Raw genomic sequence first — 60,948 nt, 5'->3', positions numbered from 1 at the left:
CAGTAATTGTTGCCCCATACAAAATGCTCATACACCCCAATGAGGCATGTGTATCAGCTGTACTAATACAGTGGTCCAGCCATGACGTAGTGTGCCAGCCTCACTAATATAAGTTTAACTATCTGTAGGTAAAAGCACTTTGCTTGACAATATTAAATTATTATCTTGACAGAACTGAGCCATATGATTGGCAAATAATGAGTTCCTATCTGAGATATCTGCATTCATATTCCCAATGACATATACAGAACAATAATTATTGTTTTGAATAAAAGAATAGATGAAAGCAAGCCTATTTAAATATTCTTCATTCTGATGGCATTCATACAGTGTACATTCAGGATAACAAATTCCTTGTCGTTGTGAGCAAAGTGTATTGCAATACACCAGTCAGCATCAAGCCGAACCACATTTATTGATGAGTCAAGCTTCTTGTTCCATAGAATAGCCACACCCCCTAGTATCCTACCTCTGACTATTCCCATGCCAAGGTCAGTTGTAGACTCCCCAGCCCCATGAAAGTTGTAATTGAGAGAAGTGAGTTTGTCCAAGTCTTGCTTCGCTAAGAATGTCTCTTGCATACATAGTATGTCACAGTTCTCCAGAAGGTTGTCAACAACTGAGCGGCGAGCTTTATCCCCTGCGCTCTGACCCAAATGCAGACCACGACAGTTGTACAATAGAACTTGAATGTTCATTTAGCGAGACTAGTGAGTACCCCTAGCACCAGCAGGCACACTCATTCCCCCCCGCAGCAGGCGCAGTGCTTGATCCGATGACTCCAACCCTGTGCGGCTCGTAATAGCGCCGGACAAATGCCCCTTCTGGCCAGAGCTCCAGATTGTCATTACATTCCGCAGATACTTTAAATGAACAGAATCTACTGTGTACAGTGTCATTCTTTTGACAGGCAACCTCATTGTCAAGTTTTTCTTTAAGATACACATATTTTAGCCATACTGAACGTTAAAATCTTTGTAGCTATCCTACATTCAAGAACGGAACTCACTATCAAAACTTGGAGGGGACTGGACACAATTTATTTGCGGCCGCGCGCGCATGCGCACACTCACACACGCGCGCGAGGCTTCGGAGGCTCAATCCAGTAATAAATGCAGCTCTCGCCGGGTTAACTACAGCCCTGTCTGGACTGACGGGATACCAGCGCTGCTTCTCCGCGCTGGCCATATTTCCCGCAAGTTCAGGCAGGTTAACCTGGCAGGGATGTCGCTCCACCTCTCAAAACATGGGGGGGGGGGGGACGTGTCCCCTCTGGTCCCCCGGGTTTTCCGCCCCTGCCTACATTCAAGAAGTTGAATGATGAACTGCCCTGAACATTACCTGTCCTTGCTCTCCAGAGATGCTGCCTGACCCGCTGAGTTACTCCAGCACTTTGTGTCTTTCATTATAAACCACATCTGCAGTTCGTAGAAGTAAAGAACCACAGATTCTGATTTTATATCAAATATAGACACAAAGTGCAGGGGTAATTCAGCGGTTCTCCAGAGATTTTTCTCCAAAGATGCTGCCTGTCCCACTGAGTTACTCCAGTACTTTGTACCTATCCTTAGCATCTGCTGTTTCTTGTGTCTTCAAGATCTGGTTATTGGTGTTATACTCTTTGACTCTGCTGCTTTTACACGAGTCACACAGGACCATCAGCCTAAGCTTTAAAAAAAAAAGAGAGTTGTCCTTTGACTTGCGCGTTGCTCGTCTCCCGGGTGGATTGCAACCACCAGCAAGCACTTCAGGTGAAGCATGAGAGGTAGCGGGGACGTGCAGCGCGCGGCCGGTACAGGGGGAGCGCGCGCGGCCGTATCCGGGAAAGCGCGCGCTGCTGGGCCCGGGGGCGCGTGGCCGTATCCGGGAAAGCGCGCGGCCGGTGCATGGGAGCGCGCGCTGCTGGGCCCGGGGGCGCGCGGCCGTATCCGGGAAAGCGCGCGGCCGGTGCAGGGGGAGCGCGCGCACTAGGGCCAGCGGAGGCCGCAGGTCGCCGCCATCATGGTGCCAGGCGCCGGGTTCGCTTCACTCCTCAGGCGGCTGGGGGGCACCACGCGTGGCCTCGGCTCCGGGACACAGGCGCGGGTGAGAGTCGAGAGAGCGGCCGCTGGGCAACCGGCAGCCTGAGGCTCGATGCTGGCCCGGGGAGGGAGAGGAGGGGGAGGTCAGTGAGGTGGTGTGGAGGGTGTGAGATGATGGGGGTCTATGGAGGGTATCAGTGGGGCAGTTTGCGGTCCTGGAGGAGGTGAGGGAGCTGTGAGGTGGTGTGGAAGGTCTGAAGGTAATGGGGTGTGAGGTCTATGAGGAGGTGAGGGGGTCTCTGAGGGGCTTTGGGGTCAGTGAGGCTGTCTGGGAGTCTCAGGGGCTGTGGATGAGGGTGAACGGAGGGGAAGAGGGTAAATGAGGTCGGGTAGGGCTAGTATGGGGGATGGGGCTGGTGTGGGGGTAAAGTAAGGTGCTGGAGGAGGCGGTGGGAGGATGGGGTTAAGAGAAGGGGCAGAAAGCAGAGCATTAGGTCGGATGGAGGGCAGGGGCTTGGGAGATTTGGAGGTGGGGTGGTGGTTTATGGAGGCAGAAGGGCTGCATAATTTGGAAGGGGAAAGAAATGCAGCAACTGAAAGATCCAGCAGGCCTCGGCACGGTCACTTGTCTATGCCTGCTCGAAGCGATGTAAAGGACGCCACATCATGAGCACTGAGTGCAGTAGATGAGTTTGGAAGGAGTGCACATGAACCTCTGTCTCACCTGGAAGGGCTTTCTGGTCCCTAGATGGATTATGAAGGAGGAGTTATACAGAAAGTATCTAGGGAAGGGATGGATGAACTCACGAATTCCGGAGGGAATGGTTTCTGTAGAAATGGGTGGGGATGGGAAGAAGTGGTGGGGTGCTCATGGTATCAAACGGCAGATATGGATATCAGGTTGGCTGGATGGTAAAAGGCAAATAGTGGCAATAAAAGGGGCTTTATCTGGTTGTCTGCCGGTGACTAGCCGAGTTCCACAGGCTGGGGCCGCTGTTCGCCACTTAGTATATTAATGATTTGGATGAGGGGATTGAAGGCTTTGTGGCTAGGTTTACAGATAATATGAAAATAGGTGGAGGGGCAGGTAGTGTCGAGACAGCAGGAACTCTGCAGAAGGACTTGGATAGGTTAGGAGAGTGGGCAGAGAAGTAGCAGATGGAATATAGTGTAGCAAAGTGGGGAGTCATGCATTTTGATAGTAGGAATAAAGGCGTAGATTGGTTTCTAAATGGGGAGATAATCCAGAAATCGGAGGTACAAAGGGACTTGGGAGTGCTGGTGCAGGATTCTCAAAAAGTTAATCTGCAAGTCGAATCGGTAGTAAGGAAAGCAAATGCAATGCTAGCATCTATTTCGAGAGGGGTTATATATAAAAACAGGGATGTAATGCCGAGACTCTATAAGGTAGTGGTCAGGCTGCATTTGGAATATTGTGAGCAATTTTGGGCATCATATCTGAGGAAGGATGTGCTGGCTGGAGAGGGTCCAGAGGAGGATTACAAGAATGATCCCAGAAATGAGTAGGCTAACATATGAAGAGCGTTTAACGGCACTCGGCCTATATTCGCTGGAGTTTAGAAGAATGAGGGGAGACCTCATTGTAACGTACAAAATAGTGAAAGGCTTGGATAGAGTGGATGTGGAGATGATGTTTCCACTAGAAGGAGAGTAGGATTTAGGATTAAAGCATGTTCATTTAGGAAGGAGATGAGGAGGAATTTCTTTAGTCAGAGGGTGGTGAATCTGAGGAAATTGTTGCCACGGAAGCAAAGTCAGTGGATATATTTAAGGCAGAGTTGAATAGATTCTTGATTAGCACTGCTCTCAGAGGTCATGGGGAGAAGGCAAGAGAATTGTGGTTAGGGGGGAAAGATAAATCAGCCATGATTGAATTGCGGAGTAGACTTGATGGGCCGAATGGCCTAATTCTACTCCTATCACTTAGGATCTTATGACCTAAGTGACTGGCGGTGGGATCACATTGAAGGTGGTGGAAATGTGAGGCAGGAGGGGTAAAGGTAAGAACCAGGAGAACTGTTTTGTATTGTGGGGAAGGGGAGTGAGAGCTGAACTACAGGACACAAAGGGGACATGGGTGAGAGATTCATCTAAAACAGTAGGAAGGAAAATATGTTTACAAAAGAAAGACGACATCTTAGATGTTCTATAGTAGAATGCTTCAACTGGCAGCAGAGATGGAGAAGTTAAGAGTCGGAGATGGCATCTTTGCAAGAGGCAGGGTGGGGGGTGTAGTCCAGACAATTGGGAGTTAGTTGGTTTATAGTAGACATCATTCGATAGTCCTTGTGATGGAGACCGAGAGATTGAGCGTGGTGTTAGTGCATTGTCACTTTGGCTGCATGGCTTTTTTTCTGGATCTTCTGGTGTCTCCCATATGCCATAGACGTTCGAGTTTGTCGATTAATTGGCTTCTATAAATTGACCCTAGTGTATAGGGTTGCGAAGATGAGATAACATCGAGCTAGTGTGAACTTTGTTGGAATTGATTCGGGCTGAAGGGCCTTTTTCCATGCTGTATCTCAATCAATTCAATCAATCAGCAAGTACAGGTTGTCCCAGCTTTATCAATGGCCGACCTTTGGACACCTCGTATTTAAAGAGGAACAATGGAGCGCTGGGTTGTGCTGAGCAGGCCTGCTTGCTCGCTTAGTGAATCAATGAGAATAACTGGCTCACTCACTGAGTCACAGAGCTACTCTTCCCACATCTGCTCGCTCTCCCAACACAGCTCATTCTGTGATTCTCCTCCACACACTTTTTTTGTTCATTTCCAACTCAATAAAAATTTGAATTACAAGCAGTTCTCAGGAACGGAACCGTTTTGCAACCTGGGGTGAGCGCGTGAATCAAAACGGATGATGACAAGGCCGAACAAGCCACCAAAATAAAGGAATCATTTGCTGCTATGAATTTTGTTTTCATTCTTTTAGATCGATAAGAATAAAAAACCTCATATCAAATGGAAGCCACAGAAACAAATTTGCATACCAGTTTTGGAACATTTTGATAACAAATATAGACAAGAACATGGAGAGTTGTGGGACAAAGCAAGGTAATAATAGAGATTATTTCCTTCTCAGTAAATAGTGAAAGAAGGTATAACTATCATAATGTCCCTCAGTGTTCTGATTGTATACAAAATAATTGATCCTAGTTTCAATTTATCATACCACTCTATCGTATTTCTAAAATAGTATGTTTAATACTGCATTAAAATGTTGGCAAATGTTTTGCGCTGAAATTCATGGAACGAGTCTTGGGTTCATAGTTATTTGACTGAAAGGATTGTGGTCTACAAATGAACTACCTTGATGTCGAAGGTAGATTAAAAAAATTGTTGACAGATTATTAAAATCAGTGTTATGGCACTGCTCACATACTAAAATTTAGACCCCATGCTGGAGTTGTTTCCTTTAAATTCATGTTTTCTGTGGTTGGTAAAGCCACACAGAACGTAGATAGTTATTGCCTATCCCTAATTGTCCTGGAGAAGGTGGTGGTGAGCAGTCATCTTGCAATGCTGCAGTATTGTGAATGTCCTAACACTGCTTTTGCCTAGCGAACTCCAGGACTAAGACTGATAATGAAGGACAGGCAAAATATTTCTAAGTCAGTATGGTGTGTTACCTGATGGGGAACTGCAAGTGGTGGTGTTCCCATGATATAGGTCATGAGTTTAGTTTAAAGATACAGCGTGGAAACAGGCCCTTTGGCCCACCAAGTCCTCGCTGACCAGCGACCCCCGTACACTAGCACAATCCTACACACTTTACAATTTTTGCCGAAGCCAATTAACCTACCAACCTGAACATCTTTGGAGTGTGGGAGGAAATCTGGAGAAGCACTTAGAGAAAACTCATGCGGTCACAGGGAGAATGCACAAACTCGCACAGACAGCACCCATAGTCAGGATCAAACCCTGGTCTCGCGCTGCAAGGCAGCAACTCTAATGCTGCGCCAACATACCTCCATGAAATGTTTTGAGAGTGTAATGATTGAGTAACTGCGGTGCATTTTGGAGATGGGACACACTGCTGTCGCTGTGCTCCATATAGTGGAGGGAATGAATATTTATTGTAGTCCATGGGACACCATTTAAGTGTGTTGCTGTGTCCTGGAATGGCATCGAGCTAAGAGTTATTGGTGCTACACTCAGACAGATGAAGATTATTGAGTGACGCTCCAGACTTGTGCCCTGCAGACAGAGTGCTTTGGGAAATGAGACAATTGCTGCAACATGCCCAGCCTTCTGCTTGTACTTGCAAGTGTGGTATATATTTTGCTGATCTAGTTAAGTTTCTGGTCAGCGATGATTCCCAGGATATTGATGGTGCAGAGCTCTGAAAATATTGACAATGGTAGATAGACTCTTGTTGGAAATGGCTTTGACCGATTACATCTGCAGTTCCTTGTTTCTACCTCCTGGAGCAACAATTGATTTATATCCAGCTTCTTTATTCAATTAGGGAGAAGATATTTTTGCAAGTCAAGCCCCTAATAGTCAGGTTCTGACCCTGCAGCTATTTTCCTTGCATCATTTGCTTTTTTCAAACTTTATCACACACAGTGGCACCATCGCGAAAAAGGCTCCACTTGGAAAAGATCTGTGCTGTACTTGAATGAACATAGAACAGCACAGGAACAGGCCATTCATGTCGACATGATGCCAAGTTAAACTAGTCTCTGCTTCTATATGATCCATGCCCTGCATATCGATGGGCCTATTCAAAAGCCTCTCAAATGCCACAATGAATGTGTGAAGTATTGGTAATGAAGCAGAAAATTAAGAGTGCAATTCAATGTAAATGCACACAATGTAATGGCCAATTTCCTTCCCCCACGCGGAGGATCGGAAGGATCATCGGACCAGGAGGGAGTTGCTGGAGACATTGGACGCGAGGAGCAAGGGCCGGTCGGAGGGAGACCCGGAGTAATGCCTCCAACACTTTCAAGATTGGCTGCAGGAAGCGCCCTCAAAAGATGGCCGGGCAAGGAGAAGGATGTCAGTTAATAGGCTAATCCGGTCGAAGGTGCCAGAGGAAGGCACAGCAGGAGCCTGGGATTTACCTGGTTCGGGAACTGCTCCAGTAGACAGAGCGTGCGGGTGGACCAGACTTTGGAAATGGTGCTAAAACATGGCGGCGGCTGCATGTGTAAATATGCATACTTATTTCATTGTGACATATAAAGCACCATTGAGCCATTCACCATTCTAAATATTAATTATTTTATTCACTGCCGCACAGGCTGCAATGTGTACCACCTACAAAATACTCTTCAGTTACTTCGTCAGTTTATTCAAACAGCCCCTTGCAATCACAAACACAAAGAATGACAAGTGCAGCAGACATGGGATTGCCACCATCAGCATGCTGCCCTGCAAGTTGCCGACCTTCCTGATTAAATATATTACCGTTCCTTCATCATTTGGAGATTTGTGAATCTGTGGAATTCTCTGCCTCAGAAGGCAGTGGAGGCCGATTCTCTGGATGCTTTCAAGAGAGAGTTAGATAGAGCTCTTAAAGATAGCGGAGTCAAGGGATATGGGGAGAAGGCAGGAACGGGGTACTGATTGTGGATGATCAGCCATGATCATCCAGTGAATGGCGGTGCTGGCTCAAAGGGCCAAATGGCCTACTCCTGCACCATAAATACTGTCTATTGTTTATTAATGCAGGATCTGAAGATCCTGGAACTCGCTCTCCTATAGCTTCATCAGAGTGACTGCTGCAGTTCAAGCAGATGTCTTGCCATCATCTTCCTGAGGGCATTTAGGGATGTGTAGCAAATGTATACCTGCTTAATCCAAGAAATGAACAAATAAAGCCTTAGCAAATTATATGGTGCATTTTGTAAATGGTGCACACTTGAGCCACAAATAGCAGAGTCAGGGGATATGGGGAGAAGGCAGGAACGGTGTACTGATTGGGGATGATCAGTCATCACATTGCATGGCGGTGCTGGCTCGAAGGGCCAAATGGCCTACTCCTGCACCTTTTGACTATTGTCTATTGATGCAAAAGAGGCAGAGAGAATGACAATTTAGTGTGGTGGAGAGGATGGCAGGCAAGTGGGTTGTTTTATCCTAGATGACGTCCAGTTATTTGAGTGTTGTTGAAGCTACTCTCTTCGAGGCAATACATCATGCTGGTGACAAGTGCCTTTTATAAGATGGAAGGGTTTTGGGTGAACAGAGGTGATTTATTCACTGCAGATTTTCCCAGCCTCTGAACTGTTCTTACTACCATAACATTTATGCGGTTGGCCCAGTTGTTTCTAGATAATGGTTTTGCCAGAATGGTGATGATGGAAGTCTCAGCAATGTTAATACTGCTGAAAGCATGTGTGGGTTGGTAATCTCTGCTGGAGACGTTCATTGCCTTTGTGTTTTAGGGTGCAAATGTTATGTGGTTTCATGGAAGTTAATGTGGTGCACAAACTTTTCGATAGTAATGGTTGTATATTTTGGGGCGTACTTCTGGTTTTTTATTCCATCTGCACATAATTAATGCTACATTTGGAACACCTGCAACTAATTAGTGCTGCAAAATTATTGGACCTGCATCTAATGAGCATCACAGGAGATGACCTACCTATGTCTAATTAGACATTGCAGCCATTCTGCAATCTGGAGGAGCTGAACTGGGTGATTACCATTGTGATTTGGACTCTCTTAAAAGGAATGAGTATTCATCATACCAGTCAGTGACCATTCAGGGGAAAAGCTCTGTCACAAGTTTTTGAAAGGCTCATTAATTAAGATGCAGGCATGGTCTTATCCATTGCAATAAGTTTGCAATCAGCATAGTGAAACAATTCAACTTGGTTGAATGAAAACATGGTATAATTTGCTGATGTGTGTTTATGCTTTACAATGTGTAGCCTGTGTATTCCAAGCTATTTGTTTGCATTTGATATATTTTCTGTGATGGGAAAAAATTAAGCGAAGTTGTGTATATGTAAATAGAAGGGTCTCAACCCAAAATGTCACATATTCCTTTTCTCCAGAGATGTTGCCTGACCTGGTGAGTTACTCCAGCGTTTTGTGTGTATCTTTGGTGTAAACCAACATCTGCAGTTTCTTCCTACACATTCTTTTGCAATATTGTCAAGTTCATCTTAAAACTTAGTTTTGATGCAGCTCAGGATACAATGCTGGACTATTGGGAAAGTAAGTTTTGGAGTTTTTGTTTGCGCAGATATTCTATCTAAATTTGTGGTTTGTTGACAGATGATGGACTCTTTTTTTTTACATGGATATGTTAATTTAATATGACATTGACCATGATGTAAAGTTAGTGCACAGTCCCACTTTTCGATTGAATTGAAAGTATTGATTCCTTGATACAGGCCAAAGAACAAGTCCACCAATCTGAGTGGAAAATCCTCACAGACAAATACATTGAAAGATGACATGTCGATAGTGAAAGTGGTAGAGCTAGAGTTTCAATGAATTTGCCTTGATTTAAATTCTTACATTTCTTTAAAGCCATTCTAACGGACAATAAATTATAAACTTCCCCTATTTTTTTTTGTGTAGAATGATGATTTGGGGTAGTTCTATAGTCTAACAATTTGAAGAATGTTTGATAACAGGACTTGAGTCTGCAAGCAGTTGAAGTAATATCTATTGGTCTACTGTGAGGCTACACACAAATAGGAGGATTCACACCTCATATTTCACTATGGCAGCTTACAACCCAGCCGTATGAATGTTGATTGCTCTAAGTTCAAATAACCCCTGGATTCCCTGTCCCTCTGCCCCTCCCCCACCCTAATTGTCCTGCCAGTTCCACTTTTCGCATCCTTATATCCCTTTGTTATAACCTCTTCCACAGCCAACAATGGACCATTATGGGTTCCACCTTTCCATGGTCATCAGTGCAAGCTCTGATTTGTTTGGAACCTTTTCATACCTCTAGTTTCCCTCCCTCTGATTCTCAGTCTGAAGAAGGGTCAAACTCGAAACGTCATCTACTCCTTTTCTCCAGAGATGCTGCCTGACCTGCTGAGTTATCCCAGCATTTTGTATCTATCTTCAGTGTAAACCCGCATCTGTAGTTCCTTCCTATGCATCTTTTAAGTATTCATTGTTTACTGGTAGATTATGGTGAAGGTACACATTGTTGGGATGAGGCCCATACAAGAATTCACTTTAAATTACTGAAATATTTAAAAAAATGTTTATTTATACAATTAAATGTAAATGAAATTAAATACGCTTGAAAAGGAAATTAGATCATTAAATATTGTGGCTTAATATTTCAATGTTTTTGTCACTGGCCAGTAATTACATGGATCACTGGAAAAATAATACCATGTTTTCTGTTAAATATTTGAAATACATAATAAAAATAATAATGTCTTTTCAATTCGGATGCCAATTATTGGAACATTTGATTTTTAAAACTTATGTCATTTTCCTTATCACTTTACGGTCTATCGATAAAGCAGAATCTAATAATAAAATCACAATATAATTCTGTGGGGAAGCAGTTATTTCATGAGAAGAAAGTATTAGAGTTGCAGCCTACCCTGTCATGAGTGCTCTACGGAGCTATTGATAAGGTTAGAATTGCTGAAAATAACAATAACATCTCTATAAATATGTCACCACCCTGTAGTCTCAGCTTGTCTCACTTAATGGCATCTTTCCCTATGGACCAGAAGTTGGATGATATACCAAATCTCCAATTCCTGGAGACAAGAGATGCTGGTGTATGGATTTGTACCTAATAAGGCTTCAAAGCCCCATGTACCATTCGTTCCGAAGAAGAGCTACTGGCTATCTACCTGGGGATGAGGAAGATGAATAGAGGAACATGAACTAAACCACATATGTGGCAGAGGAGTTGCAGAACTGTAAATTTTAATTGGCAAAATTAGTAATTGGGAAACAGCCAGTCATTGCTTCCACTTTAATTGATCAGTTGCTCTATCTCATTGGTACTGAAGACTTGTACCTGTTAATGAAGGTGGTGTTTTTTTCTATTGTCTCCAGATAACCCAGCAAACCAATGTCTAATGCAGAATGCAGTGTGCAGCTAGGCCATGCTAATAAGCTACATCATTTCAGATTGCTCTGCAGCTCTTCTGAACAAAAATGCTATATTTCTGTCAGAGCATGATTTTTACTGTTGGTTTGCTTGTCTTTCAGAGAAGTATTGCTACTTCCATGCAGCTGGCAGTATGGTGTGCTTGTAAATAAGTTCAGCCACTGTGTACCATTTGAAGACCTGCTTCAATCACGGGGATATAGGAATTTTCTCCAAGATGTTTTGCCATTTTCCCAGCATTCCTTACAATGTTACATCAGCAAGGACAAGAACCGGTTCCCCAGACTTTTGCATCATGCGGAAAGGTTGAAGGAATATTACCTGCTGAATGCAACCTCTTTGCTGCCTGTCCTTGCGTTGGACGCCCAAGATGGAGAAAGTGTGTTGGACATGTGTGCTGCTCCAGGAGGGAAATCTATAGCAATACTGCAGAGTGCCACTCCACGTAAGTGCAATGCTGCTTATGTTGATTCCATGCGGGTCCCACAGTGGCGTAGTAGTAGAGCTGCTGCCTCACAGTGCCAGAGACCCATGTTCAATCCTGGCAATAGGTGCTGTTTGGACAGAATATTACGTCCTCCCTGTAACCACGTTAGTCGGCATGGACTCATTGCACAGAAGGGCCTGTTTCCACGCTGTATCTCTAAACTAAACTATAGAATACAGCCATTGCTTATCGACCCTTGTGTGTATGGAGTGGATAAGAAAGCGCGTAAAATAGAACTAGTTGGAATGGATGACCGATGGTCGGCGTGGACTCGGAGGGCCGATGGGTTGTTGTATCTATAAATTAAACTAAACATGAATTAAGATGTAGAAACAAGGAACTGCACATAGTGGTTTACACCAAAAGGACACAAAGTGCTAGAGTAACTCAGCAGGTTAGCTAACATCTGGAGAACGTGGATAGGTGATGTTTCCAGTTGGGACTCTTCTTCAGACCCTCCTTGCATAAACTAAACTGCAATTGCCATCATTCCTTATGGTTATCTTTATCTTAATAAAGCACAAATTTAAGATGACAGCATTTAAGTGGCGAGACGTGTACCTAAATTGCCTGTGCACAGGAGGCTATGAGCCGCGAACTGAAAGGCGGGATTAATTATGGATGGGTCCCCACTGGTTAGCATGGATGTGACAGCCCGAATGGCCTGTTTCCATTCTGTGCAACTGATTGGCAGGAGGACCAGAGACGATATAAAGAAAGTTTGTTTTTAACTAGGTGGCATTAGGATCTGCAATGTTTTGAGGGGAGAGCAGATTGACTCAACTAGCAGAACGTCAGTCCTATTGCTGCAGCAACCTGGCTTCAGTCCAAATCTCTGGTGTTGTCTGCTTGGAGATTACACATTTCACCTGTGACCTGGTGAGCTTATTCCCTATGCCCCAGTTTTGATGCAGATTACAAAGCTGCACAAGTTAAAACACTTTGACAAAACAAATCTGATATTTAATGTCCATGTTCAGCTGTTTGTGTGTGACTCTTCCAAGATACTTGAAGTGCTTAATGTTCTCCAGCGTCACCTCTGAATCTGCATTGCTGGAACAAGAGATTGACCATTGAGAACACCCTGATGAAGGCTTTTAGACTTCTAAGTATTAAGAAACATTCCTATTTTCCCATAGTACATGCAGTGTAGATTTGTTGCTTGATACTGAAGTCAGGATATTCTTGGTTCCTGATTAGTTTTGGTGAGGTTAATGAGCTTTCTGTCCATCCAGTAGCTTGGTGGGAGACTAGTAAGTAAGTAAGTAAGTTTTATTTATATAGCACGTTTTAAGTCAACTCGCATTGACACCAAAGTGCTTTACATAAATTAAATAATAATTTTCCATACAAACCATAGAAAAAGGTTAAAAAAAAAATGAATAAAATGGACACATTATAGAGTTCAACACAAACGTCCCCCCACAGCAGAATCAAAAATTTCCACTGTGGGGAAAGGCACCAGAAAGTTAAGTCCTCTTCCTCTGTGAAATACCCGAGGTCGGGGCCCATTTGTGGCCTTGCAGGCAGTCCGATGATTTTCAGGGCCCTCTTGCCGTGAAGATGGAACTTCGGCGTCGAATGAAACATTCCTCAGCGGCTTGGAAAAGTCTGGAGCGGCTGCCTCCTCCCCGGAGACCGGGGCACTCGTAGTCCTCAGGAAGCGCCGGTTGGAGCTCCGACCCCGGCGAACTCGATCCCTGGCTCTGCGGCGCTCCAAATCCAGCGCCGCCCGCGGCCGGACGCCCGCAGCCCCAGCTCCGCGATGTTGGGATCGACGGCCACAGCGACCTGGTAAGGCATCGCCCGCCCCCTGTTGGTATCCCAGCGCTGCACCGCCGCTGCCGAAGCTGTAGTCCCGGCCGGTCCCGACAGGAAACGCCGCTCCATTTTCGATGGTAGGCCGCGAGGATGGGGCGAAGAAGCAGCTTGGAGGGATGCTCCAAGACTAAGAAATAAAGGACTAAGAAATAAAGTTTCCCCCTTCCCCACCCCCACCCCCCACATAGAAGACCTCCACTAACATTTTTTAACAGGACAAAAGAAAAGAAAATTTAAAAAAAAGGTGTAGAGACGGACTGCGGGCAGGCTGCCATACACAGACGGCGCCCACTCCCGCACATCCGCCATCCGCACATCCGCCAACCCATAGTATGGGTTAATAAGTTATTGCAGTAGGAAATATTTTTACCCCCTTGTTTATTCATGTCTCATTCCTGATGAAATTTGTGTTCGAGCTGGTAGTATAGGTATATTAGTCGGTACTGTATGTGTTACTGTTGAGCTTGAGTAATATGGTGACATTTGGGGTGTGACCATACTTTAGAAAAAATATCCATAGCTTTTTGGTAGAGTTGAAGGCCTTTGTGAATCAAAGAAAATTCTACAGAGAAAATTGTGCTGTCCTTGAATTCAGAAAAATTGTCAATGGATTTTCCTGTGGGTATCAGCTAAACAGCTCAATTAGAGCTCTCTTTCTTAAAGATTGTCAAGATCTAATCACATGAGATTTCCTCAACATTCTAGGCCCTCAAAGAAAGTGTACCTCAAGAAATCATATTCCACATAATCAATTTCATCAACTTCAGATATCTTGAATTTCCTCTTTGAAGGCATTTGCCTTTTATAAAAGGATTAGAGAGTTTCCAACCTTGTCGTCTTGGATACAACAGGATAGAGTTTAAAATAGTATTTCAACACCTAGTGAAATTATTTTAGTGTGCAGCATGCCTTGGGTTTTACGAGTTGTGCAAGGAACCTTTGGATGAAATTATCAAAAAAAAATCAGCAGATGCTAGAAATCTGACATAAAATAGGCTTAAACTGCCAAAGTGTGTTCACGTAAGCACCGAGCAACTACTAATGTTTGGCTATGTACTGACTGAATAGGGATCATAAATTACATTAATGCAGATATTAAGAGATCATTATTAATTAGGATAAATCAATTGGAGCACGCTGAAGGAGGCAAAAGTGAGTTTTGCCCATTTGGTAGCAAAAAAACCCTTAAAATATCATTTAACATGGGACTTGGGAATAAATGCAATAAACCATTAAGTTTGGACAATTTAATTGTGGAACCCTGTCTCTCTCCCTCTCTCTCCCTCTCTCTCACATGCTCTTTCACAGAATCCCTGTAGTTATGTAGAAATATTTGTAATAGTCCATATTGTAATGGTCCTCCATACAAACGGCTCATTCTGCATGCGGACGGATCGTAGGTAATGACCAGACTTTAGGCCTGAGGCGTTTTGAAAGATGCTGCTGTCAAAGGTTTTTGAACTATTTTTAAAGCTCCCATTCATCTCAGTATTTAAGCAGATATGTTTACAACAATCATATAAAAATATATAAATAATGACAACACATTTTTTGAAATTAGGTTTAGGCTTATTATTGAGACATGTGCAAAGCTTTGTTTTGCATGCTATCTGATCAGATAATACTACAGGTGCACAACCTTTTATCCGAAAGCCTTGGGACCAGACACTTTTCGTAATTCAGAATTTGTCGGTCTTCGGAATGGAAATTTTTTAGCGTAGATTTTAATGGCTGGTTCAGTGGTAGAGTGCTCGGCTCATATCCGCAAGGTCGCGAGTTTGCGCCTTGATCCTGGCAGTTACTCGATCGCGAGTTTGAGTCTTCAATGTCGTTTTTTCTTGCAGAATAAATGTTTGTATGAAATACAGTGTAGGAGAAGTGTACTGACTGTGTGGGCAGAACTTTGGAAGTGATTGCCCACCAGTCTAAAAAGCCGCTGTGTCTCCCTGTCCCTGGGATAGCAGGGGGCGATCAAACAGCACAATACCCCCCTCCCCCTCCAACTCCAGAGGAATCCGCTCCCCGATGGGCCGCTACCAAAGATCATAGAGGAGCTACAGCGACAAGTGGCAGTTCGCCCACAGCCCGAGCTGCGCCCCCTCATCCGCCATCCCAAGAACAAGACGTACCTTGCACACCATCAGCTTCTGCCCCTACGTGTTCCTCTGGAGTTGGAGCGGGGCTGGGCTGGAGTTGCTGCTGGCTGTGGGTCTCTGGGATCTCCGTGCTTGCAGTGGGCCTGGGGGTCGGTGGGCGGCGGTGGGAGCTGTGGACCTACAGACCTACCTCCGTGGAGCTAGCCAGCTTCGGAGCGTGGAGAGTTGCGGGGGCGAGCTGCTGCGACCCGACTCCGGTGGATGGTGACACCGGGAGCTCGCGGGTCTCCGGTGGGAGACTGCTTTGCGGGGCACCGGCAGCGGCGACTTCTCCCGCCCGAATTACGGGGTTGAGAGCAAACATCATAGAGGTTGAGAGTGACATGGAGGGGGGCCTTACAACGCCCGGCGCGGCTGTAAATTGCCGCGGACTTGCTAGCGCCCGCCGGGGGCTCCAACATCAAGACCGGGGCAGGGCCCTACATCTCCCGGCGTGGCTTTGAGTGGCCGCTCCCCGATGGGCCCCTACGACGCCCCGAGCTGCGCCCCGTCATCCGCAACCCAGGTTCCTCTGTAGTTGGAGTGGGGCTGGGCTGGGCTGCTGTTGGCTGTGGGTCTCTGGGATCTCCGTGCTTGCAGTGGGCCTGGTGGTCGGTGTCCAATTGGTCCTGACGCGGTCCTGCTGCAATCGCCGACGTGAAGACAGTGCAAAGCCCCCGCGCCGGTGCAATGGGCGGGGAGCTGGAGAGGGGAGGGAAGGGGTCACACACATGGCCGGGAAGCAGAGGGGTGTAGGTGGGGTGATACTGAAGCGAACGACAATCTGCTGCTGCTGCCTGCCCGCTGAGTTAAAAAGTTCCCACGCAAGACTCACGAAACACTGTATATCGTGAGTCTACCGTGGGAACTTTTTAATTCAGCGGGCAGGCAGCAGCATATTGTCAATTATTAACCCTCCCGCGCAATATACCCTCATCTTCTCTTTTATGAATGGGGATTTAGTTCCCCTTTCTTCGAGGACCGACCGGAGGTTCCGCTGTCACCTCTGCGGGCCGCCCTCGGTGAACGTTTTCAAGGACCTTTCTTCAAGGACCGAAAAAATGGCCGCTATTCGGAGGTTTTCGTTATTTGGATCTTCGGATAAAAGGTTGTGCACCTGTATATGAAATACATTCGTCAAACTCGAGTCCAATAGGTAGAGCAACGGGTAAGGTAGAGTGCAGAATATTGTTCTCAGCAATGTAGTGCATCAGTTCCAAAGACAAAGTCCAATGTCCACAATGGGGTTGAGGTGAATAGGACAGTACCCTTGCTGATGGAATGATCGTTCAGAAGCCTTATAACAGAGGGGCAGAATATCCAATTTGTATAATTTATTAACAATGTATTATATATGAAGTATAACTATCAGTATATTAATATCGTAGAATAATTTTTGGTCACATTTTTGAATGGAAAGTATGTAAGTATTGCACTTAATCTTTTCTGGGACCTGTGTAATATGGTAGAATTCACGTTTAAAAAAAAAAAAAGAATACTTCCACACAATGTCAGATATTTTCTACTCGAGCAGTTAGCTTCAGATAGCATATGCAAATTTAGAATCCATTTAGATGGCTCCATTAATTTTCTAACGAACATGACTGCAAATGACTCAAAAGCTCTTTCTTGTAAGTAGATTCAGATTTTTCCAGGTACAATGCTTTTGAACTTTCCATCCAATTTTAGCATCTTCCTATGTTAGTGAAACACGTAGTTGCAGAATCGGGGCTCTAGGAATTAAATAGAACAGTTTGTTTACTTAGTGGTGTAACATATCGAAACAGAATAATGTTACAACACTTAATTGAAATACATTTCATTTAGCTATGTTCAGTGAAGTTGATCATATCAATTTTGTAGCATTGTTACAGTTGGAATTGTGTTCCAGTTCTAATTTTAGAAACATCATTCATCTTTATAACTCTTTTAAGCTCTATTTATTTCATATTATCTGTTCAACCCAGAAGTTGAACTTGACATATGGCCTGAAGGGAGTAGTTATATGCTTAAGACATTTTTGCATTGCTATTGTTCCCATCACCCAGTACAATTAAAATGCTGTATCATGCAGCCTGACAATTAATGACTCAACAGCAAGAGAAGGGATTTAAAATCAAGTGCATCTCTCTTTGTGGAAAATGTCCCAATATCTTTAATGCTGATCACATCTGCTGAAGGAATGATGATAAGATAGTTTCATTTCTATTAAACCTCTAGGCTTTTGCATTTGTGGTATATTGGGCATCATTAAATCATTACAGCTCTTTCATTTTTTACATTTATTTTACAGCAATATACTCATCAGATTTTCCTATTCCCGATCTTCCAATCCACCTCAATGTGGCCCGTGCACTTTATTAGCGCCACTTTTTGCTATAGCCGTAGCGCCATGTTCTGCTTTGTTTATTTTCTCATTTTGCACTACATGTTGTACCGAGTATGGTAATGTTTGCCTGCGTATCACACAAAGTCATTCAAATATCACGGAACATATGACAATAGTAAACAGCGGCACAGTGGCAGAGCGGTAGAACTGCAGCCTTATAGTGCCAGTGACTCGAGTTCGATCCTGACTACGGGTGCTGTCTGTACAGAATTTGTACGTTCTCGCTGTGACCACGTGGGTTTTTTCCGGGTGCTCCAATTTCCTCCCACACTCCAGAGACGTACAATTTTTCATGTTAATTGGCTTTGGAAAATTGTCAATTATCCCTAGTGTGTAGGAAGGTGTTAGTGTACGACGTGATCATTCATCAGCACAGACTTAGTGGGCCGAAGGGCCTGTTTTTGTGCTGTATCTCTAAAGTTTATAACAATATCAATATTAATTTGGTTTAATCACAGCAAAACTACATTAATTATCTGAACAGGAATGTATTTTCAGCACAAAGGTTAAGCATTTCCCAATCTAACCTACAGGATGTGAGAATATTGCAGGTAAATATTGAATCCAATGAATGGCAGCTCTCTGTGATAAAGATTCCTAAAGCGGGAGGTACCTTTCTGAGAAAGCACGTAACCAAGGCAGAGAAGAAAGACATAAATAATCAGAGAACACGTAGAGAATGAAAACAAACTTTGAATTCCTTTCCTTCTCTTGAACCTCAATTCAGAATGGATGGCAGGCGACCTTTCGGAAGATGTATTTTATAATTAACAATAAATATATAAAAGTTCAAAAGTTTTGCTGAGTCTCAGCTAGGACATTAAGCAACATCTCACATCATTTATTAATAAACCATAGAATATTTTGTATTTGCCTAAGAGCACAGATGGATCACTGGTTTAAAGTCTTTGAGAGTGCAGACCACAGTGAAGTGTCAGCCTGGATTAAGTATTGTGCCATTTGAGGAATAAGGAAGCCTTGGGACTATGTGATGTTTCTGCTGAAGTTCCAATCCTTCGTCGAGTGGAGTTTCAGAATTCACAACATCATTTCCATTGTCTGGGAAGTGGCTGACATGCGGGTTGATCTTGGACAAATTATAGTCATGACCATCTTGAAGAAGTGAAATCCAAGTGTGTGATTATAAATTGCTGCCTTTCACAAGAAGACTCATTGCCAGTGTCCACCTTCATCACCTGCAAAGGACAGCTCACCACAGTAAATTCCACTCTATCCGATGCAAATAGACATGAGTGTTGCTCATCAACCGCAAGAGAAAATAACTGAGCAGCATCAACCACATAGACGTTTGACATATTTGCAGCTAAGAATGCTTAAGGGGTAACATGGAGGATGCCATTTTATTTCCAAATTTGGCCAGCCACAGAAATTGGTCTTCATGATGGTGTGCTGGGGGCAATCTAAACAACCGATGCAATTCAGAAGGTAGATACAAAATGCTGGAGTAACTCAGTGGGTCAGGCAGCATCTCTGGAGAAAAGGAATAGGTGACATTTCGGGTCGAGACCATTCTTCAGACTCATTTCTCCAGAGATGCTGCCTGACTCTTCATCCTGCATCGCCGTCACTCCACAACCAGTTAACCACAACCACCGTATGGCGCCAGCAATGGCTGCCTCGCCAACAGTCTGTCTGTCCCTTCCATCTGTTTGTTTGTATGTGTTAAATATATGTTTTTAGTGTTCTTTAGGTTGTTTTATGTGGGGGGGAGGGAGTGGTTGGGGGGGGGACCTTTTTCTGATCTCTTCCCTCGACGAAAATTCGATTATTTTCCGTATGGTATCTCCGTCCGCACTGCGGCCTAACATCGAGGAGTTGGCGACCTTTGCTGGAGACCGACTTTGAGAGCTCCACCGGCGGGAGCCTGTGGCCTTTAACATTGTGGAGTCCGCGGTCTCTGGTTCGGGAGTTTCGACCGCCCCGACGCAGGGGCTTCGACTGCCCCGACTGCGGGAGAATAAGGAGGAAGAAGATTGGACTTTATTGCCTTCCATCACAGTGAGGAATGTGGGGAATCTGCTGTGGTTAGATGTTCATGTTAACTTTTATGTTATGTGTCTTGTTGTGACCCAACGGGTACCACTTAGTCTAGTTTAAAAAATTGTGATTTTAACTCTAGTTATGACTTTTAATTTTTATTATTTGTAAGAGAAAACATTTTAGAAATGCTTTTTCTTACTGTATTTCTCTAAAGTCAATGTCTTTTCAGTAAACTGAGTAGAAAACAAATGTGGTAATCTACTGGAAATCTTTTCCTTGGCACACAGGGAGACGCATAAGTGACTCGAAGTGAAGCATATGAGCCTGCGCGGCAGTCTCGCCAGCAGTTTGTCAGTCATTTAGACTTTTTTTGTTTTTTTAGTATGTCTAAATGTATGTGTTAATGTCTCTCGGTATGTTTTTATGTGGGGGTGGTGGTGGTGGTGGGGGGAACCGTTTCCAGTCACTTACGACCTTTCTCCTAGTCGCATTTTCACCCTCCCTCGTGGCCTAACAACTTGGATTGGTGCGGCCTTTCCACGAAACCGGCCCAGAGCTTCAGCAGCAGGTGCGGCGTGGACTTTAACATCGCGTAGCCAGAAGAAAGGCTCCGACCGCCGGCCTGCTGACTTTAACATCGTGAAGCCGTGGTCTGCGGAGCTTCTAGCAGCAGGCGTAGGGCGGACTTTACCATCCCGGAACCAGGGATCCCTTGCCGGGGATTGCCGGAGGAGAGCTCCGACCGCTGGCCTGCCTCCGGCCTATAACATTGAAAAGCCGCGGTTTCCGGTAAGAAAGTGGCCGATTCGGGCACTCCAAACTGTGGAGTGGGTTCCATCGTCCCGACGTCGGAGCTTCGATCATCCTGACGAGAGGGCCTGTAGATCGGGCCGTCCGTAGCAGCGACTGCGGAGGGTCAAGGCCCCAAACACGGGTGAACAAAAGGATTTAACTTTATTGCCTTCCATCACAGTGATCACAGTGGTGGATGTTTATATTAAGTTCAATCGTTCTTTTAAATTTTGTTGTGTTCTTCTAGTTGTATGGCTGCATGGTAACTCAAATATCACTGTACCTTAAATGGTGCATGTGACAATAAATGTGAATCTGACTACATTATCATATTTGTTTCACTATTTTAAAAGGTCATTTTGTCTGCAATGAACACGACAGTTTGCGTTTTAAATGGCTGAAGCAAACACTCGAGTCTTTTGTACCCGAAGACTTAAGAGGGGTAATTTCTGTGACCAATCTGGATGGAAGAGACATTGGTCCACAAAAGCCACAAATATTTGACAAGGTGAGTTTGTATTTTGATATGCTTTGCTATAGTGAATGCTCTTTCGTTTCGCTCTGCGTCTCTTCTCCCCACCCCTTCTGTCTCATTTACACCTACCCTCTCTTTGATCACTTTTTCTTAACCACCTCCTCCGGTTCTGTGTTCCCTTCTGTCCACCATTTCACTCCTCGCCTCCCTTTCTTATCAGATTCCACCATCCGCAGCCTTTGTTTTCTCCACTTGTTACCTCCAGCCTCTGTGACCACCTCCACCCTTCTCACTCACACCTCACTCATCTGCCTATTAACCCCCTCCTTACCTGGATTCACTTATTGTGTCAACTGTTGCCCCTTCCCTTTCGTCTTTCCACTAGCTATGTCCCCTCTTCTCCAGCCTTAAAGGGTCCCAACCTGAGATATCATTTGTCCATCTCCCTCCACAGATGCTGCCTGGACCACTCTGTTCCTTCAGCAGTTTTTTTTTTCATGGTGAATTTGCTACTTTTAGCAAGAAGGAGATGTAGGGAACTGCTGAATCTTGTTTACAAAAAAAGGCACAAATTGCTGGAGTATCTCAGCAGATCAGACAGCAACTCTGGAAAACATGGGTAGGTGACGTTTTGGATTGGGACCCTTCAGACTGAGGAACATTTAATAGCATTCCTGTGCAATTGAGACACTCATTTGTGCCTAACGACCACATAGCGCTAGCTTAACTTTTCTGTTTTACTTTAGAATATAGGGCAGATGATGCAAAGGCAATAAAAAGTATAAAGTAATGCGGTCAAGTGTGAATATGGAAAGAAAAGGGGGCGGTCAGATAACCTAATTCTGTTTCTTTCGTGCTCTAATTTTCATGCCTCCATGTAGTACAGACATAGCCACATGGGGGTGCTAAGTTGTCAGTTTTCAGTAAGCATTTATGTTCAGGTGAAATCAGTCTATTTTAGTCTGCAAATATATTGTTTTATTCCTTTGTACCGTGCACAAGGACACTCATTCCAAGAGTGAATATAATGCAATTGGATTGTCCTTGGAGTTTCACTAAAAATAACAGTAATTTATGTTCAATAATTATTGACCATTTGAGTTTCAAATAATTTCTTCAGTTACTTATTTATAAATTACAAGGAATTTAAATTATATCCTTAAAACTACATGTCCTCAGTATTGATTACATGGGAGCATCTACATCTTTCTACTCCTATGTCTTTGTCATTAACTGCTACATAATCAGACTAGACTTTATAGACTGGACTTCATTGATTAATTGAACCTGACACTATCTGAAATTGTGCTTGGCCATACATACGTAAACCACACATTGAAATGGTACTGTTAAATATTGGGTTCTGTTTCCAATCCCTGATGTTATTTCCAGTAGAATATAATTTCCATAATTTTCCCCAAAAACCAACCTATCAATACTAGTGAGTCAAAGATGTAATTGACTCAGCTAATAAGCAGTTCTTAACATTCACCAAATGTCACATTGACTGTGAGGCTTTTTGCTTTCCTTTGGTGGTAAGCTTTGCTTACAAATTCACTTCCTGATTAGATTAGTGTTCAGTTTTTGACAAATTTCCATCCTGGGACATCTTGGAGCACAAAATTGAGGACCTCGCTGTTAATTCATTTAGCCCTTTTCAGCACATGTTGAAATGGTTATTTGATCAACAGCTCTTATTGTAATTTTTTGAGGGTTGTGCACTGGAATGATGATGCCAATTCCACAGTATACAGTACTATTATTTTGCGACGGGTAACAAAGAAGTACCGTATCACATTTTTAGTTGTCCTTTAAAGCTTTAAATTACCAGTGCAGGCAATCTTTTGACTGTAAAATTGCACAAACAGTAAATGAATAATAGGTAATTTAAATTTGGAGCTTTTGTTAAAGGGAGATTACTAGATATATTGAAGATCTATAGGTGATGTTTTAGGTCGAGAAGGGTCTCCTATTCCTTTTCGCCAGAGATGTTGTCTGACCCACTGAGTTACTTCAGCTTTTTGTGTCTATCTTCGGTTTAAACCAGCATCTGCAGTTCCTTCCTATACATTACTAGATAGGTCACCTTCCTGTTCCTTGGAGTGGGAAAGAGAGTGGCATTTTGAGTCCACCTGGACGTACACTTTTTTTGCACAAATTTATTTATTGTTTTCTCAGGTGCTGGTGGATGCTCCTTGTTCAAATGACAGAAGTTGGTTGTACTCTTCTGATGTCCTTAAGGCTCGCATAAGGATTGCACATGCGTCTAACCTACCTGTTTTACAGGAGCAATTATTGAGGTATGGCAAGAAAAATCATGAAGCTCATCTGTTCATGTTTTGACATTTGAAATTGAATAATTGTCCGATACTTCAATAAGCAAATGGTCAGTCTATGGAACATAATCTCCTGAGATGAGTATTGATTTGTTCAAACGTAAATTGGATAGATTTCCGTCAGAAAATGACATTTGAGATGTGTTTTCTGGTAAGAATAGCATCCAAGGAAAGGAAGGTGACCTTGGACTTATGGCTCCCCAAACTCCCTGCCACTTGGATTGCCCTTTCATCATTTCAGGGCCTGATGCAGACATTTTGATAGATTGATCATTAATTGGGTGACATCTTCACATTCACGTACCATGCAACTGCCAAGGTAGGTTAATGACATGGATTGTGCTCTTTCTTCTGGCAAATCTTACGGTAAATCAGAATTTGATCTTAACCTTATAGCTCACTTCTCGAGGTTGTGTTCTTTATTTTTGCTTTAAGTTCATGAACTATTTTGTGCATGAACTGGTGTTTATTATTTAACAACGTGATGCCTTGTCTTAAAAACGGAAAATGCTGAAAACAGTCGGAGGTCAACAGCAACTTTGGGGAGAGTTAATGTTTCAAGTACAGAAGCCCTCGTCAGAACTGGGAATTGGAGATAAACTTGTTTTCAGTAGAAGGGAAGATGAGGCAATGATGAGTAGATCAAATGGAATGTATCTGATAGATTGAATCCATAGATGATAAAGCATTCAGTTATAAACATATAAGGCTTCATTGTTTAATATGTTGTCAACAATGAGACTTGCACATCTGGACAGGCTATATCAATCGAGTAAGAAAAGCTGAGTCAGAATGATGACATGCAGATACACCCATTTCTGAAGGATAGAGTGAAACTTACCAAATGGTTAAAGGCCTGGATGGAGTGGGTATGGAAAGAGTGTTTCCACTAGTGGGAGTGTCTAGAACCGGAGGTCATAGCCTCAGAATAAAGAGACGTACCTTTAGACGGGAGATGAGGAGGAATTTCTTTAGTCAGAGGGTGGTGAATCTCTGGAATTCATTACCATAGACGGCTGTGGAGGCCGTTGTTGAGTATTTTTAAGATTGGAGATTGACAGACACTTGATTAGCAAGGGTGTCAAGGGATATGGGGAGAAGGCAATGATGGGGTTGAGAGATCAGCCATGATTGAATGACGGAGTAGACTCGCTGGGCCGAATGGCCTAGTTCTACTCCAATGACTTAGGAATTCATGAGTGAGTTACTTAAAAGATGGAGAATTCAGAATTCAAAAGATTGTTGTGTGATAGTTGTTGTACGTGAATCTCAGAAGAAGTATTCACCTCAAAACCATGCAGCTTTTATCAGATGCATTTACATTAATTTTCCATGTTTTTAATCTTAAAAACTACCATTTTAAGGCTTGATTTTTATATTGATTTTAGTTCAAATAATTGTGTGGTTTAAAAAACATCTGCCAAAATGTCCGATTATTAATAAGAATCCATTTGATTACCACTGCGTAATTATGGATGCTGTGTAATGATACAGCCAGTTTAATTTTAGTATGCTCTTTCCTGTGTAATGGGGAATATTATTTCAAGTAGGTATATCTCTTTGAGGTGATTTTATTATTGTCTTTCCTTTTTGTACTGAGTGCCTTGTCTTTTAATATGTTAATATATACAAAAAAACCCCCATGGGAAATGACCATACAGTGCTCATACATTTTGCAAGGCAACATCACCACATCCACCTAAAGCCATACAATTTCCAGGGAGAAGCAGATTTTAAATAATTCTTACCTTAATTACAGCATCTACCTTGTTCAGTTATTAATTATAAAACAAGCATAATGTGAAATTTAAATTCTGTAATTAAAATTGGGTGAAATAGGAAAAGACCTAGCAGCAATATGTAAAACAATTTGTAATGTCTTTAGCAACAAGAAATATGAATGGGCTGAATTTTATGATAAATAATGAGGCTAAACAGATTTTACAGCATCTACCAGAGTTCTGAAATTTGCAGTTAATTACTCAGTTCAGAATATTGCTATCCAAAATCTGGATTGTTAAACACTGGGTTAAACACTTGGTTTTATAAATACAGCATGAATGTACTTGAACCCAAGGGATGTGAGCTGTATGTGCCAAAATAGGTTTGGGCCTCTGAATCAGTAGAACCATTGTTTTAAGGTGTTTTAAGTATTCTTGTTTTCATGCTACCACTTAATTGTTGGGATATTTTTGGTTTCTTTTCAACCTGATTGGAGAATGAATTTAGGCGCTGCCTTTGTGTTGCCCCTAAATTCATTCTCAAATCGGGTGCCATTGTACAGCCGCTGTCTCAAAGCACTGGAGGCCCAGGATTGATCCTGACCTCGGGTACTGTTTATATGTCAGGGCTCTCACTTTTTTTCCCCCTGTTGCCAGCGGGCAACTTAGGCAGCTTTTTAGGTTGCTAAATGACAGTTTAGGTGGTCAATTTAAGATGGCTTGCACGACGTGTGCGATGATGTGCTCGAACGAAGTGCGTAGTTATTTGCATATTATTTCTGCTTCAAATAAAGTCACATACTAAACATATTCACCAATCAAGACATGATATATACCACAATGACATGGAGCAAAATTATAATACAGTATCTCAACTCTTTTTACAAAATATGGTTGGATTATTCAGCGTATGATCAACCTGTGTCAATAAATCCTGGACCATGGTAACATATATGCTTAACCATGCGCACTACAGATTGATGCAAGCAGGTTTTCTGTGATGGACAGAAAATTATCATGACATGGCCATAGCATGCGTCGTTATTGCTATTGATACAGAAACACTCGCTTCCCACATAATTTAGCCACAACAAAATATACAGGTTGCAAGGAAATTTCTAAAGGCATTTTATGATAACAGCTGTTAAAACTGACTATACCCATCTGACAGGTTAAACATTACACTCACTGACAAGAGATGGCCAAAGGACATAACTGCAGCAAATGTTCTTTTGGTAATATGTTTAAAGGTGTCAAAACGCCACATTACCAGACATTCAGATTAAATGTATGTGTTGTGAACAGCAATGAAGATACCCCGTTTGCATGCACCAGATTAAAAAAAAATTATTGATAGACGCTGTTTTCATCATTCCCACTTCAGAATTAACGTTAAAATTTCAACTGAAATATCTCCTGACCAAATTTGTGATGTATATGATCGACTGTAGAAGTAAAACCTGGATAAATCCAACGTATAGTTGTGAATGCTGCTCATTAAATAACAGTACTGATATTAAGAGCATTGATTTGCCATTAAAATGAATTCTGTAATAACGTGTCAACGGTATCAGTGACAATCGAACACTGCGATTTTAATGTTTCACATGTTCACAATTATTTAATCCATCTTTATGGATTAAAACATAATAATATTGGGATTTAAAACACATTTGATTGCATTCCGTTATCAAACATAGTCAATTTTCACTCTGAAGATATTTCCAGCACAGTAGGATCGGGGGTGGGGGGGCTGTGAATCAGTGCGGGATGGGATGGATAGATGGCGGGGGGGGGGGGGATGGATGGATTGAGGCAGGATGAATGGTGGAATCGCTACAGGATGAATGGGGGATCAGTTTCGGATGAATGGGAGATCAGTACAGGGTGAATGGGGGGGGGGGGGGTCATTACAGGATGAATGGTGGATCGCTACAGGATGAATGGGAGATCAGTACAGGATGAATGGGAGGGGGTTAGTACAGTGTGGATTAGAGGGTCTGTGCATGATGAATGGGTGGTTCACTGTAGGATGGATGGGGCGATCAGTAAAAGATGAATGGGCAGATCAGTACAGGATGGATGGGGGGGGGATCAGTACAGGATGAATGAGGGGATCAGTACAGGATGAATGAGGGGATCAATACAGGATGAATGGTGGGTTCAGTACAGGATAGTTGAGGGGATCAGCACAGAATGAATGGTGCGATCAGCACAGGATGAATGGGGGGTGCAGTGCAGGATGAATGGTGGGATCAGTACACGATGAATGGGGGGAGGCAGTGCAGGATGAATGAGGGGATCAATACAGGATGAATGGTGGGATCAGTACAGGATAGATGAGGAGATCAGTACAGAATGAATGGTGAGATCAGTACAGGATGAATGGGGGGGGGGGGGGGTAGATGGGGAGGAAGGAAGGTCAGCGCTCCTCGGACAGGGGCGGTATCATCGCCCCGCTGCCTTAGCCGTCCCTGTCCACCGCCAAGTGCCGCCACCAAAGGGGGAGGCAGTTGGGATCTCCTCGCCCCCACCTCCGCCAGCCAACAGAAGGTGCGGGGCCGAGAGGTGCAGCTGCTTCAGACGGTGGAAGGAGGCCTCCTCATTTCTCCCTCCCTCCTCCCGGCCTCGGCGTGCGGGAGGGTTTGTTTTGAAAGCGGTTATCGCCGTTAGCAGATTGGCAAGCAGCGGCCGCTATCAGGGTGGGTGGGGTGTGGGAGGAGGAGGAGCCGCTATCGCTGCCGCTGTCGCTTCCAAAGATAGGATCTTTGGCCGTTGCTGTGCGGGGCCCATCATTCGCTCCGACCCTTCGACACCCTGCACCTAATATCTTTGCTCCGCACGACGTTGTCGCCGCTGACACGAAAAGTCACGTTCCTTTTCTCAAGAGATGCTGCCTGACCCGCTGAGTTACTCCAGTTTTTTGTGTCTATCTTCGGTATAAACCAGTATCTGCAGTGCCATGCCGGGCAAAATGACTCGGCATTTAGGTTGCCCGGCGGCACTTTAGGTGGTCATTGGCACCCGGACAACTGCTAATTTCGAGCCCTGACTTTGTATGGTCTCCCTGTGACTGCGTGGACTCCCCTCCCTACATCCCAAAGACGTGCGGTTTGGTAGGTTAGTGTGTGTGAGTGGTAGAATCTATAACAATGTGGAGGGAATAAAATTTAGATGAGTGTAGGAGTAATGTAAATGGGTGGGTTGATGGTCAGTGGGACTTGGTGGGCCAAAGACCCTGTTTCCATGCTGTCTCATCTCTTTAAAAATCCTGAATTGGACAATGCACTCTTTAATAATTCTCTCATAAATTTATTGAGAAAATAAATTGTTAAACCATCTCCAAGTTCCAGATGCAGAGCAGAGGCCGTTAATTTACAGCAAGTTTCAATGCAAAATCTATGAGAAACTGCAGGCAAATATAAATGTAACACATACATGCCAATGAGAACAATACATGCCCATCCAATATTTTTAATGTAATGAAAAGCGGATTATTTCAACTTGGAGGATATTGGTTTCAGAGAAGTATTTTCCCCAGAGGGATCCACAGCTACATTTTTATTATAGACAAGACTCCAAGAGGCCAATACCATCTATTGTTGAATGTTTCAACTACTTTTCCTATCTGTGTGCCGCCATTATTGTCCAAACTATTTTTAAATAAAAATATTATAGAAGCAATTACCTATGCCATTATGATTATTTGCAATATTGTGAGCAAATTTATCAAAGTAATTTACAATTACCAATTTTTAATGTTTAGAAAGTGTAACCATTTTTGATTTTAAAGATATAGTGCAGATAATTATAGTATGTTAAAGAAAGAATTAGATATTTAAGATGTTTTATCTTTGGAACATCGGAGGCTGAGGAATGACCTTATTAAAGTATACAAAATCATGTGGGTCATGGAAAAAAATAAATGTTCCAGTCTCTTTGTCAGAGTAGGGTAGTGGGCATCGGCTTAAGATGAGAGAGGGAGATTGAAGAGGGATCTTGTGCAACTTTTACACTCGGAGGATAGTCCACATCTGTATGCACTATTTTCGCTTCCCCAGGCGAATCGTTCCTCCACATCTGGAATGATCTGCCAGGGGAAGCAATAGTAATGGATACAATTACAACTTTAAAAAGACATTTGGACAGGAAGGCTTTCGAGGGATATGGTCCAAACGCAGGCTAGCCTTGAATGCCAATAGTCGGCATGTATAAGTTGGGCTGAAGACTGTTTCCAAGCTCACATCTCTATGATAGGGTATGGATATATTGGATTTTGTTGCACAAACTCAAACATGACACTATTCAGTTATTTATAATGTGACTAATATATTCATTGGCATTAATCTTAATTGGGTGATATATTACACATTTAGATTTCTTTATGGTTTAGGTAGTGATGCTACTTTTTACAATTGTTTTTCCATCAATAAATTAGACTTCATTTTGAGTGGACGTAACCCTTTTTACAAAGTAGATAAAATCCACTATTGGTTAATAGCTCAGAAATGTAGTTGCTTTTGCATCATTTTGGATTGAACATGCCCCACTCTGAGCCCTGTTATCCACACCAATTAGATAAGATGCACAGCTTTCATCAGCGTGCATTCTATCGTTTCATCTCCAACAGTGGCTTGGATTCTGTAACTTTTGGATGCTGTAACTTTTAAATAAAGAACCTTTTAAATGAAAGGAGGTCCAAGTTTCCACATGGCAACCAAAGCCCTAACCCCCTGCTTTGAAAGTAGTTTTTCCATGTCAAGCTGGTAATTTTACATCCCCAACAGTATATGCCCTCTTTCAGCAGTGGTTTCACAATCCCATTACGCCATATCTTTTTGCAAATGTCCCATTAGCTTGCTCCATGGTCCAATCTAGTTTCCACTATGTGTTGATTACTTCTTTCTCATCATCTTATGCTGATTATCCTACTTTTCTAATGCCATGTGTTTTTAGTTTCTAGTTCTATGAACATTTCTTTCTTTCCTGACATGCACCCAACCCTTTGGATTGAACTAATATGACTTTCTTTTGCATTCTATAAATACAAGATCATTGCTATTTTAGTACCAGGATAAATAATACCTATCATGCTTCTGCAGTAAAATTGCAATAATCCAACACAGAACTCTGCTCAACCATCGGGATTTCTGGCCAGTCATGTAGCAAATATTCAGTTTTTACTGCAAACTAATGCGCTTCAAGATCTTGCCAAGTTATCTAATTGCCTTCAATTTCCTCATCCATATCTTTTTTTCTGGAAGACATGCTTACTTTTTACTTCAACCCTATACTATCCTTAATCCAAATTAAAGATAACCTAGTGATGTTGATGCTGGCAGTTTTATATTGTGCAAAATAAATATATTTTATTTTTTCTTACAATATATTAAGCAAAATATAGTTGTTAGACATATTGTTCCTGCCTACATATGTTTATAATGAGCCAGAATTGAACAACCGCTGTGCTAGAGTCTGACCCTGGGGTAAAACATTGTCATTATATTCGAGTGTGATCTACCTATACTTGGGGTTATGAGATTACAATGTGATGACTGCCACTGGGATTCGCTCGCTCTCCTGCACGTTACGTGCAAAGATTGACAAAATGGATCTGGAGCTGCCAATGTGGAGCGACTGGTGTGAATTCACCATTTCAATTTTTTTCATTGAAGTTAGATCCATCCTGCAGATGAATTGAAAACCTCTTGGCAAAATGTAACGTTTGAATTATGTTAGCAGCTTAATTCTGTTGAGTAAATGTATCGACATTTCATGTAATGTAATTGGAGAAGAGTGAATAGAGGGTTCCAGGGGCCCAGTTTTACTTTTGCGATTTGTGTATCCAAGTTCTGCACATCTCCATTAGGTGGCACTGTTGATATTGTTCATAAATGTTCTGGCCAAATAATTTGTAACGGTGAAAATAGCCAAAACTGTCTTAAGTTTATTGTTGAAGCAAATCATGAACCATTATGTAGGTGATGAAAAAATAAATGATATTAGCTTTTGCAGAAAATATGAAGAATTGGGATAATAATTTACTGCTCAGTGAAGGAATGTATATCTAACTTTATTTTTGGTAAACTGGATGTTCATTGTCAGTTAGTTATATTCAGAAATCTGTCATGAAAAATTAAGACAGTTGACTGGTCCACTGCAGCGATATTGACTGAAGCTAATCATCAAAAGTAGGGTATTTTCCCCACTTCTGCATAAGTAATAATGGTTAGATGCATTCGGCAAAGATAATGAAAACAGGGAATCTTGAACGCTAGGGCAGCCACTAATTACTTGACCATTGAAAAGTGGCAACTTCAAGTATAAATTAATTCAATTTTTGCTTTTATAAACAAAACATTGCCTTGACTATTCAATTATATTGAGTTGGCACAACAGTGGTGCTACTTGGTGTACTGTGGGATACCATCTATCCTGATACCACGCACTGCTTTAGAAAACATTTTTTCTAACACCTCATAAGCTTTATCTTTGTTCCCAACAAGAACTTGGGAGGATAAAGTGTAATAGTTATGCATATATCAATCCTTCTTTGAATAAAATTATTTTTGCAATCAATGAAAATATAATTACAGGAACCGAAGTAAAACAAGTCCTGTCTTTCCTAATAAGATATCTTATAGGACCACATGTAAAGTACAAGCTTTCACATCAGGAATGGTCATGCTTTATAAATATATTGTGCAAAATTAGCACTTTTACAGTGAAATTTTGTTATGGATTTTGAAATGCAATAATTTGTGTTTAAAAAGAGGAGACCGTATTGGTAAACGTGTTGAATAGTTTGTCCTGGTAAAATTATCAAGATTATCAAAGTGAACGTGATTAATTGCATTGCATTTTTTTTAAATTGGTGTTTTGCTGCTTGTATGTATTTGTTCACTTTGTTAACTTGAAATATGACCTAAAACAGAACTATTACACCCTATTAAATGCTTAACAGTGATGCTGACGCAGTCACCCTTTTAATGGAAACTAGTTTTCAATCCATAATGTCATTTTTTTTTATTGAATCAGCTCTTTTTTGTTAATTGGTTGATTTTCAGGAACTCACAATTCCAGTAACCCATTTAGCAGAAGCTAACCGTACTTTAGAATTACATTAAAGTGCATTTAGTGGAGAGATGCTTAGTACAAAATACCAAATGCCAAAGTCTCTTGTAGCATAGTCAACTTTAATAATTATTTCAGTCGATTGCCATTTTATTTTTAATGTTACGCATTTAATGGAATTAATTGAGTGAGTTATTTGGAAAGCTTTTTTCATTGGCTGATATTTTACATACCGTCATATATCTTTAGCATGCTGCATTACTTCCATCGTAATTAATTTTGTTTTTTAAATGGATGTAGATCTAATGGTGCTTTGGTTTAAAAATGTAACAATATTTAAATATTGTTTTATTTACAATGGTGATGCAAGCTGTGCAATTAGAAGGCTAAAACTGAGATGTAAAATAGCATTGCCAAGCTCATGCATGTTTTATTGAAAGGTTGACCTAAAATTGTAGTACAAGTGCATTTTATATTTGTGTAAATATTATATTTGTGAATTGTATGAATATCAATTGATTTGATTGTCTCCTGTGCCATTTAACACTTTCCTGCATTTCCTTAAATCTACATTTTTTCATACTGGTCAGCAACTCGTACTAACCTGTTTATTTGAAATGATTTAATCCCTGTATTAAAGTAGAGCATAGTGAAACGTTATCCACAATTAAAAAGGATATTCTAAAATTAATTTGCAAAGGAATTGAAACCAGTTTTCTTTTTGGATGACTTTCATTGAATAGCAGCCACTAATGCAGTTGTGAAATTTGTACGTGACATGGGCTTCCAATATTAACTGCGTTTTGGGGCAGAAATTTTTTTAAGTGAGGTAAAATGTCTTCCGAATTTCCTAGTTTACTGCTGATAAAAAAAAATTAAAGATCACTTAATATTTGTTAAAAAACATTTGACCTCAATCTTGATTCAGAAAGTCTTCCTGTGGTTTAATATTGTAGGCACATGGACATGCAGGGAACAATGGGAAATGGATCAAGTGCAGGCCAATGAGATTAGTTTACCTCGACATTATGTACGGCACAGACATTGTGGGCTGAAGTGCCTGTTTCTGTGCTGTACTGTTCCGTTTTATGTTCCAGAGAACTCCAGAATGATTGTGATACACTGTGGCATAACTTTAAACACTCTTAGAATATACTGTCTCTGTAGAGAGAAGTTTTAAAGAAAAGATTGGGTATGTTTGTCATTGGACAATACGGTTACTTATGATTTGGCGTTAACCTCTGTTCTGCATTTAATACAAATGACTTAACTTTCTCTCTACTGTTGACTTGCAGGTCTGCTCTTGAGGCATTGCGCCCTGGAGGGACATTGGTTTATTCTACATGCACACTGTCACGAGCAGAAAATGATGATGTTGTGGCCTCTCTCCTGAATTCGTATGACAACATTCAGACTGTGAATTTAGCAGACTTGGCACGTTCCCTTTCTCATAACTTCACATTTGCTAAAGGTGTACAGCATGGACAATTAATTGTGCCAGTGAAGGGTAAAACCTGGGGACCTATGTATGTCAGCAAACTATGGAAGGTGCACTGACTTGAAATCAAGTTATAGGTTTAAAAGATGGATGTGTACAATAATCATGGCAGGCTGAGCGTGTTCAAAGTTTTTAAATAAATTGACTGGCAGAAATGAAATTTTTACCTCATTGAATACTTGTATACATTTTATAAATTTCAAATATGAGAAAGGTTTTCAAGACCTAGTCATTAATAACTTTAAACATTTAAATGTTAGTAATTAAATGTTATATCTTGTAAATAGTCAGGCAATGTTATAATGTCAAAAGTGAAAGGTGGAGATTCTTTGTGTAACCAAATAAGATAACATTAACCACTCACAAAACAGGGGTGCAAATTTCAGTGGCTTGATTGCTTCTAATCGTATTTTGGTGAAAATAGTGATAACGTGTGTATGGGATTACCAGAGCCATAGTTTGCGGCTCAGGTGACGCAAAGAGCAGCAAAAAAACCAAACAATGCCAGTCGGGTACTTAAAGACGTGGCCATGTTATCAGTAGATGCATTGGTGGCATTTTCCAACATTCTTGAGACTGAGACATATAGAAGTGATATAGCTTTACACATTGGAGTAAAGCTAACGTTACACCAATATTAAAAACAAAACTTGAGAGAAAACAGATAACTACTAGAGCCCATAATAAAAGATGTAAGAGCGGAATACAGTAGACAGCACCTGTAGTCTGGATTGAATTGTGGTCTCTGGCACTGCACGGCAGCAATTCTACCCACTGAGTTACTCCATCACTATGTACCTTTCTATGTGCATCTGCAGTTCCTTGTTATTACAGTATTTTATTTGTTGCCACACTACACCATCTGTGTCTTGTCCTATCGATATTTAGCAAAAGGAAAAGTGGATGGTTATAAATGTATATATTAGGGCGACACCACATAGCAGTAGAGCTGCTGCCTTACAGTAGGTATGTTGCAAAGCCTACCTGAAGCGTCGTTGAAAATCTGCCGCTGCGGGTGTGCGCGATTTTGGCGCCGTTTAGAGGGGGCGGGTTTAAAACGCGATTTTCTCTAGGCTGTTCAAATCGAAGATGTTCAGCCTAGTTAATTATTAACGAAAAATCGCTGGAAGTCCCCGTCGCAAAAGCTATTATTAGTTTTAAAGGCCTCGTATAATAGTTATAATAGTTTAAAAATCAATCTCTAAATCCGCGACCGCCAGCAACCGCAGGGTCTCATAAAGCAGGCAACTGAAGGTAGGTTGTATATTTTTACATTAAAAAGGGCTTCTTAAGATCCCTTTATACAAAGTTTAATATTGTGAGTAGCTCATTTTGGGCCCATTATATCCCGCAGTATTTTTCTGGGCATTTGGGGGCACAAATCTACCGCAATGTGAACGTTCCAAACCAGCGCGTTCACAGGAACCCACTGGAAAGCTGATTTAGGGCATTTATTTACAGCAATTGAACACTAAATTCCTTCCATTTGGTCTATAAATGAATGTAAATGAGATTTAAAAATCATGTTTTATTGTGAATTATTTGTGAATATTATTTGGACATTTAGGCTATTTAAAAATGTTAATCATTTATTAAGAAATGGATAGATGTTTAGATCTAGTAATTGAAGTCTGAAATTAGCTACAATTAGGTAACTAACTAATTATATGCTTTAATTTCAGGTCATCCAAGTAAGATTATTTTATATTTATTTCAGAATGCTTCAATCTATGATAACTGAAAATTTCATTCAGTTCTCTTAATTTTTAAGAAAGTTATGGGCTTTTGACTGTTCACGATCACAGCTTTTTTGTTATGTCCATAGAAAATCAATAGGGAACAAGATGCTCATTTCCGAGTATGAAAATGGCCATAACATTTTAAATACTTGAGATATGAAAGTGAATTAGGTGTCAAATTAAACTTCTTTTTATGCTTTATCTGATGGGATAAATTACAGACTTGATTTTTAAAATCTCAAAATGTTGTAACATTGCTACTTACAGTGCCTGAGACTTGGGTTTGATCCTGACTAAGGGTGCTATCTGTATGGAGTTTGTACGTTCTCCCTGTGACCGTGTGGGTTTTCTCTGGGTGCTCCGGTTTCCTTCCACAATCCAAGAATGTACTGGTTTGTAGGTTAATTGGCTTCAGTAAAAATGTTAAATTATCCCTAGTGTAGGAGAGTGTTAATGTAAGGTATGATTGCTGGTCAGTGTTGTCTCGGTGGGCTGAAGCGTCTGTTTCCACACTGCATCACTATAGTAAAGTCTAAATTAATTGTACTGAGTTTGTATGAGGTTTTTGTATATTTCATAAATTAATAACACAAAACTCAAGATTGGGGTGAAAGTCAATTCCCCAATTGTGTAACTAGTACACCTGTGGAGCATCAGCCAATTATTTTCAAAAAAAGTCAGACTTTTTAAGTGCTTTTTCACTTACATTAATTTCGAATTGTTCTTCTCGTCTTTTCAATGATTCATCTCACGATAACACTTCCTGCCTCTTCTTTCTCCCTCTTTGAAGGTATTGATGGCTTGCAGAGGTAAGGATTGCTGGTTCTTTGTTTAATCCAGGTAGCTATAATTCATTTTGAAAGGTTTTTATTGCAGGTAAGGAACTCAAATGTCCCAATGGGAAAATGGAGGCTTTTCACAAAAAAAAGGGGGTGGTGTAGTGGTAGAGTTGCTGCCTTACCGCAACAGAGACCCAAGTTCAATCTGACTACAGGTGCTGTCTGTACATTCTTCCTGTGACTGCGTGGATTTTCTCCGTGTGCTTGGGTTTTCCCCCACACTCCAAAGATGTGCAGGTTTCTAGGTTAATTGGCCTTTGTAATTTGTCTCTAGTGTATAGGATAGAAATAGTGTACGGTTGATCGTTGGTCACCGTGGACTCATTGGGCTAAAGAGCCATTTCCATGCTGTATCTCTAAAACTAACTGCAGGAGCAAACCTACAAAACGTGATCCAATGGCTTTTTCATAATTGTGAGGGCAAGCAGTATTTCAATTCATCATTGGAATATAGCTCATGCATTCATTAGTCCTAGCTTGCAACATGATTCATTTTGAACAAATGATTGGAAGAATAGCCTTTATAGCTATTGAGTTCTTTCTAATAGCATTCCCATTGCATAGTTTTCCATGGGCCTCAGCAACTTGTCATCTTCAGCTGACATTAGCGCTTCAATTCATTTCTGGGACAGCACAGGCCAGCCAGGGTGCGCATGTAATGGGCATGGTACACAAAGCAATGACAAGCTGCCTCAACAGTGAATGCTTTTGATGGATAGGAGAGAGAATAGCCTTCAACGAGAGACAGGCAGATGTCTGGTTTCTATTGTTGTCTGTGTGAACGCTGCAGTTATGCACTGACTTATTTAACTAATGTCTGTTTCTCTGCATTCCTAAAAACAGCAAGAGCTTCTGTGAGGCCAGTTCAATAAATCTTCATTGAATATTTCTAATGGAAACAAAACTAGAAAAGCCATCAAATTTCATGTTAAATAAATATGAGAAAGCATTGGTGTACCATGATTTTCTTTTACAATCGTCATTCTTGGAGTGTTTCATATTTTATAAGTAACTATATTCAGTAGCTACTTGTAACTTGCATTCCCTTCTTTGGGTGGAACAGCGGTAGGATTGCTGCCTTAGAGCACCAGAGACCAGGATTAGATCCTGACTAAATGGGTGCTGTCTGTATCGAGTTTCTACGTTCTCCCTGTGACCACGTGGTTTTTCTTCAGTTTCCTCCCACATTCCAAAGACGTACAGGTTTGTAAGTTGATTGGCTTCTGTAAATTGTCCCTAGTGTATAGGATAAAACTAGTGTATGGGTGATTGTTGGACGTGGTGGGCCAACGTGCCTAAGTCTAACGCAGTTGGATTAAGATTAAAGTGGTTCCTTTCTTTTCTATACATCTTGACAACTTAGCAACCAAATAAAGAATGCAGACCACTCTGGAGAACTGTGGAGGTGCAAAATAATGTAGACTTAGATAGAGACACAAGAAACTGCATATGCTGGAATCTTGAGAAAAGCACAAAGTGCTGGAGCAAATCTGCCTATCAGGCAGATCCCTAGATGACATAAATAGGTGAAGTTTCAGGCTAGGACCCTTCTTCAGACTGATGCATATAGATTTAAATAGAAGTTTCAATTGAAGCCGAGCTGCCAGGGCCTGTTAATCTGCATCTGTGTTTTACACTCAAAGGGAGCTATATCCTCCAACTAGCTCTTCTCCACCCTGTCCTAGTGTCTTTCTACCTTGTTGTGCTGGAATGCCCCCCCCCCCCCCCCCCCCCCCCCAAACTTCTAACCCCCACAACTTCTTTAGGTTTAGGTTTATTATTGTCATGTGTTCACCGAGGCACAGTGAACAGCTTGTTTTGTATGCTGTCCGATCAGGCCAGATAATACCATATATAAACACAAACGTCAAACTCCAGTATAATAGATAGATCAAAGGAAAATATACGAGGAATGCAAAATATAGTTCTCAGCAACACCCTGCTGAAAGCATTGCTATTTTCTGCCTCCCTCCAACGTAATAGTTGAAGGATGGCAAGATGCGGGCCTTTAAAAATGATGTGGGAGAAAGAATCGATGAACATTTTATTCGAATGAGAGAGTTCTGTGTTGCACAAGTGGTTCATTCCATTTTTAAGTCATCGTTAAATTTCAAATGTGAGACTTAGTTCTTACAAGTCATCTTGAACAAAGGAAGAACCATTTGTGCAAGTTTGAGATTTTATTCCAACAAAATGGCCATTGTTTCTGCTGTTTCTCCCACCTCATCATTCAGCTGCTTTGAAGGCCTGCATTTTGCCATGCTCCAAAAGCCTCCAAACCGCCTCCTTCTCCCCCCCCCCCCAATCCACCATCCCAAATACATCAATGTTGCACGAAAAATCCACTTAATCCACACTTGTGAATTAGAGCGTATGGAAATGATGGAGTAACTTGTCTACCATAGGCACTTCTTTTGTGGATGGAATTAGCTTTGAGGATTTTTGTATAAATAGGATGAAATCTGATGCTGATTGAGGTAGAGATCAGGTGCTCAGATGATTCTGGCTTTAAATCACTGAGATACTTCCAAAGTTGTAATGAGTTAATTACCCTTATGGCCCGTACCCAGTAATATTGAAGAGACGTCAGGAATCTTAAATTAATGCAATTCAACTCCTGGCTGCTGATTTAAAAAAAAAAAATAGCAGCCAGGAGATGAATTGCATTAATTTAATAATGTAAATAGTCATAAGTGCATTTCTGTCCACTAATTGATATGTTTGGATATTATTGATGTAACTACTATCAGCACCTTTGACATTACTGTCTAAAAATGTAACTACAATCATAGAATGCGAGCAAAATAAAAAGCTTCTTCCAAATTGGATCACCATATTTAAAAGGTTATTATAAAAGGGTATTTGTTGGTATTTGATGAAAGCTTACATTTTACCTTGCCCTCTGAGTGTTAAGAGTACCTCAGCCTTGGTTGATTAGATCAGTTTATGTATGATGGACTGTGATAATGATTCAATGACTCAAACTGACCCTTCCATCTGTAACCTAAGTGAAGTGATTTAATAGTAACGTTAGATAAGAGGAAAACCATGCGAGCAGTAAATCAGATTGAAGATTTAACCAATGTGCTATCAGCATGCATTAAGGGGAAAGCACACGGCGTTTTCAGTTAGAATAATAGTTGCCATGTATTTAAAAAATAACCACTGTTTTTTAACTTTCAAGTACCGGGCAGCACAGTGGCACAGCGGTAGAGTTGCTGCCTTATGGCGCCAGAGACGCAGGCTCGATCCTGATTACGGGTGCTGTCAGTACGGAGTTTGTACGTTCTCCCTGCGTTGTGACTGCGTGGGTTTTCCCCGGGTTTTCCAGCTTCCTCACACACTCCAAAGCCGTGCAGGTTTTTAAGTCAATTGGCTTCTGTAAATTGTCCCTAGTGTGTAGGATAGTGCTAATGTACGGGACAATTGCAGGTCGAATCGGACCCGGTGGACTGAATGGCCTGTTCCAACGCTGTCTCTCTCCAAAATCTAATATCTCTAAAGCAACAAGGTAAAAAAAGTACCTTTGGTGAGTGGCTGATCCTTTCCCTCAGTCAGTCAGCTATAGAACTTGAACCCTGCCCCGGAGAGTAAAATATGTAGAGAAGAACTCTGAATTCTGAATTTGCAATCCAGGAATACACTGATTGTCATTCGGCCCTAGAGTCATACAGTGTGGAAACAGGCCCTTTGGCACAAATTGCCCACACCGATCAACATGCCCAAACTGCATTAGTCTCAACCGCCCCCACTTCCCTGTCCAAATGTTTTTTAACCCTATCTTGCTGTATTGGTTGCAAATTCCACATAACCTACCCTTCTATAAACAACATTATCTGTTACATTATTGGCTCTGGCATTGATATTCATGTTGTGGCCCGTTGCACTGTTGGACTATTTATTAGCAATAAGTTGTTCACTGCTTCATATAATTCTATAAGGGAAGTCTGTAGATGTGCAAAATTCCCATATATACACAACATATTTGTGTTTAAATTTGAGTTCTTGAGACACCAGATAAAATACAGTTTATCCATTAAACCTTTGAGGTTCTCTTGTAGTTGTAGCTACGCTCTCAATGTGTTTTCATAGCAGATTATTTCCTCAAAGCTTGCCAATGGAGACATCCATATTAATCCCAATACTATTCCAACATGCCCGGTAGAATCTCCCAAAGAGGTGCAGGCGATGGCCATACCCCGGCAGCAGGCCCGACTCGCCCGCCACGGATCCAGGAACCCGCCTAGATTAGGAGCCTTGTCCGTGGCTCGTCTCCTGCTCACCCATGAGGATTGGGAACCGGAGAGAAGGGTGGAGGGAGTCGGTAACGGCAGCAGACGCAGCAACAAAGGGCTAGCAAGAAGAAACGGGTCTTGCCTTCCGTGCCCTCGAGGTCGGCTGCGGGAGGTGCCACCAGGGCATGAGGCTGAAAACGGCCGGGCGAGGAGAGGAATAACCATTTGCGGGACGATCCGGATGGAGGCGAGGGCTACAATGGGCCTTTATGCCCAGCTGGGACTTTGAAAATGGCACCTAAACCTGGCGACTCTCACATATAGACTCAATGGGCTGTTTATGCATCCTGTACTTAATCGGGGAAACATATGAACTTATGCATGTTAATAATTTTACTGATCTTAGCCATCTTCAGCCTTCGTGCAGCCACCCTCTCAGTTTATTTAGGGTAGCCAAGCTTTCTGCTAAAGTTGTACACTGAAAAAAGTAAAGGTTACCTATTATAGCTGCATCAGCTATCATCTGGTCTGGCAGATCATCACTTCTGTGACCTTTTTCCTCCGTACGAATCTTTATTTACATCAAACCCCAGAGAACTTGCTGGAGCAATTCTACTGCTTCAAACACTTGTACAAGTTGTTCAGATTTGTTCTGACCTGGGGCTTTGTTCCTCTGTTGCCAAAGAGTCCCTTGCCACAGTTCACCAGGGTAGGATGATGCCTGCCCATCTCACAGAAAGATGGAACACCGTGAGGGGTGAAGGAAGTGAGTCTGAGCTGACAACATCACCATAAAAAAAACTTTCCTCGACCCTTGGTAAAAAAAAAATAGCATCATGTTTGATCTTTTCTTTGTGGCATCTGGTATAACAGTGGGGAGTGAGGACAGTTTAAACTCTGCCTACTTATTCCTGCTTTTGTGCAATCAGTTCCAATCCAAATTGTCATACGTAAGCATATTTGATAAATGTTTCGGGCAAGTGAGCTGCTTGTCCATTTAAAAACCTGCTGGAAAATTGCATTGTGTGTCTTGGGACTCAGAGCAGAAGGTGCTTTTTTCCCACCAATTCCTGAAACTGCTGGGTTCTTGGATTGTAGATGATAAATACTTGGCTGAGAAATGAATTATTCTCCTAACATTTACTCCTGTGAAAATCACAGTGAAGATCAAGGTCTTTGACTGAAACAATAACACTGTCTCTCTTCCCATAGATATAGCCTGAACTATTGAATATTTCCATTATTTTCTGTTCTGTTAACTAATGTGAGCTTCTCACAGATCACCAATGGAAGTTAGATCCAACGTGAAATACCATTTCTTATGCTCCCTCATATTCCCTTCAGTAACCATTCCAACATCTCCATGATGTATATCTATCTGGTTCCAGATAGACAATTCATTCGCAAAGCAGTACCAAATTCTTTACATCCTCTGGATTGTACTAGATTGTTTCCAATTTCTGATTCTAATCTGCCAATAGTGCAAGCTAATCAAAGGTTCAAAGGTTATTTATTGGTCACATACACCTAGGTGTAGTGAAATGCTTCTTGCCAATGCAGCACATAAAGAAAGAATACAGACATAACATTAATAAGAGATTTAAACATAAAGAACATCCCCCCACAATGGCTCCCACCATGAGGGAAGGCACAAAGTCCAGTCCGGGGGTGGCAGAATGGCGAAGCAGTAGCGTTGCTGCCTTACAGCGCCAGAGACCCAGGTTCGATCCTGACCTTGGGTGCTGTCTGTGCGGAGTTTGTACATTCTCCCTGTGTCTACGTGGGTTTCCTTCGGGTGCCCCAATTTCCTCCCACATTCCAAAGACGTACAGGTTTGTGGGTTGTTTGGAATCTGTAAACTGCCCATGGTGTATAAGAAGCAAAACTGGGATAATATAAAACTAGTGTACGGATGATCATTGGTCGGCACGGACTCGATGGGCCAAAGGACAATTAATATTGTCTATTACAATAGACAATGATTTGTCTATTGTAATTTGTCTTTATGTTGATCCATTTTTGTTAACCACAATACTCATTTGCTGCTAAATCAGAGGCCTTGTTCTGTGAGGGACAACCTCTACTTGGTTAGACTGCTCTACCTAAAGCTTCCCTGCTCATTCCAGAGGGAGGGTTCACTGCGGATGTAACAGGTGCCAGCAGAATTTCAGGGCAACCCTGTGATCCAACAGCAAGGTTTTAAATAAAGATAGCATAAAGTTGTAGAAACAAGGAACTGCAAATAGTTTAGTTTGGAGATACAGCGTGGAAACAGGTCCTTCATCTCACCGAATCCAGACCGACCAGCGATCACCCCATGCACGAGTACTATCCTATATATTAGGGACCATTTCCAATTTTACCAAAGCCAATTAACCTACAAACCTGTATGTCTCTGGCATGTGGGAGGAAACTGGAGCACCCGGAGAAAACCCACGTAGGTCACGGGAAGAACATATAAACTCCATACAGACCACCCGTAGTTAGGATCGAACCAGGTTCTCTGGCGCTGTAAGGCAGCAACTCTACTGCTGTGCCATCATGGAGTTCCTGGTATATTAAAAAAAAAACATTAATTTGCTGGAATTACTCAGTGAGTCAGGCAGTATCCCTGGAGAACATGGATAGGTGACATTTTGGGTCAATGCCCTTCTTCATGGATAGGTGATTTTTCAGATCGAGTCCCTTCAGATTGAAGAAGGGTTCCAATCCGAAATGTCACCTGTCCATGTTCTCCAAAGATGCTGTATGACCCACTGAGTTACTCCAGCACTTTGTGTCTTACTTTTTAGTACAAAGTTGTTTTGCCTGCTGTTTGTTGGTCTTGCATTTTTATGTATTAATGAAAGATTTTGGGATTTCTCACTAATCTTTTAATATCCTTGTTATTTGTGCATCTTTTTCTTGCATGTTTCTATACGAAAAAGAATATGTGATTCTGTTACATTCTGTTTGTTTCATTGTTTGTTTGTCTTTTTGCACAAAGTCCGCGAGCATTGCCACTTTTCATTTCACTGCACATCTCGAATGTGTAGGTGACGAATAAAGTTGACTTGACTTGACTATAGAAACAAAGAACTGTAGATACTGGTTAATACATGAAAGGCCAAAGTGCTGGAGTACTGTAACTCAGGCAGCATCTCTGAAGAACGTTTCGGGTCACACTGATTGTGTGGGGGTGAGGGGGGGGGGGGGGGGGGGGAAGAAAGTTGGAAAAGGGGAGATAGACACAAAGTGCTGGAGTAGCTCAGCAGCTCAGTCAGCATCTCTGGAGAAAAGGAACAGGTGGCATTTCGGGTCAAGACCCTGTCATTTCCCACTTGTTTCAGGGTCCTGCTTTATGTAAGCCTCTCTGACATCCAGTTTGGTGGCCATATCTTTTGCAGTTGTCAGGGAAATGTTGGAATCCATGCTCAACAACGCAGTAATTGGGCATTTAGAAAATCATTGCAGGATTAGGCAACGTCAGCGTGACTTTGCGAAAGGAAAATCGCTTTTGACAAATCTAATTAAATGTGTTGGAGATGTTACGAGCAGTGTAGTTAAGGGGAAAAATTAGTGGATGTAGCATATCAACATTTTCAAAGGCATTTAATGTGAAACTACATAAACGATTCTTATATTTAGATTAATTTAGACATACAGCATGGAAACATATCTTTCGGCCCACGGACCTTCGATCACCCATTCACACTAGTTCTATGTTAAGGGCCTGTCCCACTTAGGTGATTTTTCAGCGGACTGCCGGCGACTGTCAAGTTGGACTGGCGACTGTCAGAGTGGAACAAACACACACACACACACCCGTGTGAATTTTTTAGACAGCGCTCCTCCCGCTTGCCCCGTGTAAAAAATTCACACGGTTTCCACCAACATCCCAAAGACGTGGGGGTTTTGTAGGTTAATTGGCATCTGTAAATTGCCCCTATTATGTATGGATGAGAAAGTGGGATAACATAGAACTGGTGTGAACGGATGATCAATGGTCGGCATGGACTTGCTGGGCTGTACGGTCCATTTCCCTGCTGTATTTTTCAATCAATAATGTGAAAGCTGTGGTTATGTTTATTCAATGTTAATTTGTCCTTATTTTTAAAACATCCTTTTCACTGAGAATCGCGGGTACTCTTTTAGCTAAGTGGGACCAACTTGTTTTAATTGTTGTACTTGAAAAAACCTTGACAACACCTAATAATCAAGAAAGATTACTGAGGTTTGAAGCAGTTTGACAAGTGGCATTTCCTGTTAATTAGTCCCAGCATCCAAGAGACTGTGATAAGTTATTGAAATGTGTAAGAACAGCTCATCACCATGGATACTTTTTTTTTGCTTTACATGTCATTGAGTTAATTATTGTTCAAATGATCTGAATATAGATCTTTTTTTGGAGCGAGCTGTCAAAGGTTAGTGTAATGGAAGCTGAACTAATGTATCAGAATTAAATGAACCTCTAGGTCTACTTAACTTGTGATTGGATATATCCCATGATTGGTAAAACAGAATGCTTGCATTTGAAGTTATTAAGGATCTAGGTTGACAGATGGTCCATGTGGCCCTCGGAATAAAAGGACGTACCTTTAGAAAGGAGATGAGGAGGGATTTCTTTAGTCAGATGGTGGTGAATCTGTTGAATTCATTGCCACGGATGGCTGTGGAGGCCATCAATGGATATTTTTAAGGCGGAGATTGACAGATTCTTTATTGGTATTGGTGTCAGTCGTTATGGGGAGAAGGCAGGAGAATGGAGTTGAGAGGGAAAGATAGATCAGCCATGATTGAATGGCGGAATAGACTTACATAGAAAATAGGTGCAGGAGGGGGCCATTTGAGCCAGCACCGCCATTCATTGTGATCATGGCTGATTGTCCCCAATCAATAACCCGTGCCTGCCTTCTCCCCATATCCCTTGATTCCACTAGCCCCTAGAGCTCTATATAACTCTCTTAAATCCATCCAGTGATTTGGCCTCCACTGCCCTCTGTGGCAAGGAATTCCACAAATTCACAACTCTCTGGGTGAAAACGTTTTTTCTCACCTCAGTCTTAAATGGCTTCCCCTTTAGTCTAAGACTGTGGCCCCTGGTTCTGGACTTGCCCAACATTGGGAAAAAAATTCCTGCATCTAGCTTGTCCAGTCCTTTTATAATTTTATAAGTTTCTATAAGATCCCCCCTTATCCTTCTAAACTCCAGTGAATACAAGCCTAGTCTTTTCAATCTTTCCTCATATGACAGTCCCGCCATCCCAGGGATCAATCTCGTGAACCTACGCTGCCCGGCCTCAATCACAAGGATGTCCTTTCTCAAATTAGGAGACCAAAACTGTACACAATACTCCAGATGTGGTCTCACCAGAGCCCTATACAACTACGGAATGGCCTAATTCTGCTCCTATAATTAAATAACATAAACTTGTATTTTTCTTGTGAATCTTTGATATCAGGGGAGTTGTAAAATTCTTAATTCAATTTTAAAGGGGTTGGAATTAGACCATTCCTGAAACCATAATTTGTCTGAAAATTCTATCTTTACTTTTACTTTAGACTTTAGAGAATGGCTGCACGATGGGCAGCACAGTGGCCCACCAGTTGAGTTGCTGCTGCCTTACAGCGCCCGATTCCCGGTTTCGATCCCGACTATTGGTGCTGTCTGTACGTTCACCGCGTGGGTTTTCTCAGATCTTTGGTTTCCTCCCACACTCCAAAGATGTACAGATTTGTAGGTAAATTGGCTTGGTATATGTGTAAATTGCCCCTAATGTGTGTAGGATAGTGTTAATATGCGGGGATCACTGGTCGGCGCGGACCTGGTGGGCCGAAGGGCCTGTTTCCGCACTATCTCGAAAACTAAAAAACGAAAACTAAGACACACCATGGAAACAGGTCCTTCTGCTCATTGAGTCTGCACTATCCTATACACTAGCACTATCCTATACACTAGCACTATCCTATACACTAGGGACAATTTACAGATGCCAATTAATCTACAAAATGTACGTCTTTGGAGTGTAGGAGGAAACCAGAGCACCTGGGAATGCTCACAGGGTGGATGTACAAACTCCATACAGACAGTACCCCTAGTCAGGATTGAACCTAGGTTTCTGGCGTTAAGAGGCAGCAACTCTACCACTGCGCCACCGTGCCACCTGTACGCACAAGTCGGAGAACTTCCCCTAGTAGTTGCATGTGGCTTCCTGCTGAGACATGTGCTTCCTCTCCACCTCCTTCCACATTCAGCAACCTGCTCTATGCTGGCTGCCTCCCCTCTTCTTCCCAGGCATGCTTTTGCACAAGAATAATGTCTAGGAAAGTAAACGTGTTTGGGAATGATGAGCCTGTAGAAGCTCAAAGTTAAGAAAAGACCTTTGGTATTCAACAAATGACACCATTGACCAGTTATTTTAAAGAAATCTAGAAACCATTAAACTCTTATAAAAGTCATAGAAATGAACAGTGAAAAATCAATCCCAATCAACACAGAGCCTTCAAATAGATGATGATCCTTTTACATGCTATGTTTCGGTTGGTGAGCACAAATTTAACTGTACGGGATGATCTACTAACATAGAACAGTAGTGCACAGAAACAGGCCCTTCAGCCCATAATGATTGTACCGAAAATGGCAAGTTAAACTAATTCTGAAAAGTAATCTGAAGAAGGGTCCCAACTCGAAACGTCACCCATCCATGTTCTCCAGGGATGCTGCCTGACTCGCTGAGTTCCAGCAGAATGTTATGCCTTTCCTTCCTAAACTAATCTCCATTCCATATCCCTCCATTCCCTGCTTATCTTAAAGCCGCTGAAATGCCACTATCGTATGTCTGCACCACCACCACCCCTGACACCACAAAAACCCACCCTCACATCTCCATTAAACTTTGCCTCTCTCACGTTAAAGCTGTCCTCCAGTCTTTGACATTTCCTACCTGGGACAAAGATCCTGACTATCTTCCCTATTGATGGCTCATAAATGTGTAATAATTTTTAAGATACAGCATCGAAACGGGCCCTTCGCCCCACCAAGTGCACGCTGATAATCGATCACCCGTTCACTCTACTGTAATTCCACTTTTTGCATCCTACATATAAAGGGGCAATTTATAAAAGCAATTAACCTGCAGGTCTTTTGGAAAGTCGTAGGAAACCAGAACACCCGGAGAAAACCCACGTAATCACAGCGAGAATGTACATCTCTACCGCTGCACCATTGTGCTGCCGTTCCTGAAGTAATGGTGTGAAATTTGCAAATTTCCAATCAATAAAAGGTATTTTGGAAAATTAAAAGAGCAATTTTTCACTTTAAAAAAAATTGTCTGGATAGATCCACCAAGTCCTGTACATTTTTTCATCTGATTTCATCATTTTCTTTGTCACCATTATTTCTAACATAATAATAATCTTAGTTTAGTTCATTTTAGAGAAATAGCGCAGAAACAAACCCTTCACCCACCAAGTCTGCGCCGACCAGCGTGTAAGGAAGCCCTGTAAAGACAGCACCTATAGTCAGGATGGAACCCGGGTCTCCAGCGCTGTAAGGCAGCAACTCTAGCGCTGCATCACTGCACCACCCCTCTAACAAGATAAATGCATCCCACCTTCCGAAGCACTTGGAGAAAATGCGCGCGGTCACAGGGAGACCGTTCAGATTCCACACACACTGTACGTGAGGTCAGAATCGAACCTGGGACTCTGGCACAGTGAAGCACCAGCTGTGCCACCTTAATACACTGCTATCAGGTCTCCTCTCAGCCTCCAGATTGGCACTCTCAGTGTGCTGCCTATCATGATCCATGTTGCCAATCTGCATGATGCTTGCTGTTCATAAACTGCTTCATGTATTTCACCAAGCTAACAGGCATTTCAGAGCTGAATTCTGCTGTCATAATATTTTAAATGGAGTTAAGAAGAAATTATGTCAACCTCATTTGATCCTCCAGAGCTCAGAAAATGAATATAAGAATGTCAATTATTAATTTTCTGCCAAAAATTTCCCAGTCTACATCTCAGCAGACCGTGCATCATAGAGACATGATCAGCTTCCAGTGCCACCTTTATCTTAACATGTGGAGACTCGAGTGATGCATTCTGTGGACTTTATATCTTCTTTGTGGATTAGATCCTGTCTCCTGTCACTGAAGGAATCTACAGGAATCGCTGCCTCAAAAAGGCCCACACCACCCTGACCACCCTATATGAAGGCTGTAGTATTCAATAGCCTGATGGTTGTAGGAAGTTGCTCCTGAACCTGGCCGTTATGTATTTTAGGCTCTTATACCTTCTTCCCGATGGTAGGAGTGAAATGAGTGTGTGGCCAGGGTGGTGTGGGTCTCTAATGATGCAGGCTGCCTTTTTTGAGGCAGTGACTCGTGTAAAACCCTTTGATGATGGGGATGACAGTACCTGCGATGGACTGGGCAGTGTTCACCACTTTTTGCAATCTTCCTCAATCCTGAGCATTTGAGTTGCTGAACCAGGACGTGATGCAACCAATTCTCTCAACCGTAAATCTGTAGGCATTCAAGAGAGTATTCGTCAACATACCAAATCTCCTCAATCTTCTATGGAAGTAGAGGCATAGATGGGCTTTCTTTATGAGTGCATCAATGTGCTGGGTCCAGGACAGATCTTCAGAGATATGCAGACCCAGCAATGTGTAGTGTTTGTTTCTCTGCACCACCATCTCGATGATGAAGACAGGTTTGTGGATCGTTGACCTTCCTTCGTTAAATTGTTCCACGTGTAGCAAGGATTATTTATGTAAATTGTTATAGTCAATGTAAAAATCATTTTAAACATCAAACCATTGAGAATGCATCAATCAAACTTATTGCCAGTTGAACATGAAACTGGCTGTATGGGCGACAACAAATACATCTTCATTCTCTTTGCATCTTTGAGATGGCAAAGGAATGTTTTAATAGTTCTGAGGCTGGAATATTGACAGATATGGCAGCTTGTCATCAGGTGACTACTTGACTGGTGTGGGCTATAGTTGTAGTTTTACACAAAGTAAAAGTATCTGGAAGCAAAGATATCTGATACTTGACAGGAAAATTGACTATAACCAACTGTGGACTAAAGTCCCACTTAAAATACAAACCTGGTGCATCTCACAGTAATTTAAAAACCCCAGAGAAGGAAATGGCAGTATTCAATGGTGAGCCATTTGTAAACACAACAGGCACCGAGACTCAAACACATGTACGAACAAGTAAATCGCACTTTGATAAAATATTGTTATTGGAATTGCACTGGTTTAAATAGTGAAGCCTTCTTTCAGTATCAGTTAGAAAACCATTGGTAACTTTGTCCTAAAAATCTGTCAGACTGCCGTAGCGATTATTTTTCCAAGAGTGCAAAATTAATGTCAGCTATTGCAGGCTTTCTAAGGAAAGATTACCTTTCCACTAAGAGCATCTCCATTTTCAGGTGATTCCTCCAGACAGTTGTTATTCTAATAAATGCAGCAGATATATAATTTAAATAAGTGAACTGTCGGAAGGTGTTTCAGCTGTCCTTTATCTTCTGTCGAGGTTTTCATTAGCAGTCTGTTACCGGCTAGAATTGCTGCCTATTCATTGGCTTTAACCACCTATTTATATTCAAGCTATATTTTAAACTCTTTAAATGGCTTCATTATGTCCCCCTATTATATTTGCTACCTGGCAGCTGTAATAATTAATGACACCCCTGTCCTTTTACAGCACCTTTTATGACTCTCATGTCAGTCTTCCCACTAGAAATCATTGTAGCTGCAATGGAACTATTCTCCAAGGCATTTCTGATATGTCGCAAAATATCCAACAAGCAATTAAGAAGCCTGATTAAATTTATTGAAATTAAATGCATCACCTATAACATCTCTTAAACTTATCTTTATTTAATAAAGTAAATATGTACAACAAAAATTCAAATACTGATTTAATATGGTACATAAGTACAATTTAATCTGAGTAAATTCTTGAAGTAATCTGTTGATGTACAGCTTAAGCCACGGTGTGATGTTGAAATGGAAATTGAAGACTCCAGTGAAAACGGGGGTAAGTGTGTGTTAACCCTCTCCCTGCTGGAAGAGATATCTATATGAAAACTATTATACGACAGAACTTTATTTATCCCTGGAGGGAAATTGATCTGTCATGAAACACAAATTACATGAAACATGAAATTAAAGTGTTGAGTGGAAAATATTGGGGATGGGCAAAGATTGGGGGGGGGGGGGGGGGGTGGGGGGGGGGGGGGAGGGGAGTCAGTCCACCCCATGACAGAAGAGTAAGGAGTTGTACAGTTTGATAGCTATAGGGAAGAAGGATCTCCTGTGGTGTTCTGTACTGCTTCTTTGTGGAACCAGTCTATTGCTGAAGGTACTCCTCAGGTTGACCAGTGTGTCATGGAGGGGATGAGCAGTATTGTCCAAGATACTTCGCAGTTTGAGGAGCATCCTCCCTTCCAAGACCATATAAATGCATGAAGAAACAAAGAATTGTAAATGCTGCAATCTTGAGTAAAACACAAAGAGCTGGAGTAACTCATCATCTCTGGAGAGAATGGACAGGCAATGATTTGGGTGTGATGAAGACTCCTGACCCAAAATGTTACCTGCCTCTTCCCTCCAGAGATGCTGCCTGATCCACTGAGTTACTCCTTCTCTTCATAAGTTCATAACTCATAGGTGCAGAATTAGGCCATTCAGCCCATCAAGTCTACTACACCATTCGATCATGGCTGGTCTATCTTTCCCTCTCAAACCCATTCTCCTGCCTTCTCCGCATAACCCTAGACACCCTTACTAATCAAGAATTTGTTAATCGCCACCTTAAAAATACCCATGACTTAGCCTCCACAGCAGTCTGTGGCAATGACTTCCACAGATTTACCACCCTCTGACTAAATAAGTTCCTCCTCATCTCCATTGCGTTTTAAATGCGTGTGGTTATTTTTTAAATAGTCTGTCAGATATCTTGCAAGGAATGACTACAAAGTATTGGAGTTTGTTCGCTGGTGTGTCAGACGACGTTCTGTCATCGCTTTGCCACAGCCAGTGCCACATCTGTGCCTCTGCGGGGATCGTCCGCAGCGCACGCCTCTCCGCCGCAAGTCAGTAGGTGGGCCATTATCTGTACCTCTCCACAGTTGCACTTGTTAGAGTTGGAGAGGCCCCACTTCTTCAGGTTGAGTCCGCAACGTCCCACTCCAGTGTGGAGGCGGTTTAGTGCTTTCCAGGTAGTATAAGGCAAGTGGTGTCCTGGTGCCACCTGTTGTTTGGTTTTGGTGCCTGGTACGGTTGGCTCTGGTTCCATGAAGCTGCCCCGACTCTTCAGGCATTTCTTCGCATGTTGGTGATTGTGCAAGGGGTGGTGGGGGTCTGTGTCCGCATTGAAGTGTTCTACTGCAGCTGCCCGATCACATCTTCAAAATGGTTCGTCGATGCATGCCAGCACATACAGATGTTCAAACTTTGACAGTCGGGCATCCTGTGGTTTTCCTGCAGGCAGTGTTCAATGCAGAGTCCGCAGCACATAAACACCACACTCACAGTTCAGTAGACATTCAGTGTGTTCAGTTGATTCACAGCTCAGACAGTGTCGTGACCTCTCCCTCCTCCATCTTGCAGAGACTGAGTCACACCCACACTTGCTGAGCCATTTGCTGAGCCACGCTTCAAAAGCAACCGCCGCCAGCCGTTTGCAGAGCCGCGCTTCAAAACCAACCAACACCATATTATATACACACACACATACATATATATGCACACACACACACACACATATATATACACACACACACACGCACACCAGACACTTTAGCACATTGTGCCAGAGAACAAGGACTGAGGAAAATAAAGAATCACATTGATATGAATATCTTGCATGATGTTGTTGCAATAATATAGATGTTAGTTCATTTGAAAGGTAAATCATTCATTCTCCACCTTTCCAGTTGTGATTCATTACTGTTCTGGAAATAAACAGTGAACAATAAAGTTGAAAGTTTAACTATCAAAAGGCACAATACCCTGCAACATGGGAATGTAATATCTAACACGTGATTAGCAACAGGAACAATAGTCGAGTGATGAGAGAAAGTGTTAAAAAAGTTACACTGAAAAAGCCTAACAAAAGGTTGGAGCAGATGGGAGGCCGACTGAAATTCTGATTAATGTTTCTCCAGAATAAATTACATAGAAAACCCAATTGTAAGCATCGCCAATCCTTGAGAAAACCATGGTGATCCCCTAAGTGAATCAAAACCCTTTGTAATAAAATAACTCAATATTATCTAATCTACGTTATAAAATCCCCGTTTATATATATATGAAAATTTTTGCCTATTTTCAGTAATCCCAGGAAAATCTGTGTAAGAGCAGTGTCGAAACAAGGAATTGCAGATGCTGGTTTACATAAAATTACACAAAGTGCTGGAGTAACTCAACAGGTCAGGCAGCATCCCTGGAGAGAAAGGATGGGTTATTTGTGTGTAGGAAGCAACTGTAGGTGCTGGTTTACACCAAAGATAGATACAAAATGCTGGAGTAGCTCAGCGGGCCAAGCAGCATCTCCTTGCAGAAGGAATGTGTGACGTTTTGGGTCAGAATTCTCATTGGAGAGAGTAGGAGAACTTTTTCAATGGCTCTTTGTTTTTAGTTTAGTTTAGTTTAGTTTAGTATTGTCACGTGTATCGAGGTACAGTGAAATTTGGTTGCGTGATACCCAGTCAGCGAAAGGACCATACACGATTACAATCAAGCCGTCCACAGTGTACAGCTGCAGTACACTGGACGGCTTGACTATCTTTTCACTGACTGGATAGCGTGCAACTAAAAATATCTTCACTGTACCTTCACGGTACATGTGACAATAATAAAACTAAACTAGAAACATTTTGTCACCTGAGATGTCCTGCAAAATAGTCAACTTTAAAACAATCAGCAGTGTAAGCACACCATCAAAAACACAGCATTAACTCTGCATGGTGAAACAGACACATTTAGACAACAGAAGTTGACACCTGTCCCATGTAGCAGCAAGCTGCAATATTGCTGCATAAAGCAGTGCTCAGTCCCACATGATATCGCTTGAGGGAAGTCCAGTGATTGACAGAGTACTCATCCCTGATTGCCATTCAAGCTGGGAAGTAAGGACTGTGCATATGCCAGAAATGAGAGGAGTCTCCATTTTGTTACTTTGATTGAAATAAGCAAATGCAAGCACTGTCAATAATTTCAATATCAGCAATGCCAGATGGAAGGATATGTTGACCGACAAACACTCGTCATGTTACTGCTGTTGTGAAGTTTAAAATAATTGAGAAATCAGAAGATGATTTATTGCTACAAAGATTTTTTTCTTAACAAGTTCTCGTGTTTAATTGCAGTTCACACTGACAGCATCTGATTTTGTGCAAATGAATATATTTCCTTCTTTTAGACTTTGAAAATAATATTAGTCGGGGAGCTTGGTGTTTTATCGAGTCGGGTTGAGTTTAGTTTATTGTCACGTGTACCGAGATACAGTGACTATAAACTAATTACAATCGAGCCATTCGCAGTGTACAGATGCATGATAAAAGGGAATACAGTGAAGTAATAAAAATGTTGTTGTTGGAGTAGAGATTTAAAAGAGTGGAGCGATTGTAACGTGTAATTGCAGATCTACATTTGTGACCAGCACACAAAGAGTCGCCTGGGTTGGGCACCATCTTACATATAGAAGTGTATTAAATGACCATAAAGCTAGACAGGGTATCTCTCTATATTAAAACCAACCTGATTCATGCAATGTATAATCCTCTCTGAAGATATTTAAGCTAACCTAGCTTGAGGGGTTTGCTTTAGTACTGAAACAGATTTGTAACTAATTGGATTTTGCATATGTTGGTAGAATTGTTTCTATGCAGTCACTTCTTCGTAAACAGTAAGCAAGCAGCCTGGAACACAATGATTTGAAGTATCAATTAGATAAGAAAGGTCAGGATCATTATGCACAATCTCAAGCATTTCATGCAATTGCTAATGAAACCATTCTTTATGCACTTGATTGTGCCGAACATCATTTGATTCCATCACACAGCTGGGGACCTACCCAAGGATCATCGTTACAAACATCCTTCTTTAATCTCACTGGATAAGCATTAACCTTTGGTTGTAACTGTAACCTTCAATTTTGTCCCCAAATAATAATAATAATAATAATAATGGATGGGATTTATATAGCGCCTTTCTAATACTCAAGGCGCTTTACATCGCATTATTCATTCACTCCTCAGTCACACTCGGTGGTGGTAAGCTACTTCTGTAGCCACAGCTGCCCTGGGGCAGACTGACGGAAGCGTGGCTGCCATTCTGCGCCTACGGCCCCTCCGACCACCACCAATCACTCACACACATTCACACACATTCACACACAGGCAAAGGTGGGTGAAGTGTCTTGCCCAAGGACACAACGACAGTATGCAATCCAAGCGGGATTCGAACCGGCCACCTTCCGGTCGCCAGCCGAACACTTAGGCCCATTGCGCCATCTGTCGTCCCAAATACCTCCAGGGTGATGGAGAAGTGGCTAGTTTAATTTAGTTTAGGAAGGAACGGTAGAAGATGCTTTATACTGAAGATAAACACAAAGTGCTGGAGCATTTCCTAATGTCAGAAAGCATCTCTTGAGAAAAGCACCAGGTGACATGTCAGGTCAGAACCCTTCTTCAGATTGGCCAGTCTGATGAAGGGTTCTGACCCTAAACATCACCTGTTCCTTTTCTCCAGAGATGCTGCCTGACCCGCTGAGTTACTCCAGCACTTTGTGTCAGTCTTTGGTTTAGTTTAGAGATACAGTGTGGAAATAGGCCCTTAGGCACACCGAGTCTGCGCTGACCAACGATCACCTGTACACTCGTTCTGCCCTACACCCTAGCGACAATTGACAGATGCCCAGGTCTCTGTAACGCAGTAACTCTACCACTGTGCCAATGCGCCTCCTCAGTCTTGTGTAAATAAGCTTTGACATAATCAGTTGCACCAGAAAGCTTTGTGAATTATAAAAAATCTGAGCCACATGTAACTACAGATGCTGATTTACAAAAAAAAGACACAGAGTGCTGGAGTAACTCAGCAGGTCAAGCAGCATCTCTGGAGAATATGGATGCGTGGCATTTCGGGTCGAGACAATTCTCCAGACTGTCTGAAGAAGGGTTCCGACTTGAAACATCATCTATCCATGTTCTCCAGAGATGCTGCCTGACCTGCCGAGTTACTCCAGCATTTTGTGTCTTCATTTCTTAAAAAGTCTGAACCTGCTAACTTTAAATAATTTAATTGGAGAAGCAAGTCTATATTACAGTTAATAAACAATGGTATTGTTTAGCATAAATGAGCAATGCTGTAAATAAAAAGCTGTCGAAACTCAGTGGGTAAGGCAGCATCTTTGGAGTGAAGGAATGGGTGACGTTTCCGGTCGAGACCCTTCTTCAGACTGATGTGAGGGTGGGGATGGGGGGGGGCGGGAAAGAGAAAAAAATATGCTGTAAATAGATTGCTCTCACTGTGAACAAGGTATCGTTAATGAATGTCATACAAATTCACAAATGAACTAGGCAAATGCAAGTGTTCAACTAGGCGGGGACATTTACTCTCATTTCCAGCTTTTATGTATTATAAAATAACCACTGCTAAGTTTTTAATTTATTTATCCTCTCAGTTGTGTGATTGCCATGCTTATCATCAGAACTCCTTCATCTGAACCGAATAATTCCATGTTCTTATTGTTTGTGAACTTGCCCCATGTCAACTAATTTTGCACAAAACACACGCCTGCAGGAAGAAGTGTAGAGAACTTATCAGGATGCTGGTCTATAAATTACATTTTGAAGCTGCCAGAAGTTATAGATTTTTCTTCATATAGTGTTCCTTCAATTAACATCTTTCGATCAATGACGACACCAATGGTTTAATACTCAATTCAATACCATCTTGATTTAGAGTCATACAGCGTGGAGACAGGCCCTTCGGCCCAACTTGCCCACACCGACCAACATGTCCCATCTACACAAGTCCACCTACCTGTGTTTGGCCCATATCCTTCCAAACCTGTCCTATCCATGTACCTGTCGAATTGGTTCCTAAATGTTGCAATAGTTCCTGCCTCTCTCCTCGCCTATCGTATCTGTCGTTATCACCATCTCCATCTTCCCGGTCTATGGACTTTGGGGACGGGCAGGGGCCAGCTCAGCGTCCTCCCAGCTGCAGGTCGCGGGAGATTTCTGATAAACAAGGGTTTGAAGGTTTACTGAGAAGGGAGCCGAGTCTGTGATCAGATCTGCCACGATGTTATTAAATGGCAGAACAGGTTCAAGGGACTGACTGGTCTATTCCTACTTCTTGTATGTTCATATTAGTCTGGTTTAGTTTAGTTTATTGTCACCTGTAGCGAAGTACAATGAAAAGCTTTTCTGTTTTGTGTCCAGTCAGCGGAAACATTATACATGATTATAATCAAGCCGTCCAAAGTGTACAGGTACAGTATAAAGGGAATAATGGTCAGTGTAAGATTAATTCCAATTAAAGGTAGTCCAAGCTTGATTTTTGCTCTGGCCTGCTCTCTGACTGTTGATAGGATGGTTCATAGGATGACAGCATGATAACAGCTGGGAAGAAACTGTTCCCGAATCTGGAGGTGTGCATTGTCACACTTCTGTACTTCCTGATGGGAGAGGGGAGAAGAGGGAGTGACCGGGTTGAGACTGGCCCTTGATTATGCTGGTGACCTTGCCGAGGCAGCATGAAGTGTAAATGGAGATAATGGAAGGAAGGTTGGTTTGTGTGATGGTCTGGGCTGCATCCACATTTCTTTGCAATTTCTTAGCAAGATCAAGCTTGATAAGATTTAAACTATATTGATCTTTCATTTCAGCCCCTGCTTGCCCGGGACTCTTAAAGAACAATAAATCACTTCAGAACATGTTCAGAATGGAGGTCGGGTGCAGCAAATAATCACTCGGCCATTGTGCTCTGGGAACACAAGGAACAGCAGATGCTGGTTTACCAAAAAAGACACAAAGCGCTGGAGTATCTCAATCGATCAGGCAGCATCCCCGGAGGACATGGATAGGTGAAGCTTCGGGTCGGGACCCTTCTTCAGATGAGAGTATTGAATGGAGTTTCGGACTGCCTACCTACAAAGAGGGAGTGTAGTGAGGATTCCAAGAATAGTGGGTTTGCTGGACGTGACGTGGATGTTTCTCTGGACTGAGGAATTGGAACCAGTTGCTACAATCGCAGAGTAATAGAAGTGACAAATCTGGAATCAGATGAGGAGAGGTTCATTCACAGAGAGGCTGGGGAAATCCCCTCTCTGGAATCTGGGGGCTCCATCACTGTGTTCATTCAAAACAGAGAGATAGATTCTGGAAGTCCAAAGAACACCGTTAGTGCAGAAAAGTAGCACTGAGCGAACAGATCAGCCTCGATCTTTATAACTGGGGAGCGAGGACTGATGGACAACTAGTCCTCCTATTTCTTATATTCCTAGTCTTGTCATTTTTAATATCCTCTTTGACATTTCCATCTATTTATCAACATTTACCTTTCCCATTTATCTTCCGTGGTCTCATTCTAATTTCCTCAAAGATACCTTTCCTCTCTTTATTTCATTCTGTAGTTGTTTAATATGTGTCATTCTTAATCTCTGTAATGCTGCATGACATGGATATTGATCCTTTCTCATGGGATGCAATGGAAGAAATTAATCTTCGATATCTGGCAATAAATAGGTGCAGAAGTGATGACCACTAGTTGGATGCCACAAATTGAAGCTAAAGGCATAGTAAATAGGTTTTAGTGTTGACATTTATACAGAGTTTATGACCAGAGACTAATTTCTCCTTCTACAAATTACACATAATTTAGTTTAAGAGATACAGCGCAGAAACAGGCCTTTCAGCCCACCAAATCCACGCTGACCAGCGACCCCCGTGCACTAGAACTATCTTACACACTGGGGACAATTTTTTTTTTTAACGGAAGCCAAATTAACCTACAAATCTGTATGTCTTTGGAGTGCGAGAGGAAACTGGAGTACCTGGGCTGGGGGAAACCCATCCGTTCATGGGGAGTACGTACAAGTCAGGATCAAGCCCAGGTCTCTGGTGCTGTAAAGCAGCAACTCTAGTCCAGCACCACCATACCGCCCCCTAAAATAAAATCTAAGATGCCAAATAAAATCTATTAAGCCATCAGTAATTTACTATAACAACATTTAAAGGATATTTGGACAGGTACATGGTGGGACTAGTGCAGATGGGGCATCTTGGTTGCCATGGTCAAGTTGTGTCAAAGGGTATGTTTCCATGTGTAGGACTCGATGACCCTATCATTCACAGCCCCACGAGTTGGTTGGGGTTCATAATGCAATGATTGAAACATTAGATTGTAACAGCATCTTGGAGGTTGATTTGACTTTGTAACTGGGAATAATAACAACATCTAGTTTAGTTTAGGTTAGAGGTACAGCACGAAAACTGGCCTCTCGGGCCACCGGGTCCGCGCCGACCAGCGATCTCCGCACATTAACACTATCCTACACGCACTAAGGACAATTTCTACATTTACCAAGCCAATTAACCTACAAACCTGTACGTCTTTGGAATGTGGGGGGATACCGAAGATTTCGGAGGTCACAAGGTCACGCAGGTCTTGGGAATAAGGTACAAACTCCGTACAGATAGCACCCGTAATCGGGATTGAACCTGTGTCTCCGACGCTGCATTCGCTGTAAGGCAGCAACTCTACCTCTGCGCCACCGTGACTATGTGATTCTGAGTAAAATCAGAATCACATAATCACTGAAACAGAAGGCAACAATTACACAAAGACGTGTGGACATTTGATTGTGTTCATCAAAGCTAGAGAGCATAACTGTGTGAAAATCTGGATGCAGCCAACAGATTTAAGCTTTAAAGTTGTAATAGACAATAACATTATTAATTATGAATATTGAAGGGTGACACAAGGAACTACAGATACTTGTTTACAAAACAAAACCCCAAATTGCTGGAGTAACTCAGCGGGTCAGGCAGCATCTCTGGAGAACGTTGATGGGTGACGTAAGGGGTCGGGAACCTTCTTCAGACTGATTGAGGGATGATAGGATTTGCTTTTAGCCAGCATGAACTCAGCAACACCTGTTTGTTCTCTTCCTTTGATCCCTGAGGGTTATGTGTAAACCCAACACATCAGGTGAGGTAAGCCTCATCTCACTGACGGCGAGCGATGATTTAATGCAAGTTGAGCTTTATTTGTCTTGGTCCAGTTCCCAAAGGACATGGGTTCAAAGCAAACAGTACCACAAGTGACTTATCTTAGTCTCAGAGGAGACAGTGAAGATGCTGAAGATGTGGAAACCAAAAATACAGGGATGGAAATACTCCATTAAATCAGTGACAGTGCATGCATCACAAACTAGTCACTGATCTTCCTATTGAGCAATGACCTCCTTAAACATAAAATATAGGTTGAGCAAACTAGGACTTTATTCCTTGCAGTGTAGGAGGATGAGAGATGATCTTCTAGAGGTGTACAGGGTCCCGAGAGGAATAGATAGGGTAAATGCACATCTTTTACTCAGAGCAGGGGAATTGAGAACCAGAGGACATGGGTTTAAGATGAGGTGGGAAAGATTTAATAGGAACCCGAGGGGCAACTTTTCTTTAACACAATGAGTGGTAGGTGTATGGCATGAGCTGCCGGAGGAGGTAGTTGAGGCAGGTACTATCCCAACATTTAAGAAACATTTAAACAGGCACATGGATAGGATTTGTTTAGAGGGATATGGGCCAAACCCAGACAAGAGGGACTAGTGTAGATGGAACATGTTGGTCTGTGTGGGCAAGCTTGGCTGAAGGGCCTGTTTTTCACGCTGCATAACTCCATAAAATATTATATTGCTTATTATTGCAACAAACTGAACACTGAAGCAATTTTAAATGTTAGAACAAAATCATCAGAAATTAATACAGAAAATATTGGAAATACCACGTGACCATCAGTGTTTGGAAGGGAAGGTTAAGAGTCAATGGAGTCAAGTGTTTTGTTGTCATATGTACCGAAACTAAACAATGAAATTCTTGCTTGCAGCAGCAGCAGTACAACAGGTTTATAAACACCTACTCGATAGATAACACATGAGACAAATTTTAAAAAGGAGTTCAATAAATATAAAACATAATATAGTGCAAAAACAATGTCTGAAATCCCTAGCGCGACCTAGGCAGTTTGTAGTTTAGTTTGGAGTTTATAGTGTTCAATAGCCCGATGGTTGTT

The 60,948-nt window shown here is 42.0% G+C and overlaps 1 protein-coding gene across 1 annotated transcript; it reads left to right on the top strand.

The window, feature by feature from the left end:
• The first annotated feature begins 1,934 nt into the window (after window positions 1-1,934).
• Window positions 1,935-34,001, top strand: nsun3 (NOP2/Sun RNA methyltransferase 3). Its single transcript, XM_033033137.1, has 6 exons — window positions 1,935-2,085; window positions 4,976-5,097; window positions 11,203-11,546; window positions 21,080-21,234; window positions 23,380-23,501; window positions 33,628-34,001. The coding sequence occupies exons 1-6, from the start codon at window positions 2,002-2,004 to the stop codon at window positions 33,887-33,889; spliced, it is 1,089 nt and encodes a 362-aa protein (XP_032889028.1). The 5' UTR covers window positions 1,935-2,001; the 3' UTR covers window positions 33,890-34,001.
• Window positions 34,002-60,948: the final 26,947 nt, after the last annotated feature.

The sequence above is a fragment of the Amblyraja radiata genome, chromosome 14 (genome assembly GCF_010909765.2).
Source record: "Amblyraja radiata isolate CabotCenter1 chromosome 14, sAmbRad1.1.pri, whole genome shotgun sequence".
NCBI lineage: Eukaryota > Metazoa > Chordata > Chondrichthyes > Rajiformes > Rajidae > Amblyraja > Amblyraja radiata.
This window is presented reverse-complemented; position numbering and strand designations above follow the sequence as displayed.

Coding starts and splice junctions, on each gene's coding strand:
- nsun3 (XM_033033137.1), top strand. CDS start 2,002: ATGGTGCCAGGCGCCGGGTTCGCTTCACTCCTCAGGCGGCTGGGGGGC. Junction 21,235..23,379: donor AGCCACAAATATTTGACAAG/GTGAGTTTGTAT, acceptor TTGTTTTCTCAG/GTGCTGGTGGATGCTCCTTG. Junction 23,502..33,627: donor TTACAGGAGCAATTATTGAG/GTATGGCAAGAA, acceptor GTTGACTTGCAG/GTCTGCTCTTGAGGCATTGC.